At 43.3% G+C, this 68,823-nt stretch overlaps 8 protein-coding genes across 9 annotated transcripts in view; 4 read left to right on the forward strand and 4 right to left on the reverse strand.

Annotated features, from left to right (window-relative positions):
- Positions 1–3,132: 3,132 nt before the first annotated feature.
- LOC115393770 (alpha-N-acetylgalactosaminide alpha-2,6-sialyltransferase 1-like) lies at positions 3,133–7,166 on the reverse strand. The gene is made up of 9 exons (XM_030098876.1): positions 7,153–7,166; positions 6,857–6,996; positions 6,456–6,618; positions 5,866–6,028; positions 5,509–5,647; positions 5,312–5,415; positions 5,134–5,217; positions 4,755–4,854; positions 3,133–3,330 (listed from the first exon to the last, which is right to left on the reverse strand). The coding sequence occupies exons 2-9, from the start codon at positions 6,944–6,946 to the stop codon at positions 3,133–3,135; spliced, it is 1,041 nt and encodes a 346-aa protein (XP_029954736.1). The 5' UTR covers positions 6,947–6,996; positions 7,153–7,166.
- Positions 7,167–9,786: 2,620 nt separating this feature from the next.
- On the reverse strand, positions 9,787–12,892 carry LOC115393771 (alpha-N-acetylgalactosaminide alpha-2,6-sialyltransferase 1-like). Its single transcript, XM_030098877.1, has 9 exons — positions 12,822–12,892; positions 12,410–12,641; positions 12,063–12,225; positions 11,389–11,551; positions 11,158–11,296; positions 10,963–11,066; positions 10,791–10,874; positions 10,427–10,526; positions 9,787–9,984 (listed from the first exon to the last, which is right to left on the reverse strand). The coding sequence occupies exons 1-9, from the start codon at positions 12,890–12,892 to the stop codon at positions 9,787–9,789; spliced, it is 1,254 nt and encodes a 417-aa protein (XP_029954737.1).
- A 3,052-nt stretch (positions 12,893–15,944) lies between these two features.
- On the reverse strand, positions 15,945–20,665 carry LOC115393772 (alpha-N-acetylgalactosaminide alpha-2,6-sialyltransferase 1-like). The gene is made up of 10 exons (XM_030098878.1): positions 20,622–20,665; positions 20,253–20,556; positions 20,011–20,173; positions 18,184–18,346; positions 17,679–17,817; positions 17,486–17,589; positions 17,257–17,340; positions 16,770–16,869; positions 16,376–16,562; positions 15,945–15,964 (listed from the first exon to the last, which is right to left on the reverse strand). Exons 1-10 carry the CDS (start codon positions 20,663–20,665, stop codon positions 15,945–15,947), a joined length of 1,308 nt encoding a protein of 435 aa, XP_029954738.1.
- A 6,749-nt stretch (positions 20,666–27,414) lies between these two features.
- On the forward strand, positions 27,415–35,680 carry LOC115393773 (alpha-N-acetylgalactosaminide alpha-2,6-sialyltransferase 1-like). Its single transcript, XM_030098879.1, has 9 exons — positions 27,415–27,434; positions 31,387–31,633; positions 32,689–32,851; positions 33,370–33,532; positions 34,119–34,257; positions 34,335–34,438; positions 34,685–34,768; positions 35,281–35,380; positions 35,477–35,680. The coding sequence occupies exons 1-9, from the start codon at positions 27,415–27,417 to the stop codon at positions 35,678–35,680; spliced, it is 1,224 nt and encodes a 407-aa protein (XP_029954739.1).
- A 3,551-nt stretch (positions 35,681–39,231) lies between these two features.
- On the forward strand, positions 39,232–50,979 carry trim8b (tripartite motif containing 8b). 2 transcript variants are annotated; one of them, XM_030098511.1, is made up of 6 exons: positions 39,232–41,825; positions 47,022–47,117; positions 47,194–47,459; positions 47,541–47,656; positions 47,740–48,484; positions 50,932–50,979. In XM_030098511.1, exons 1-5 carry the CDS (start codon positions 41,220–41,222, stop codon positions 48,468–48,470), a joined length of 1,815 nt encoding a protein of 604 aa, XP_029954371.1. In that variant the 5' UTR covers positions 39,232–41,219; the 3' UTR covers positions 48,471–48,484; positions 50,932–50,979. The 2 variants fall into 2 exon arrangements, with proteins under 2 accessions (XP_029954371.1, XP_029954370.1); XM_030098510.1 differs by lacking the exon at positions 50,932–50,979 and having other exon boundaries at positions 47,740–49,877.
- Positions 50,980–52,310: 1,331 nt separating this feature from the next.
- On the reverse strand, positions 52,311–55,678 carry arl3b (ADP ribosylation factor like GTPase 3b). Its single transcript, XM_030098519.1, has 6 exons — positions 55,581–55,678; positions 54,936–55,079; positions 54,595–54,711; positions 54,167–54,217; positions 53,443–53,628; positions 52,311–53,357 (listed from the first exon to the last, which is right to left on the reverse strand). The coding sequence occupies exons 1-6, from the start codon at positions 55,581–55,583 to the stop codon at positions 53,310–53,312; spliced, it is 549 nt and encodes a 182-aa protein (XP_029954379.1). The 5' UTR covers positions 55,584–55,678; the 3' UTR covers positions 52,311–53,309.
- An 823-nt stretch (positions 55,679–56,501) lies between these two features.
- On the forward strand, positions 56,502–63,618 carry sfxn2 (sideroflexin 2). Its single transcript, XM_030098516.1, has 12 exons — positions 56,502–56,704; positions 59,526–59,752; positions 59,911–60,081; positions 60,170–60,268; positions 60,375–60,450; positions 60,574–60,659; positions 60,930–60,990; positions 61,076–61,142; positions 61,241–61,290; positions 61,381–61,430; positions 61,519–61,566; positions 62,886–63,618. The coding sequence occupies exons 2-12, from the start codon at positions 59,598–59,600 to the stop codon at positions 62,983–62,985; spliced, it is 963 nt and encodes a 320-aa protein (XP_029954376.1). The 5' UTR covers positions 56,502–56,704; positions 59,526–59,597; the 3' UTR covers positions 62,986–63,618.
- A 1,544-nt stretch (positions 63,619–65,162) lies between these two features.
- The window catches only part of timp2a (TIMP metallopeptidase inhibitor 2a), an 11,085-nt gene continuing 7,424 nt past the window's right edge, over positions 65,163–68,823 (forward strand). The window contains exon 1 of the mRNA XM_030098518.1: positions 65,163–65,625. Coding sequence (XP_029954378.1) covers positions 65,496–65,625 — 130 coding nt within the window. The 5' untranslated portion in view covers positions 65,163–65,495. The remainder of the gene's footprint in view (positions 65,626–68,823) is intronic.

Here is a 68,823-nt window from a genome sequence, read left to right on the forward strand (position 1 = left end):
GCCGAGAGTCGCCGAGATTCGCCGAGAGCTGACCAGTGGGGGGGGGTCAAGCGATGCCGAGCAGTGCGCTGCTCACACGGGCCGTCAAAGCGGTGCTCACACAGAGTGTCGCCCCTTGTACAGCCACGGCGCCCCACCCCGGACTTGGCGCCCTAGGCGACCGCCTAGTTCGCCTATGCCTAGAGCCGGCCCTGACTATGTCAACAGTGCAATCGACCTCTGGATGATAAATAATCCAGGTAATGATAAATAAAGTGTGTGTGTGAGTGTGTGTGTGTGTGTGTGTGTGTGTGTGTGTGTGTGTGTGTGTGTGTGTGTGTGTGTGTCCACCCGCAACTGAAAAAGATTATTTAAAATGTTTTGTTTTGCAGGCAAGACATTTAGCATCTATGATGTTCCACGTGTTGTGGCAACTGCCCTGCCATTTGCTGCAACTCCGGGCAATATCATATCTGGGTTCCGTTGTTCGGTGATTCATCCCTTCAACCCACAGATCTTCTCCGACGTTGACTTTGCCGCTTCCTCTGTCACTGACAGGTCGTGGGTTCTATGATTTGCAGTTCTGTTGCTCTACATCCTGCTGATGTAGAATGTCTGTTAGCCTTCTCCTTTTTCTTTTAGATTACAATCACCTTGTAGGGTGTTGTAATCTACTGTTAACCTATTTAGGGATGAGTGTCGTGCTACGAGCTTATAGATCTGCAATTTTCTTATCGCTAAAGTTTCAAATAATGCACCAAAGGGCTTCCTGTTGGTTTCTGTTGGCTAAATTTGGTAAAAGAACCATAAACAAATAGAAAATATTGTGATAATATCCTGTGTTGTGATGGCCCTACTGCTTAAAAAAAACATGTTATATTTTTCCATATCGCTCGCTCCCATCGACAGGCCTGATCCCTCCAGTGCTGATGCCCTGCTTCCTGCTGCGACTCAAGAGCTGGAATTCCCATCCACCAGTTCTTTCCATGTCACTGCAGTCACTCCTGGCCCAAGTCATGCGGGTTCTCCTGCAAAACTGAACCTACCAGTTTAGGTACGTCTACATCGGCTTCCACACTGGATAGATCTAGCCTACTCGGCCTATGTGTCAATATTTATTTTATTGAGTTTCCTCTTGCTCCCGCCTTTGCTATCGCCTTTTTGCTTCCCTTTTTATTTTGATTCAGGAGGAGGAAGATGAGCCCTTTAGCCCAGTAGCTGTGCGCCCCTTTCCGAAGCCCGGGCCTCGGAAAGCCACCACCAAGGGCAGTAAGAAGAGAGTGACAGCTATATTGACGGACACTCCAGTCAAACGGGCTTTAGGGGAGGAGCGAGATAGGCGCTTGGCCCAACGGCGCCTCAATATGCCTACCAAGGTGCAGAAGAAAAAAAAATGCAACAGCAACCTCCATGAGGGTATCCGCCTCTAGAGCGGTCGCCACTACCTCCACGGAAGACACCACTACCTCCACAGAGGCCACCACAACCTCCATGGATGACGGCACTACTTTCACAGTTGACAGTACTACCTCCACAGCATCCACCAACTGGGCGAGAGCTTCCACCACCAGGACAACACCGTCCACCGCTACCCCAAAGCCATCCACTGCTACCTCAAAGGCGTCACCCGCTAGAAAGCCATCCACGTCTACCTCAAATTCATGTGAATGCCAAGTCTGTGGAGAGGACTTCAAGTCCTCAAGGCCTGGGGAGGTGTGGGTGCAATGTATTAAATGTGAAGAATGGGCCCACGAAGAGTGCACCCCTGGTCTCCCAGTTTACAAGTGTCACAATTGCTAGATCATATTTCTCTGCCTATATTCCCAAGTGTATGAATTCAATGTGGTGTCCAGTGGAGGTAGAGATGTTATCATTGGCTACTCTAAAAGAGAAATTGGTAACTTTTTGTTGTATATAAGTTATAGGCTAAAGATAATCTGTGAAAACTGTTTGTTATAGGCTAATGCTTGGTCCGAGCCTATAGGCCCAAATTCCCTCAATGTTGTTGAGAAAGCACAATATTGCTAAAAGTTTAAATGCACTATTTTGTAGCGTAGGCCGAGAAATATTTATTTAAGCTTTATTTGAATTTTTCCTTTCTACGAGGTCAAGCATGTTCCAGCTTTAAACGTTTACATAAGATTAATCTTTTTATATTGCCTGTTTTTCTATTTTCATTGAATCAATGGCAGATGTTTTATACTGTTTTATACAAGTTTTGCACTGTTTTACAAAGAATGAAAGTGAGAATGAAAGTAAACTTAAGAAGGCTTTCAAGCACTTTGTCTGGTGCCGTGTTCAAGGTGCTAGTGCACTTTTGCTACTATTTTGAATATAGTAGGCCAATGTTAAGAATAAAATTGTTCATGGAAAGAATGACAATGGTGTGATTTGACCAGATTGAATTTAAGTGTTGTTGCATAGATAACCCTGTAGGTGTCACTGTCTGTAGGACTCAGTAGAGATATTCTCATGCGCCACATTTTTCAATGTTTGTGTCATGGGATGGAGAGCCCCAGTTTACTTAGGTCACAATGGGGAGTTCCTCTGAATAAATAAAACATGCAACACTGGGAGCAAGTGTCTCTAAAATTGGATTTATTAATTTCAAAAGATAAAGATAAGTTTGTTTGTTTATTGATGTTATGCTTTTTCATCACATCAATACTCCAGTAAAACCAAAAAGAAAACTCAGACAAATACTTGTACACCCCAAAGACAGAATACAACCGGAACAAAAATGCAAGACAGAATATAACCAGAACAAAAATGCAATGTAATCTACAAAATTCCATGCAAGTTATGTAACAAAACATACATTGGAGAGACAGGGAGGACTTTCGACACGCGAAAAAAGGAACAGAAAACAGAATGTGAGAAAGAAACCACCACAGCATTAACACGAGCAACAAAAAGAAAAGCCGAACAGGAACAACTCAAGTCGGCCATTTCAGACCATTGTAAAAGAGAAAATCACATTATGGATTGGGATGGAGCAAGAGTCATCGGAACAGAAGAGAACAAACACCGACGCTGGATAAAAGAGGCTATAGAAATTCGGAAACGAAAGAAAAGAACTTTCGATTTGGATGTTACTTCCATGGCGGCTCTCCCCGACTTATGTCCGTAACGTCCTCAGAGCCACTCTGAGTTTCAGCGCTGCTCCACTTTTTCTGTATCATTCCTTTGATACAGCCTGATTATCTTCCTGTTGTGAAGGTCAATCCACAAATCCCTCTCCAGCAAGAAATCATGGTTGGTGTGGAAAAAGAAGTTTATCTTGGTGTCCCTCTGGAAATAGTAGGTGGAGTATTTGTCAAAGTCATCAGTCAAGAATCCGTATGCATCCACCTGAGGGCGATAAAAAAAGACAGATTTTTATTTTTACTCCAGCTTGCATTCATGATGAAAAAGTGACATGATGTTACATATTTCTTAAAATTAACAATCACTCGCTGTGACTCATTACCTTTTTATTGAAGTTACTTGTTTATATTACTGAATATTATGACACATTAGTGAACAGTTAGGTTCAATGTTTGATAATGTTGACGGAAGCTCTATTATTTGGAAGAAAAATCCAAAGCACAAAATTATTAGCATTGTCTACTTACGAGGGGGGACCCAAAAGTCCCCGGACTGTGGTTATAAAAAAAAAAAACAAGAATGATTTCAGACTTTTGGCCATTATATGTCACTATAGCATAGCCTTAAGCATAACTGTGAAAAATTTCACCTCCCAAAGACACACAGGCAGCTCACACGCAGTGTTTGTTATTACAGTCCCTTCTTCGAAAAATCCGGAAATGGCGGAACCCATTGATAAGCGAGACCAGCGCGCTAGCATCAGATTTTGTTTTCTACTGGGAAAAACAGCAACAGAAACACTCACCATGATCCAGACCGCCTACAAAGATGAGGCTCTGGGGAGAAAACTGGTCTTCGAGTGGTATGGGCTCTTTAAGAGTGGTCGGATATCCATCGAAGACTCGCCTCGCTCCGGCCGACCCTCCACCTCCCGCACACAGGAAAATGTCCGCAAAATCGAAGCCGATCTGCTTTTTTGACGTCAAAGTGATGGTCCACAGCGAGTTTGTGCCGGTGTGGGCAAACCGTCAACCAGGACTTTTACCTCGACGTGCTGCGGCGGCTCCGGGAGGCGGTCAGGCTGAAGCGGCCGGCACTGTGGGAGAGGGGGAACTGGTGGCTCCATCAAGACAACGCCCCAGCGCACAGGGCTCTGCGTGTAAAACAGTTCCTGCTGAAAAACGGCATGGCCCTGCTGCCCTATCTGCCGTATTCCCCCGATTTAGCACCTTGCAACTTCTTTCTCTTCCCAAGAATGAAAAAAGGCACTGCAGGGGCCGAGATTTGATGACGTGGAAGAGGTGCAGAAAAAAATCGAAGGACGCTCTTGAAGCGATCATCACGCACGAGTTTGCCGACTGCTTTGAGCAATGGAAGTCCCGGCTGCAGCGCTGTATTCAAGCCGAAGGAGAGTTCTTTGAAGGTGACAGTTTTGATTGAATGTGAAAATAAAAAAATAAAAAGTTATGACCACAGTCCGGTTTCTTTTGGGTCCTCCCTCGTATGGGCTTGTATTTATTCCGAAGTCAAGATTAATCATATGTTTTAGCCCCTGTAAACAGGAGTTTACTGAAATAGTGACAAAGGTAAAAGGCACTGAGCTCATGGAAACCTTAGGAATAGTGACTATGTTAGAAATAATATTTAGTAATCAGGTCAGTATTAAAAAGAAAGTGATGTGAACTTGCTGTGTCACAGGTGTGCAAAGCCAGGAAGATGGTGAAGGCTCCATTAGTGGGTCGGATCGAGGGCCAGCGTTCGGTTTTCAGCTTCGGTGAACTCAGAAACCTGGAGGCAATGAAAAAGAAACCATCAGAATAATTCTCGCTTTTTGCTCATTCAACACATTTTGATCAGTAGAAGACTGATGAAATCCATGATAAGAGCATTATCATATTAATAACATTAATGAGACAAAAGCATATGCTGGGCAGCCACTGCTGTAGGGACACCTGTTTGGTTACTCATTCACACAAACTCAGAACCTTTTTTTTTCTGTACTGTGTAACGCTCCATAAGTTGGTAAATCATGCAAAGCTTGGCTGAGATTGTGTTCAGGAGGCTGACCTGTTCCTGATGTACCGCAGGAAGTCCTGATGCAGAACGTAGAACCGAGTCTCGTTGTACTGCCCCGAATAGTAAAGCCTTGGGCTGATGGGTTCAAATGCACACACACGGATGAATAAATGGATGGATGGATGGATGGATGGATGGACAGTATCATCTGTTAACAGTCCATACTCACGTCCTTTTGCGGAACGGTCCAGCAGCAACTCTCTTCCCTTTGAGAAGACCCTCCAGCCACTGGATATCCTTCATCTTCTCCGGCATCATCACATACTTTATACCCTGGAAAAGTGAGTGAATCTAACATTTCACCTTTTCTGAGTGTGTGTGGGGGAAAAAGGTCAATGTTACAGCATCGTCTTTAACTCCTAGTACCTTATCATGAGGAGCAGATTTGTATCCGTACTTCTTGAACAAAACAGGTGATTTGACGATTGAGTGCGCCGAGTGGACGTACACCGAGGTTCTCTTGCCGACGTCTTCCTCATAACCCTCTGTGATGGCTCCGTTCATCCTGACAGAGAAACATCCCAACGTGGACAAAGACATCCCACAGAATGACCCCGCCTTTGACGAGGGGCAGCGGAACGATCATTACGGCACTTCATCACTTTGTGGGAGGACAGAAGACACTTTTCAAGCACCCCCCCCCCCCCCCCCCCCCCCAGTGTCCATTTCAAATCATTTGATTCTAAACTAAAGAAAAGTGTTCTCCACTTTAGCTTTCCTTACCGAAAGACGTAATCATGAGCGTCAATCTCTGCCCCCATTTTGGAGCCGTTGAGGATTCCTCCAGTCCCCACCACTGCACAGCGCACACAGCCGTTGCTCCCTGGTTTGGGGGAAAGCAGTGGCTCTTTGGGCTTTGGAATCAGTTTCAGGACAGGGATCACTTCTGTGAAAATCAACACAGAGAAGCATGTTTTTGCAGTGTTTGCTTCACTACTGGCTGTGTCAGTAATTGCCCGTTTCAGATAATGTTTTACCTTGACCTTTGATGTCATTGAAGCGTTTGTTGTCAGAGACTAATCTATTTTTAATGATATCACATCTACCAAACAAAAGAGAAAGGGCCACACAGTGACCTCAGAGTGCTACTTTACAGACAGACAGAGTCCTGACAGTCCTGACAGAGTGCTACTTTACAGTAGCACTCAGTAGACCTCAGCTGACTTTACAAAGACAACTGGATAGGGTTGCTCTGGAAATCCAGAGACAATCCAGAGACAAAAGAAAGTCTCGTGATCATCCCATGATGACTTAAGTTTGTTACAGCCAATAAAAGTACAGCCAAAATGAGGAAAAGTTCTCAAGTTTATTACCCTCATATTTATACTCCATAAAACCAAAGGGACTGTTAAAATGTGAAAGCCGGTTCCACTCGCTCATGTTGATGCTGTCTTTGTGTAGAAATAAACGGACATTGGGAAGAAAAGCCTTCATGAAGAATTCATCCTTTGAGTTTCTCAGTGACTGGGCACACGTCTGAGAAGAAAAAGACATCACAAAATGAACAGGAAAATGATGAACTGACTTTAAACCTTATGATGATGGTTAAGCAAAAACAAGAAATTAAAACGAGTCTCTTTATATCAATGAAATAATAAATCCTGCTTGCAGGCACAAAACTGATGAATGAGCATATTTCAGTGTCCTCAACCCCACACCCATAAGGTTTGTTTATGTGCTTTGTTTCTGTCCCATCCTGTCTTTGCATGCTTACTGCGGGTCGAGGGGGGGCATCCTGGTTATAAACATCATCAAAATCCCACACAGGAGCCTTCTCAAACATTTTTTTGTAGAGTAAGGGCATCGGAGTCTCAGGTTTAGGGTTCGGCTCTGTCACCAGGGTGGCATTTTCTCCTTTGTCCAAAACTGTAAAGTGATTTTCAAGTGAACTTCTGTTTCCTCTATGTTTGTTCATGAAACGTGTCCATCTGAAAATGAACATCAAACACCACATCAAGAAATTTGCCAGAAAAAAATGAAGTACTTTCCTTCAGTTGAAAACTTGCTTACCTGTAGCTGTTGGATGTTTGTCCCCATGTTAAAAAACAAGTAATAGAAATCGCTGATACAAAAAAGAGAAGTACGAAAATATTAAAGACCTGAAAAGACATTCCTGAGAAGTCGAGGATTTGATTATCATTAACAAGCAGCCAGGTTGCTTTCCCTTCAACAATATGCTCAAAGGTGAGCCACACAGGTTGTTTGTTACCTTATCATCAAGGTGACTGGGCAGGGCTGACTGACAAAGCACTGACCAACCCTGTCTCCACAAAATTACGTTCGGAGACAGCTGAACTGCATTCTCAAATATGTTGCTCAGAGGAGCATATTCAGTCCATTACTATGTTCATCTTCAACATCTTTCTTTTTTTTTCATAGAATCATTACGCTTGGTCTGAAACCAATTTTTTGGGACCGAACCCCGAAGGGCATGGTCTCTGCTGCTTTTCGTCTGTTTCTTGTTATTCTTCTTCTACATTATTATACTGTCCTACCAACTAAATGCAAATTTGACCGCCTAAACATGCACGGAAACTCATCAAATTTGGCATGCACATCATGACCGCCGAAAAATTTTATAAAATGGAAAAAATTAATCCATTTGATGGTATCATGCAAATGATTGACTCCACTAAGTCTTTTCTGCTGCCCGTACAGGGTGCCTCAATGTCCAGTTAAGAAACTCAATTAAGCACCATCATTTGATCAAATTTGCTCCAACTAAGATGAGATTTTTAGATATTTGAGAAATAAATGGATAAAACGTACAACTATCACTTTGTAATGTTCCTGAAGTGTTCAAACATTGCACAGTGTTTCCCTGATGGATTACGTTTCTCCTCGATGGATTCTAAAACATGTCACTGCTCGTAACTGCTGAGCGCCGCTCAAGTCTGGACAGAAAGTAAGTCTACTATTACACACGTAAAGTTCCCTTTAAGAGATTAAAAGTTTAAAAGCATTAAATGTAACAAACGAGTGGTTTTACAGTTGTATGGGAGAAGAACACGCAGGGCTGATGATTTATGACTGAAGTCAGGCTTTTATTGGAACAGCTGCTTCATTCAGGTGCGTTGTTTACTCACTGCACCTTAACTGTGGCGATATGCTCTTCAGTATTCAGACAATATGACCCAAACTGATTACTTTAGAAACGGGTTACGGGTCGGGCTGCGGGTCGTGTTTCATCGGGTCGTGGTACTAATCGGGCTGATGCACGGGTTTGCGGTTTGGTTGCGGGTTTGTACGTCCCCGGGTCGGGCCGGGGCGGGTCTGGAAAATTGGAGGTGCAGGACTCTGGTTGGAGGACTTGTTGCTTTATTCCCATTATTTCAATTTTAACGTCAAACTAAATCATGGATATTATGCACATGCAGGGAAAAAAATAAAGCAAAGCAACCACAAAATGGCACAGAAAAATAATGAATTCTCAGTAATGACGCATGCGTTTAACAACTTTATTATAAACCTTGATAAGTTTTGTACGTTTATTTGGTGATGAATTTGACAACACTCATCATTCCTCTGCTTTAATCAACACAAAACATTATCGAAGAATGATTTCTGTTGCCGACAAGTGATTTCTGTGAGAAATATTTCATTTTCAACAGAAATGCTGCCACATTTGCATACTTGTGTCTGCATTATACAATCAGGGTGCAGTTTGTGGTAAAGGCTGAGGGTGAGGAAAATAAATATACTGCAGGGATATCTCTCCATCATCCGTCTCGCCTCACTGTATTCAGCTGACTGTGAGTCATTTACACACAGGAAGATCATGCAAACTCCACACAGGAAGGACTCTGTTTTTCAGTGTTGGAATAAAATAAATAGAATACAGTAAATGCGATATAATATAAAAAGCACTAAACAAAAACCATTTGTCACAAGACAACAATAAATGTCACAGATTTATAAGTTGAATAATGAAAAACCCTGAAACTTGAATGTGAGTTTAGAGTTTGTCTGTGAGAGGCGACAGCTCTGCTTCATAAACTTATATTCTATGTGTTTTCCCTGGTCTGGCAAAACTGGTCTGTTTTTTGTTGGAAAAAAAGAAAAGAACAGAGATGGTGGCTTCACGTTCACCCAACACATTCAACAGTGTAAGTATACCGCCCTCTACTGGTGTGCCTTTAAAACTGCCTGTGCAACGCAAGTCTGGGTGTGTGGATCTGTTACTGAGGTTTGAAAGTTGCAAAAAGCAACCTCTTTGGACTTCATCACAAAAAAAAGACCTGAAAAGCTTCATCTGCAACTCGCCTAGAGAAACTTAGTGAGACGACTATGAGAATGTCTCATGTGAGGGAAAGCGAGATTCAAGAGGTTATGACTGACTCAAAAATCCTTGGTTCTTCTTATGCAAGATTACATGCATCTCATGAAATAAAATCAGACTCTCTCTTGCTCAGCCAACTGGAGGAAATATAATTCCTACTCATTCAGTCAGCTGATCTGCCATCAGCTGTTTCCAGAAAGCTTCACACAGGCAGTCATCGCTCTTCATTTGATGAAGAAGCTCAGTGAAATTTTCCCCTCCATTGATTTTTTTCAGGTTTCATTCCCTCACATTTCACATTGTCTTCACACTCGCAGTCTGTTTTAATACTTATGTGCGTGACGTCCTCAGAGCCACTCTGAGTTTCAGCGCTGCTCCACTTTTTCTGTATCATTCCTTTGATACAGCCTGATTATCTTCCTGTTGTGAAGGTCAATCCACAAATCCCTCTCCAGCAAGAAATCATGGTTGGGGTGGAAATAGAAGTTTATCTTGGTGTCCCTCTGGACATAGTAGTTGGAGTATTTCTCAAAGTCATCAGTCAAGAATCCGTATGCATCCACCTGAGGGCGATAAAAAAAGACAGGTTTTTATTTTTACTCCAGCTTGTATTCATGATGAAAAAGTGACATGATGTTACATATTTCTTAAAATTAATAATCACTCACTGTGACTCACTACCTTTTTATTGGAGTTACTTTTTTATATTACTGAATATTATGAAACATTAGTAAACAATTAGGCTCATTGTCTGATGATGCTGAAGGAAGTCAAGACAAAGAGCTCTGTTATTTGGAAGAAAAAGGTCCATTGTCTACTTATGTGCTTGTATTTGTTCCGAATTCAGGATTAATCAGATGATTTAGCCCGTGTAAACAGGAGTTTAGTGAAATAGTGATAAAAGTAAAAGGCACTGAGCTCATGGAAACCTTAGGAATAGTTACTATGTTAGAAATTATATATCGTAATCAGGTCAGTGTTAAAGAGAAAGTGATGTGAACTTGCTGTGTCACAGGTGTGCAAAGCCAGGAAGATGGTGAAGGCTCCATTAGTGGGTCGGATCGAGGACCAGTGTTTGGTTTTCAGCTTCGGTGAACTCAGAAACCTGGAGGCAATGAAAAAGAAATCATCAGAATAATTCTCGCTTTTTGCACATTCGACACATTTTGATCAGTAGAAGACTGATGAAATCCATGATAACAGCTACATTAATGAGATAAAAGCATATGCTGGGCAGCCACTGCTGTAGGGACACCTGTTTGGTTACTCCTTCACACAAACTCAGAACCTTTTTTTTCTGTACTGTGTAACGCTCCATAAGTTGGTAAATCATGCAAAGCTTGGTTGAGATTGTGTTCAGGAGGCTAACCTGTTCCTGATGTACCGCAGGAAGTCCTGATGCAGAACGTAGAACCGAGTCTCGTTGTACTGCCCTGAATAGTAAAGCCTTGGGCTGATGGGTTCAAATGCACACACACACGGATGGATGGATGGATGGATGGATGGATGGACAGTATCGTCTGTAAACAGTCCATACTCACGTCCTGTTGTGGTACGGTCCAGCAGCAACTCTCTTCCCTTTGAGAAGACCCTCCAGCCACTGGAAATCCTTCAGCTTCTCTGGCATCATCACATACTTTATACCCTGGAAAAATGGGCCAATCTCACATTTCACCTTCTCTGAGTGTGTGGGGGAAAAAGGTCAATGTTACAGCATCGTCTTTAACTCCTAGTACCTCATCATGAGGAGCGGATTTGTATCCGTACTTCTTGAGCAAATAAAGTGATTTGACGAGCGAGTGCGCCGAGTGGACGTACACCGAGGTTCTGTTGCCGACGTCTTCCTCATAACCTTCTGTGATGGCTCCGTTCATCCTGACAGAGAAACATCCCAACGTGGACACAGACATCCCACAGAATGACCCCGCCTTTGATTTTTAACAGATACGAAACAACCTTTTTCTCACCTGAAAACATAGTCATGGGAGTCGATCTCGGCGCCCACTTTGGAGCCGTTGAGGATCCCCGCAGTTCCCACCACTGCACAGTGCACACAGCCGTCGCCGCCTGGTTTGGGACGCAGCAGCGGCTCTGACGGCCTCGGGATCAGCTTCGCTGCAGTCATCACCTCTGCAAACAAACAAAAGAAGCAGAACAAACCGCCTCAGTCTTTCTATAATCCTGTTGAAACTCCACATTCCTTCATTTAAGCAGCTGTTCCTCTTCTATGATTAAAATTGACTGTGTGCACTTTTGCACAACGTGCTCTTCTCTTGTGTTCGAATACGACCTGGTCGAAAACCCAGTAAACTGAGTTAAAGAAAAGAAACAAATTTGAATAGAATAATAATCATATTGCAGCTTAAAGCAGTCTGCCATGTGTAATACCTGTAATCAGCCCATTTTTTCGGCAGCATGACGGCCTGACAAATACTTTACATGCTCTGAAATCCTGTTTCAACCGTGCATTTACTGTTACAAAACCCAGTCAGCTACTCTAAAGCGCCACGGATCTACTTAAACCGACCCTGTAGTGGCCGATCGGCGGCAAACAAAGCGCCTGTTTTTGAATCGAATGACTGAAACTGTTCACTTTCCCAGCAGAAAGCTCTACAATGTGGCCTCAGGCAGAATCAATTACCATCGTACTTCAGATCCATGAAACCAAAAGGATTGTTGAAATGTGACAGCCGGTTCCACTCGCTCATGTTGATGTTGTCTTTGTGCAGGAACAGGCGTATGTTGGGGAGAAAAGCCTTCGTGAAATTCTCGTCCTTTGTGTTTCGCAGAGATTTTGCGCAAGTCTGAGAATATGAAGGGAAAAAAATCAGGTTGAAAATTGTTAAAAAAGAGAAAAACAGAGTTAAAATGACTGAAATCTTCTCATGTGGAAGGAAAAGTAAGCACAATCAAATGTCTACATAATATTCAGAGAAAAGAAATATTCACAGCACTTATTTCTGCATTTTTCTGAGCCTGTATACTCACTGTAGGTCGAGGTGGAGCATCCTGGTTATAAACTTCTTCAAAATCCCACTGAGGAAGCTTCTTGTGTGCTTTTTTGGATAAAACAGGCATGGGAGTCTCCGCGGTCGGCAGTGTTTCTGCTGCCCTTGACGAAGCATGCCATGAAGGAGACTTCTCTTTTTGCCTCCGCAACGTGGAACCTCGTTCATATAACTGTTTCTCCAGTCTGCGCCTGTTTAAAAAAGCTGCCAACCTGGATTAGAGCAACCAGCGCAACATAAAAGAATCAGCACAGCGACGAAACAGGAAGAAGAATTACAGAAAGTGAACAAGATAATCAAAGCATGTCCTCAAAGTGCCTGTGATTTGTAAACAAACGTGTTCCTCATCCTCCATGTCTCGCCGGTGACGATCCAAAAAAACCAAAACCCACCTGACGCTGTTCTTTTTGTCGTCCAGCTTCAAAAAATGTCCCCACGTCACAAAAACCACCACGGAGCTCATGGATACCAACGTGAGCAAGCAGAAAAACCTCGCTATAAGGACAGCCATACCTAAGAAGTGGATCATTTGCGGTGATGTTTGAGGCAGACGGCTGTTCGCTCCCTCCACTGAAGTGCAGCCACAGCCACAAAAAGCACCTGAGGTAGGAGTCACACTGGGTGTGACCTCTGCACAGAGGCAAGGCAGGGAGCGGCGCTGCAGCAGTGTGCACACATTTCAAAAGCTGCACAGGTTTCACTTTTTGTAAAGTGGGGAGACACTACCGAACACAACAGCATCAGAAAATATGAGCTACATGAGAATAAAACACAAAATGAGTGAGTTTCTGCCATTTTTAATACATTTTATGTAATCTACAAATGAAGGCATCTTAGATATGGACCAAGAAGGTTTTGTTAATTTTTTTAACGACACTCACAGAAACCAAAATTGTGCGTGAACAGTGGACAAACAAGACAAAGTCATTGCATCACTGTGTTCTTGTACAACACCTACAATTAGCATGTTTGTCACAGCTCGTCTCTTCCGCCGCGCGTCGTTCTTCAGCCTGAACTGGTTCCGCCGCTGTGCTTATGGTCATCTCAACCCTCCCCGAGGACACATTCCGTGATTTTTTTGGGGCTGATTTGCTGATTTGCATGGGCCGGGGCTGCGAGGGATTTCTGTTTTCTCTGAATGAGACACTTGTGGAGAAGCAGGTTTTCTTGAGAGACGGTTTGTTGAGTTTGTGTTCCTGTTCAGTCACTGAGTGACAGAGTGGGCTTTGGAGGGGATTAGTGCAGTGAAAGAACTGATGATTCTGCAAGATATTACCGATATTGACGAATAGTTTAAAGCCAAAAGGAATCAAACGGGTTTCGAATTCAACAACCGATTAATTGCTTACTATTGTGAAACACTTAATGATGATGTTATGTATTCGAAGGACATTTTGGAGGAAGAGGTATTTCTCAATACTGAAAAATCATATTCACAAAACAGTAACGCATTAGTCACACCTACAAGGCTGCCTTCTTTCTTTCATTGAATTTTTCTGGAATCTTTTTATTTTCAAGCTTTTTAAAACTTTTACGCATAATATTTTGCTAAGAACCTTCGCTTACCTTCATTGGCATTGGATATCTTACTTTATAGCTCTCACAAACCAGTTCTACCAAATTCTCTACCCCATATCCCAATTTAGAAAGTAAGACAAAATCAAAATTAAAGCTTTGTTTGTCAGCTTCTAAAAGTTTTTTATGTTTTAACTTAAAATATTACTTCAACGTCAACACTTAATATCTAATATCATCTAATAACTAACTTGTCTTTCCAGACAGTTAAACTTCAGAGCTTCATATTACCACTCCAAGTTTTTTAAATTACACTTTTTGATAAATTAACAACAACTGAACTAGTTTTATACTATTTTTGTAGCTTTTTTTTTTTTACTATTGAAGTGTTTTTTATTAACTAATGAATTTATAACAGAAACATCAATATTATTACATAATAATGAAAATAAAATAATCATGACTGAAAGAAAGAATTCAAACATGCACAAATTTCAAGTTTGTTCATGAATACTAATCTCTCATAGAAATTTAAGGATAATAGAAACATGTGAGAAATATTCATATTTATTCAGAACATGGCGGACATACAGGTTAGATTCATGAATAGCGCCCCCCCCCAGAGTCTTCAGCGTTCTCATCAGTGTGACACAAAATTGTAAATACCCAGTGCAATAAATAATAACACATGATTTATTAATATATCAATCTGCCAAATAAAATCACTCATCAATGGAATGATGAAAAAATTAACATTTGGAGGGTTTAAACTTATGCATTCACAAAAATTATGTGTAAATCAGAAAACAATGTGACAAGTGCTTTGATTGGGAAAGTAAAACAACATAAGACTGTAGTAAGTGTGAGGCATCTTCCTCCTCAAGTAAACAAAAGACATTTTCCTCAGTTCATTTTTTTTTTTTTTTTACTTTTTGCTGCTTGATTTGGTTTCATTTGGTGATTTGATGTCATGAAAATCGAGGGTGTGTGTTGTGATCGACGTCCGCTCACAAACTCTCAGAATGTCTTTAAAATGAGGAAATCACAGAGTGACTGTTGAGTGTTTTCAACGAGTTAAAAGCAATGTAAATGTGAGAAACCTGTTTTGTTACATGTATAAGCCTGACTGGAATATTTACACAAATCTTATCACAGGATCTTCCCGTCGACTTCAATACTGGAAGACGACTAACGGTCTTTCTTGGGCCTTTGCTTGTTTAAAGGTTGGTTTGAACATTAGATTAAATGAAATTAAAAAAGACATTTTGGGCAATTCAGCTTGATTTTACTCATTCTGGTAAAGCGAACTCTCTGACATTTCCCTGGATGCTTGGCAACATTTCAATTTTTTTCTTATTTTCTTTTTTCGAGGGGATCATTACAGTGACAAACAGAATTCCAGTGAGTCTTTGAAGCACATCTGAAGAGCAAACTGGCCTGCCTGCAGTCCAGACCGCTGCATCCACTCAGTTCATTTACCACATTATGAAACCACAAAGAGAGCAGACCCTGAACCACAGCAACTAAAGTCCAACTAAACTTTTCTTAAAAACGTTTTACTTTATTATTTACTATTTACATTTCAACAGTTCCAGTCTTTTTAAATATAAGTTGGTTTAACACAGGGTCATATTGAATTCTTTGTATAATAAACACATTTAAAACAACTTTTCTTGACTTGTTGCAAGAGATGAACACTAATGCAACTGTTTGGGTATGGCCAATGAATTTGAACACCTCCATCGTCTCCAAATTCATCATATGCGCACTTATATCACCGTTCAGTAACAATATCTCTCCATCCCTATCAGAGTAAAGTCGCAAGAAGCCAGATTCCTGGATGAATTTCCCAGGAAAGTTGAACACAGAAAGAAAATGCAAACTTAATCAATAAATCTTTGCTTCCGATAAGTGCAAAACTTAAAAAATCCATGACAGAGTTAACCCAGAGACCCAGAAATTCACGTGTTTGGACTTGTTGGATTGACTTGATATCCCCGTCACTGGAAGCTGGAGCATCCTGAGAACACCCATGCCGGCACAGGCACATGAAGCCACACAGAAACACCCTCGCCCGGAACTGTACAACGGTCTTACACAAACAAAAGTAGAATAAACAATTCGAGCTTTCGTCAGTTAATGAAATAATCTCGGCCTTCTTAAAACTGTAAAACTGCTTTATGCTAAACCCTCATGATCATGACTTCAAATGCTTGGCGTCACTTTTCTCTGCAGCGATGGACTCAAGAAGGAACAGCCACTTCCAGCTGTTCATGGGACCAGTCACATCACCTCTCATCTCATTTAGAATTTCTCCACATTTTTTCCCTCCAAAAAAAAAAAAAAAAAAAAAAAAAATCAGTATCTCTGAATTTTAACCTTCCGATTCAGTCTTTTCCTCGGCGTTCTCGGCGTGCTTTGAGTTTTTTACCCCCAGTTTTCGGCTCGTTTCGTTGATAGAGCTTGATTATTTTGCTGTTGTGAAAGTGCTTCCACAGCTCCTTCTCCATGAAGAAGTCGTGGCTCATGCGGAAGAAGAATTCACTTTTCGTGTTCTTGTGGACATAGTAGCTGGCATATTTCTCATAGTCGTCAGTGATGAACCCGTAAACGTTGACCTGAAAGAGACAATAAAAAAAGGTAGATATATTATTATGACCATTCATTAGTTAAATTCTGCATTAAGAGTACTGACAGAAACCAGCAGGAAAGATCATCACTCCATTCTGTAAACAACCAGCTCAGCTGATTTTTTACACCTTCAAGGCTTTAAAACTATTAAATTATAGACAAAACAAAAAAGCACGCAAAGTTTCCTAACTTACTTTGTGGCAGGTTTGCAGAGCCAGGAAGAGAGTGAATGCCCCGTTCGTCGGTCTGTGTTTCCTCCAGAGAGTGCTGTTCAGCCTTGGTGAATTTAAAAACCTGTGGGCAAAGAAAAAAAAAGGTTGAATAACATCCTAAAATAAGATATTATTAAGCAGAACTCTTCTCCTGCCAGGTAGACACTTTCAGTGTGAAAATATAGCAGACAATCAGTCACACATCTTTTAGTTATTTAGTTGGTTGTGTTACCACCAGGAACCACTAGATGTCACTGTATAACAACAGAATGCTGCTACAGTAACAATAACAAGTCCACTGCCACCATGTACAACAAATCATTTTTTTTAAATACCATATCTGTTCTTAAGAGTTTTCACTATACAACACAAATGTAATCGAGAACATGCACTACGCATGATTCATCCAGGAAAATTGTAATAATTACATTTAAATCTGTAATAGGAATATGACTGATAAGAACCTGACCTGTTGCGCAGATATCGGAGGAAGTCCTGGTGCAGCACATAGAAACGTTGTTCGTCGTACTGCCCTGAATAGTACATTCTCGGACTGGAAAGTTAAAATAAAAGAAAATCTCTGTTGGATTTGAGGTCAAATTGAGTGAAACAATTGTGTCAATGTACACAGAGCAATGCTGCAAACAGCTGTGACAAATATATATTGTCAAATGTCGATACACAGAGCTGATACTCACTCTCTGTTACGATATGGTCCTGTTGAGATCCGTTCTCCTTTGAAGAGACCCTCAAGCCACTGAAAGTCTTTCTTCCCCTCGGGCATCATCACATACTTTATACCCTGGAAGACGTCGCAGGTCAGAGGTTATCGTCACTGCATGTGGAGATGGTAAACTGTACCGGACAATGGTGGGATTTAAGTGTGGGTACCTCGTCATGAGGGGCAGATTTGTATCCGTATTTCTTGAGCAAGAGAAGCGATTTGGTGATGGAGTGTGCCGAGTGAATGTAGACCGAGGTCCTGCTTCCTACGTCCTCCTCGAAGCCTTTGATTATTGCACCGTTCATCCTGTTACAACAAACAGGTCAAAGTGAGTAACACAGATAGCACCATCAGCATGTTTGCGCAGCTTTACTTCAATATAAGATAGATGTTGCCATGTCCTGTGATTTTGGTGGTACGCACACAGATCGCACATTCAGCTTAACCCAGAATCCCACCAGCATGGAAGATGGGTTAGCTCGGACTCTGATCGGCTCATAAACACAGTTCAATACAGTTAATCTATTGAACAGCAATCACATGAAGTGATTTTAAATGAACTAACATTAAATCGGATTATGTGTGGCTGCAACAACTGTCTGCTTGGAATCGCCAGGGTGGGAGGGTCCAGACCCTCCAGTTCCGTCAAACACAGCGGCCCACATTTCTGACCTAAAAACGTAGTCGTGGGCGTCGATCTCCGCCCCCTTTTTTGAGCCGTAGAGGATTCCTCCGGTTCCCACCACGGCGCAGCGTATGCAGCCGTCACCGCCTGGCTTCGGAAGCAGCATCGGCCCTTCGGGCTTCGGGATCAGTTTGAGTGCGGGCATCACTTCTGCAAAGAAAAGAGGACAGACACTCCCAGTCGTTTGGTTCGAGTAGGTTCTTGTTTCGGTTACTGGCTCAAGTCCCCTTAAAGCAGAAACAATCCTTGACTTTTAATGAGCCAGAGCATTTCCAGCTTCATTTCATGTTTCTTTCGTTGGTGCAGATATTAAATTTTGTGTAGCTGGCAGCAGGATCAGGATCAGAATATTGTTTACTGTCATTTAAAAATAAAAAAAAGAATCTGATAAGCTTATTTAGGGACTCTCTTCCCCATTGAAGTAAATTATAGAAACTGTTAGAATTGTCCTTTGTAAATCAGGTGTATTTGTCCATCCATGACACGAACAACTGAACTGAGATCAGGAAAGTTTACAGGCTGAGGTGGCGCGGCGCTCAGATCAGTATTAACTATTAAAACCAAAAGAAATGAATCCAGGAAATGCTGGACTGAACTCTTGTGACCTCCATGCTGCAGCGTCGCTGACTGGGCGGTGATTCCACCTGCAAAGAACTCAGCAAATGCTTGTAAATCGTAAAACATCTATGTGTTGAATAGTAAATGCAATTTGTTGAGCGGTGTCATTGCAGTGGTCACAGTGTTACTGCTGATCAGTGTTCAGTGAGCCAAATTTGAAAGAGGAATTCATGAGAATAATTAGTATAAGATGCTATGTCCCATACTGAATGTAATTTACCGTCTACAGCACAAATTACATGAATGTTTTCAGAATTCATGTCGAAGCCACACAAAGTTAAAAAGCCTACAGCAACAACAAAAAAAAAATGTCTTAAATATAAATGTAAAAAATGTCCAATTGTTTTGCAGAAACTGCTCAAAAATGAAGGAACGTCACACAGCTGGGAGGGCTGGAGAGAGAAGCACGGCTGACTACTCCAGCTTTACCTGTTTGGGCTGCCTTACAGGGACACAACCAAAGTGTCAAATGTGATTTTATGTCAGAAATTTAGAGGGGAAAAAGTTGGAGTCACTGTTTGTCACTTCAGTCGCAGACAGATTCATGTTGGTTGATAGAGCTGCATGTTCCTCCAGTGGAACTCAATTTTTATTTTATTTTTTAAATCCAAAATCATCTATGATATCGACGGTGCTCATAAAAGAATCATCCCTGTGGTTTTGACGCAGTGTTGGAAAAATGTCCAAATCAGTCAAGAAATACACAAATTTACTTGATTTCCTTTAAAAATTACTGTGAACAGGATGAAAACTAAACAGACTCACAAGAATCACTTAGAGAAATAATAATACAAATCCTGCTGCATTAATAGTAACTGCTAACAGGTTTCAGTCCTCAGTCCCTATTGCAAGGCATCATGGGGGTCAGGGTCTTCCTCAAGGACACTGGATGAGATGGAAGACCACCGACTCCATCCTCAAAGCAGAAAGCTGCATCAGCGGAGTCATAAAGGCTAAAAATGTCCTGGATTAGAGAGAGCAGTTTCCAGTAATCACCAGTTTCTCTGTCACTGCAGTCGCTCACGTGAAACTAAACGGTTTGCTTGACGAGAAACGAAGCCTGTGGAAAAGTTGTGTCACGCTTGCCAACCCTTCCATCCATCCATCCATCCAGAACACGTCTGGACCGGTCGCCAGTCAGATCTGAGTGTGAGCATCCACATAGAGTCACTGTTTTGTCTCAAAGATGGACCTACCGTTGTACTTGAACCCCATGAAGCCATAGGGATTGTTGAAGTGTGACAGTCGGTTCCACTCGCTCATGTTGATGTTGTCTTTGTGGGAGAACAAGCGTATGTTGGGGATGAAAGCCTTGGTGAAGTTCTCATCTTTTGATTTCCGCAGGGAGTCGGCGCACGTCTGGGGAAACAGGGAAACGGTTGGAAAACTGGAAAAACGACTGGATTCATCACAACCACAACCAATGTTATCTGCTTACGTCCGGTAGAGGGTCAGCATCCTCGTTATAAATATCCTCAAAATCCCACAGAGGAAGAGTCTTGAAGCCTTTCTTGGAGAGGAGCGGCAGAGGCGTCTCATCTTCGTCCACGGGCTTCCTCGCCGTCACACCTGGTGGGCTCGTGCTTCCCTCCCTCTCCCACCATGTAATTCTGCTCTTCTGCAGTCTATTTTCTTCCGTTAGGGTCCTCAAAAACGCCGTCCTGCTGAACCAGAGCAATCGGAGTATCACCAAACCTTCCCTCATAAATCTCTCAAGACCAAAGAAAAGCAGAGGAGCAGAACTCACCGGACAGCGTTTGATGATAAATGGTCCCATGATATGACGCAGAGCATCATGCTGACCGACACCACAGTGAGCAGAGAGAAAACCTTTGAGATGTGGGCAACCATGACCGAGAAGTGGAGGACTGGCTGCTCTGGTAAACACAATCAGGTGTTTGCTTCCCTTTCTGAAATGTGCTGTCGGGGGGGAAAAGCTCCTCAACTTAAAGCCAGAGGTGTGGCTACGGCACAGCTATGCGGAGGTAAAGAATGAAAAGCATCCTGACAGTACTGGGCTTCACTATCCAATGAATACAACACTGAGGATAAAAAGATTCCCCTCTTAAGTCTTTCAGGATTATTTTATCCTCTTCCTATTCCTGAAAGTTTTGGGTTAACTTTTTGGACTTAATTCCAGACAGGAACTATCAAGTATTGAATAATTATCATTATTTTATCCTTCTAAGGTCAGTCTGATGCAGATTTTGTTTGTGATCACAGAAAATATCATATTTTTTGCATAAAAAATGTCAGTTTTTTAAGTTCCTTTAAATTTATTTAACTATTTTCAATCTTTTTTGCAATGGCAAGATATATATTTTTTGTCCCATGCAATTTTGGGAAACATTTGTCAGATTTGTCATTTTTACATTTAATTTACCAATGCCAGTTTAGGGACATGATGCTAATCTACATGTTTATAATGATCAGTTGCGGGTTGTCTCTCACAGAATTATTCAAGTATGTGAAATGTATGTATATGGATAACGTGATCAGATTAACAAAAGGCATTGCTGCAGTTTATTTACGGTTGTTTTATTTTTAAAAGATAGATTGCGCAGGCCTATAAGGAGGAAACAACTGACTGATGTTACTAATATTCATAAATAAACCCATATATTTTCAAGAATGTGTGACTTGCGATGTAAAATGAGAATTAAGAATGTGATTTCAACAGGACTTAGTAAGTCCAAAGGAGGCTGAATATTCAATATGAAGGGGATGTTTTTTGAGGTGCATTTCTAAATAAGTTGCCATATAAAGGGTTAAAATCAGATTAATTATCAATATGAAAATGGAGTAAATGAGTTATTTCACACCAACAAGCCGGAGAAATAAAGGAATCACTCATTTTATAGTCGTTTTTCAAAAGTTTATGAGAGGGAGGTGATCTAAACTGATGCCTGGTTTGTAACTTTTTCCACTCCGCTTCGGATAAGCAGTCAACATTTCTATCTCGCAGTGTTTGATTACATGTAGAATATATTTTGCCATCAAATATGAAATCGGCACTTTACCGGAACATTACTGAAGCTATTCAAACATCCACATGGTCTTCCAGTGGAAATCATTAAAACTCAACCTTTTAATGCCAAAAATCACACGTCTCCTGTGATTCCGTCATTTCACATTTGACAATTCTGCACCAAAGACACTTCAACATTCTCATCGATCTAGAAAGCTAGTCCAACATTTTCAACTTTGTTCTCTCTAAGCATTAATAGAGGACATATACATCCATCATTTTAACCTTTTAAGAAGTTCTGAAAAAATATGAGAGTAATATTCAAAGCAGTTTCACTGTAATCACTTCTCGCCCCGAGGGGTCCCAGGCACATCGTGGTAACATTTTTTACATTGTTGTCAGTATTTCAGACCTTTTTTAAGCTCATGCTTTCCAACCTCACATGTATCTCTTACTAAATGGTGGGAAAAGTGTCACTGCAACAAACACTCAGATCAAAACCAACTCAGCCAAAAACATCTTCATAGAATAAACCAAACATTTCCTGACTATTGCCACTATGACAGCTGAACTAACAGATTCGTAGTGTGAAATATATCCACGGAGAGCCACAAAAATCATGATTTTACATTTAAGAAAATAGAAATCAGGACAGGCTTTGCCCTTTAAAATGTGCTCCAGGATGCATCTTATCGTCCTCAGATATTCCTGATCGTGGTGTGAAAATGGAAAGTGGTAAAATGTTCCCAGTTTCCTCAGTTTGTAAAGATATTTGAGCCCAGATTTGGTTCACAAACAATATGCACTGATCAGAAACAGAAATGCATCACTTTTGTTTTTATTCCCATGTTTCATGACCTGAACTGAAAGAGCTAAGACTTTTGGCACGTACACTAAAATTCCATTTCTCTCAAATATTGTTCACAAATTTGTCTAAATCTGAGAGAGTGATTGTGTCTCCTTCGCAGAGATAATCGATCCACCCCACAGGTGTGGAAGATCGAGATGCTGGTTTGACAGCAGGATTGTCACACAATAAAACAACACTTGGAAACATCATCCAGCATCGTCCCCTTCAGGACGGTCTACAGTAGATATGGTGTGGGCTGGCTTTACAGAGAGAAATACACGAAAGACATTTGGAGTTGTCTTCATTTAAAGGGAAAAAAAATTCTAATTTTTAGAATTTCTGCATACTTCAGTTTGAGCGGGGTGGGATATGACCCCTGAATGACCCCCGTTTTGAAGAAATCCCTATCGTTATGTGACTGATTATGCTCTATTTAAACCAAAATAATCCATTTTAAGCACTTAAACAGAGGTAAACAGATCACATCTCCACAGAAACATAACCTCCCAGCTCTCAGATTTCCAAGACAAGTAAGCATGTGAAAAATGTACAGCAGCGGACCCCTTTCACCAGAATGGAGAAACATTGCCCAAAGGGAGAGAAGTGGCTTGAGCACATCACAAAGGGAGCCTTGACAGCTAATGCACCACAAATGTGGAAATTACAGGAAGTAATTTTCACAAAATTTCACAAAGGTATACTGCTTTTTCTTTTTTTTTTTAATTCAAGCAAGTATTGTTTAATCCTACAGAGGCTGCTGAAGATGAAAACATCTGGTCAGGTGACAAATGGTTGCGAACACTTCAAAGATGGCATGAGATGACTTCTGTGAACATATGTTGGGAATTTTATGTATTTTACGTTAGATCAGGGGTGTAAAACATAAGGCCTGTGGGCCAAAACTGACCTCCAGAGAAGTGTTTCTCCGTTTCTGCGTGAAACAGAAGTGTTTCCCGAGGTCACTGCACTCTCTGGACAGGTGGAGATGACAACTGAATTACCTTCCGCTCCATTGGAAGAATGGGAACAGTGTGTTCCAGCTACTTTACCAATCAACAAGAAAGCAAGATGTGTGTGTGTGTGTGTGTGTGAACTGAGGCCTCAAGCAAAAGCACACATTTCGAACAGCTTGAAATAGCTGAATCTTCGGCGTTTCAACTTCGCAACCGTACTCCAGTCAACCGTTTCTTCTTTGTTTGTGCTCAGATTGTTAGGTGCAGCAGGCCCCGGGGGGGATGAGAGCATCGTCTTGTCTATTTTAGTTCACAGCTTCACTGAGATACAACGTCAACCCAAATACCACTCGCCACTTTAGTGCTGGTTACGTACATCTCTTTGTACACCAAATACTTGACATCTCATTTAGGAGGATTCCACCTGCCAAAACTGGATTTACTGGAAAGAATTTGTGTAAGTTGAAGAAATGACTCATAAAAGCACTTTTTCCATCAGTTTAACCCTGGTCGCTAACTTTGTTCTCTCTCCGCTGGGGAGGACATTGCCTTTTAGGGAGGTACTCAGATATCTAGTTTCCACCATGTTGATGCTGTTACTTGTATTTGAGGCCAAACTGGAGGATCAAGTAGGAACATGTGATTTTAGGGAGTAACATCTCATTTTCAAAATCTTTCATCAACATTCCAAATGAGGTTGTGTTGCTCTGATCAGTGTCAGAAACAGGATTTTCTTCAATTAGTAACCAGAACGAACATTTGAATTTCCATGAACAACTACACGACATGCAGAGAATGTTTTATATAAGGATTTCTACTTGTAACAGTGTAGGAATTGTGACTATTATTCTCTGGTAGAATGCATGAGGTTTTTCAGTGTCTTTTCCTCCAGGCAGAATTTAGGACATTTTAAGTTTCACCAGTTTCACAAAGGAAAACCTGCTTGACTTATTCTGGCAGATTCAGTATTTTACATACTGACATTGTCCTTTAACTGACAGACATTATCGTCCACGTTTCCAAAGCTGAAAACTCTCCACAGATTCTCCGGTGATGGTCTGTAACGTCAGTCTCCTGAAAATCAGACTCTGTCAGAACAGGCGTCACATGTTAAACAAAGAAAACAAAATGTGGCTCAAACTGAGGCAGCATTGATCAATCAGCCAACTTGCACCAAAGACACACACCTGTACTGACCCGGCAGTGAAGGACAAAAGCACATTTCTTCACACGTTCTTTCTTCAACACACAGATTGTTTCTGAGGAAACTTGTGATCATGCTGATGCTCCAGTTACACCAGAAAAAGTAGTTCAACTTTACCGCCATCTCGGATGAGGCCTCATCCACTTCTATTGATGAATGAAGATGTCACAGTTTTTATTAAAATAAGTGTTACTCATTGAATTAAATTTCAGCACATTGAATGAAGAGATCAACTTTTGGCTGTGCTACAACCTTCGTCAGGTTGACAGTGTAGGTTGTGCTCATCTTCATTCTGTAGGGTTAACAGAAAAAAATCTGATAAGACTGACTCTGATCAGCCATGTTAAAACATTTGCTTACTGTCATCGAATGAATCTGGCAGTAAATTAAAGACCAACATCTCAACAGAATATAGAACAGATGTATTTATATTCAGTAAGCTGAATTATTTTCAAGTTTTCCTCTTTTGAATCACATCTCCTACATTGTCTCTGTGTTCATAATTATTAATGTGAAGCACTTTAAATTCACTTGATGCTGAAATACATCACATCAATCAAGTTGCATGGAAATGATTCTTTGCATTGCAACAAAAAAAAAAAATCAAGGAATAAATAAATAAATTACAAAACACTTTGTGGATGTTATGCAAGTCCCTCAAAGAATACACATTTTGGAGAAATCATCCAACTGGTCTAATTTGCATTTTCTATTCCAACATTATTAAACCGTGATGAAAGTGACACTGCACACAAGCACTGAAGAATGCCGGACAGCAATGAATTTCATGCAAATATGTGGCGGCAAAAGAGAGCCTGGTAAGAAAAAAGTCGGTCGACTGGTGGATCCGCTTCTTCAAAAAAACAAAATGAAAGTGGAGCATCTTATGTAATGAAAATGATTACAACTTGTTATAATATTAAGCGGATCGTTAAAATGATCATTTAATGGCAGAGAGGAAAGATACTGATAGTGCACACAAGTGGAGAGGACACAATCCGACACATGGGATACAGGAAGGACGGAGAATTAACCAGCAAAGTAGAAAACATGAAAAGTTCAAGATTGCAACTGCTGCAAAGAGAAAGAATGCGAGTCCGAAACTGGAGCAAGGCATGAAAGGAATGTGCTAAAAAATTAAAAATATTACCTATTTGCTTGGATGAGGCTTGACAGTTTGTTTTTGAGGCTGGAAGGAGGTTCAAACGTCTTTTGCAGTTTTGATTGATCATCCTACCTTGAGCATGTTCAAGACCTGTGGGAAGCTCACATGATTCAAGATGTGACCTTTTGCTGGTATAGCCGTAATAAATCTCTCTCTTTCTGTCATTATTTACTGCCTTATTCTCAGTAAAGGCAATGCAAGGCTAAGTTAGTATAGCACATTTCATTATATATGCAACTGAAGGTGCCTTACGTTAATAAATATGAATGATTGGCAATAAAGAAAAAAAAACATGGAATTAAAGTCACAGTACAACATGAAATAACATCTGGTAGATATTTTGTTTTGTTCTTTTAGGAAGACCAGTAAAGACAGAATTACTGTAGTCTTTAGCTCCAAAAGTCACCACTTCAGTTTTATCTTTGCTAAGCTGAAGAAAATGTTGGCACGTCCAAAGGTTGGCCTGCTCAATACTTTGAGGCAGAGTTTTTTTTTTAGACTGTAGCTTCTCTAAGTCAATTTGTGAGTCATCTACATAGGTAGGATGGCACATTTTGTTGTCTAAAATCCTGGCCAGTGGGAGCATTTTAATGATAAATAGAAGTGGGCCAAGGATGGAGCCTTGAGGAACTCCACATGTAATTTTGTTGCGCAATGAAATTACCAGATGTTACATAGAAGTTTGCTCCAGTTGGTCCAACATAATGTCATAATCAACATGCAGCACTGAGATGAAATAAAACCCAAACTGAGATGTTCTCTTTTATCAGCATTCAGATTGTGAGGAAGCTGGATGCATTTCCTCACTGATCAGGTGTATTCTGCCACCCACATTCTGTTATGTACATCTTCATTTAGTTTCTGTCTTCACACATTTATTTAGGTGTTCATTTAGGTTTATACATTGCATTTCTTTTACAGATGGTTTTGTGTTAACTGAAGATTGGATCCTTATTTAGTTTCCACATCCATTTGTTTGTGTTGACTTCTCACCAGTTCTCTTTCTTTGAGGTGATTGTCTGGGGCACTGGCATGGAGGCGCGCCCATGTGAGTGCAGGCCAGCTGCACATCATCACCCTTACTGGACTGACCCAAGTGGAGCCCAAGAGAGGGGAGGTTTCACTTGGGGGATTTGCGATGTTTGGTTTAAAGGGAACTTAAATGCATAACTTAAGATGGAGAAGACAGAACTGTTTGTTGTACATAGAGTGAGTGTTGAATGTTGTAAATAGGATACTTAGTTGTAGATAGCACTGGTTCAATAATTGTTAATGTAAGTGAGCACAACCCTCTGCGTTTTGGGTGGGTGCTTTAGCCCCTGGTTATTTAAGGGGTTTGCACACACACACCTGGGTCGCCTGTTGTTTGTGGAGGGGAGATGCTGCCACTGTGTGCAGGTGTGATTAATAAATGGAAGAGCTCTGCAAGACTTTGGGCTGTTCATTCCTTGTTCTCGGACATGCTGGTCATCCTGGGCCTGTAAGAGCCATCACAACAACTGAAAATCTTACACAGATGATTGAAGGTTTTGATAGGAGCTGTCTCTCTGTTGTGGTGTGAACAGACATCCTGACTGAAAGGCACTGAAAGAAATGACTTTCAGCCAAGAAACTGTATAGTTTTTGCAAACAGTGTATTATGTGGAAGTGGGTTCATACTAGTCAGACTGGGTCTGTGAGGAAACACAGCCTAAACACATCCTGTATCTGATGAGGAGAAGATGACAGCTTGCCTGATGTTTGGGATTTTTTTTCAGTTAAAATGGAAGACGAATTATTGCAGGCTATGGTGGTGAACAGTTCAGAGGTCACTGAATAAGGAGAGTTAGTCGATACTGTAAAACAAAGCAATGCATTGATGGTGTTTTTACTGATTGTACCAGAGAATAAGTTGCTCCTTCCTTAGTTCTGAGTTATGCAAGTCTCTCTTCATGAATACAATCATGAACATGTGGACCTGTCTTCTGCTTTTCAACTGTCTTTTTTACTTCAGTCCTTACTGACCCGACACATTTTTCATTTTGGTGGGTGCTTTGGTGCTGATCATGGTTGTAACTTTTGAATTAAACTTTCCCAGAAGCTCATTGACAACATGTCCGGGGGATGGAGGATCAAATCTTCAGTCTTTATCTACTGTCCAGCGGACTGTACTCAACATAGTCATAGGCTTTACTTCTTATTATCTCATGCTAGCTGTTGCCAAAGCTGTCCGTCCCTGGGAGTGGGATCCCTCCATACTGCGGTTCTCCCCAAGATTTCTTCTTTTCCCACTGGGTTTTTGGAGTTTTTTCTTGCCGGATGTGAGGGTCTAAGGCGGTGGTTGCTTCGTTTTGTCTCGTTACTGTGAATTTGACATATTAACATTATGCTTATTCACTGTTTTTATTTTTACCAACCAATGTAACATCTTGAAGGCCTCTGAGGCAACTGTTGTTGTGATACTGGGCTATACAAAAATAAATTGATTGATTGATTGATTGATCTTTACTAAATTCAGTCACGCACGTGCTGACGAGGACCAGCGGGCGGGCCCACATTACACCATGAAAGTCGCTGCATTGGCTCCCTGTCCAATTCAGAATCGATGTTAAGGTGCTTTTGCTCATTTTTAAATGTCTTAATGGCCTTGCTCCGTCTTATGTACTTATTTATTTTATTATTTTTTTAACTTGTAAAATAATTTTTTTTTATCCTACTTTAAGGATTTCATTCTGTCTTACATTCTTATCTTCTCTTTCAAAGGTTTGTTTTTTTAAACTCCAGTGCCTCCTCAGGGGGCCCTTCACACTGTGGACTGCTTCTGGTTTGCTGCCAGAGATGCTGTGCATGTGTCCCTCTGGCCCCGGCTGCTTGAGGGCTGCCCCACCTTGATGTGGGCTTTCCCTTGTCTGTCAGGGTGGGCCGGGTGCCGGCACGCTCAGTGGTCCTGGTCTGTGAGTCCTCCCGCTGGTGGCATTTTTCTTGATCCGCAGTAGCATGGTTGTCTCCCTAATGTAAGTCCTGTGAGTGTGTGAGTGTGTTTATGTGTGGGGTATATATATTTATATTTTGTGGGTTGGAGGGACCGGTTTATTTTGGATGTTTTTCTTCTTTTTAAATGCTGTAAAGCACTTTGGTTGCTTTTATGTATGAAAGATTCTTTATAAATAAAGACTGATTTAATTGATTCGATGCTTGAATTTACCTAGAAGTGGTATTTTCAGTGATGTTCCTCTTTGAAATGATCTCTATCTGAGCAAAGTAACTACTGCGATGCTTAAAAAAGCATGTTTCAATATGTGAAATAATTTGGATCCCCTCTTAATGAGAATTTAAGATACATGTTGAATTATTTATGAAACTGAATATATGATTAATGAAATAAATGGACTCTTGACAGAATAAACTACAAACAGAAAACGTAACAATAATCTAATTTCTTCAAATGCTGCTGCGTGATGATATGAGACAAGATATCAAGCAAATTTGATTTGTAACCATAGCATTTTTATATTTGCAAAAGAATAAAAACGCGATAGATGTACGTCAATAGATGTTTTGCACCAATATGGTTCCTTTTTCCTGTACACAAACTTAATGCTCCTCTGGCTCAGCTGGACTGGTGAATTACGGTAACGGCACCCCGCCTCGAATGATTGGTAATGGTGTTCAACGCTGGAAAAAGTATTAAATTAATTAATCAATAATTAATTGTTAAATTAATTGTTACTAAAAAATAGTAACGCCGCTAATTTTAACGCCATTACTCTCATCACTGGTCTTAACAATAAAACTCAATTTGATCCAGATATGCAAATGAGCAGCTATGCAAATTAGATGATGATGTCATTTAGAACTTTCTTGATTACGTAGTTAGCTACAATGTATCGGATTTAAATGAGGTCAACATCTAATTTGACCTAGATATGCAAATGAGCAGTAAAGCCAATTTGAGAGAGAGAGAGAGACAGAGACAGAGAGAGAAAGCACAGACTAGGAGAGAGACAGAGAGGCACAGGTTAGCAATTAATGAAATAAATGGACACTTGACAGAATGAAGTTACAAACAGGAAATGATTCAAGTGTTGTGTGATAATATGAGACAAGACACCAATCTTGATTTGTAAATGTAGATTGCACTTCTACAAGCGCCTCATAGTATTGTCAGTAACAGCATTACAATGCTGGAAAAAGTAATTAGACTAATTGTAACTAAAAATAGTAACACTGTTAGTATCACTGCTTATTTTAATACAGTTATTCCATGACTGCTGACAAATAACTCATGAAATTTTTTTTTTGCTCTGGTCAAAGAATGGTAAGCATTTTTCTGAAAACACATCTGGAACCTTGAAGTTAGATCTGGTCACTTAACTCATGATTGGGACTTCTCAAACACCAGCGACTCTTCTCAAAACAAAAGCTGTCACTTTACAGACAGACCCGGTTTTTATGATCCCACCAGAACGTTAAAGTAAAAATTATTGTGAAAATAGCATAATACCAAATAGTTGAACTGCAAGTTGAAGGTTGCTTGATTGCAAACATTATAATTCATATTATCCTAAAATAATCTCAGATCATAAACTCACCATTCACCTTCAAGATGGCCTTTGTACAGTTTCATATTTGCTCTCAGCTGTAGTTGTGGGTGATGGTGAACAGGTCTGGGTTGGAGACGGCAGCAGCTAAGTTGTTGCGTTACACTGACACCATGTGGCAGATCCAGTTTCAAGCCAATGCAGTTTCAAACCTGGGGAGGAGAATCTCGTCTGAGGTCACTGCAGATCACAAGGAGGGTGGATGCATTGTCTGCTCTCAGATTTAAATTTTCCTGTCAAAGAAAAAAAAAAAGAAATCACATCTCTACATCCTCCTCCTTCTTGAATGGAGCACCTGACCCTCCAAACTTCTCTGCACGGCCCTGTGTGAGTGCTGTAACACTGTCTGACTCACAAACGAAAATATTCAGATACGTTGCTTTGAAGATGCCTTTTTTTACGATCAGTGGCGTTGTTTGTGTGTGTGAGTCGGGGGGGGGGGGGGGGGGGGGGGGGGGTGTAACCGGTTTTGAGTTTCTGTTCTTTTCTTTTCTCTTTTTTCTATTTTTTTAAGGGTGGGTTGTGGCCCATCTCCATGGGCCAAATACCTGCAGGAGGATTTTCACCACTAACCAAAAGTCACAGAGGAGAGCGAACGCGGGTGTTTCTTTAGTTAAGACCTTTTTTTATTTTTTTTTAAAAAATAGAAATGGCGTCCATAATATTCAAGTTTTTAAGATGCAGAATCGAATCATATTTGTTTATTTTATCACTGGTCAGTTTGATGGTCTTTATGTTATCATGGGCGCATCTGTCTGTAAACGTCGGGTAAGGTGCTTTTTTTTTTAGGAGGACAAAAAGGAGAAAAATCTATAACTTAATGCTTAATTTAATCTTAATTGTTATCCCCAGACACAAGAAAAGAGATAAAATTGAGGAGGCGCCGTGGGGAAACAGACTGAACGTCACTGCTGCGTCCACCGACGCACAGAAACAGAAGACAAGTCCTCGTGAGCCGGGGGCGCGGGAGCAGCAGAGGAGCGCTCGTGCACGCGGAGAGGAGACCCCCATGCCAGCCCTCAGCGTCAAGTCCTTCAAGAAGCTCCCGGTCTGGGACTTCGAGGACGTTTACAACCAGGATGCTCCACCGCGGCCAACAGTAAGCCATCCTCAGACCAGACCGCCAACTGGAAAAAACAAAAAACTTAGACTTGTGTTGCTTTGATTTTTTTTTTTAAAGTAAAATGTGGTAAAATAAAAAGTAGAAATTGATATGCCTTTAAAAACAAACAAACATCCTTTTATAAGTCTAATTAAGATAAATGTCCTCTCAGCGGGTCTTTCCTGTAATTTCAGTGATTGATTTGTTTCATTGCTCCTGTTTAATATGATGCAAAATAGCAGAAGGTGTTTCCTAAATCAGCTGCAGTTTTCCACCTTTTTTTCAAGGATTAAGGGATTTTTTTTGGTCAAGTTTAGTGCTGATAAACAAAGCCTGTCTAACCAGTGTAATCCACATAGCCTGCATACTTTAACAGACCAGTCAGAGTTTTGCAAACTGCCTTTCTATGACTTAAAGCCTCTTGTTTATAGTCATGGTTTAAAGAAACAATGTTGCATATATATTGTTTCATAATTCCACATTTCATGTTTTTCAACTATCTTTATTTGACTATTGCCTTATCTACCCATTTGTAAGTAAGCATATGCATGCTGCTGTCTCATGATATTGAAGTCTTTTATCTACATTAATGATAAGCATCTTAAGGCCAACTGCAAAACTGCAAGAATTTGCATTGGAGAAGATTTTAGGTTGAAGATGCAAGACGCAAAAAGAAGAAATTGGATATCCTGTTTAAGACCTTAAGATTTTGATCAGGAGCACAACAGAATGAGACTACTGGAACATGGGCTGCAGCGCTCCCTGTGGGATGATAAAGGACCTGCATATATATATAAAAAAAAAATCTGTCTCCACTACTGCAAATACAATAACACATAAAATATTTGTTTCCGTTTTACTGAAGAGTCAGCATCAACTAACAGCCCTCAGAACTTTATGATGCAATAACTTCCTACAGGTGAACTCAGTGCATTCCTCGTTATGACTCGATGCTACCCCACCAAGGAATCATTTCTGATTAGGGATTGTGAATGTATAAAGATACACTGAATACGTTCACTTTTGCTGTGATCTGCTTTAATCGCTTTCAGACATGTGCCCAGTCTCTGCGAAATACCAACGACGAGTATTTCCGGAAGGCTTTTCTTCCCAACATCCGTTTGTACCTGCACAAAGACAACTTCAACATGAGCGAGTGGAACCGGCTGTCGCATTTCAACAATCCTTTTGGTTTCATGGGTTACAAATACGATGGTAGGTTTTAGAATTCGCTGCAGTTTCCATGCATTTACTGAGCCTCCAAATAAGAAAATGCAACCTATTAGTCAGTGTACATGTGTTAAAAGTAAAACTCAGCATGCCTGATTTGATAAGATCCTGCAGAAAGCATGCTTAGTTGCAAATTCATGCAAATAGTTAGTGCTTTGCGTTTGAATTGCAGACATGTGCAAAGGGAAGCATTCAAAACGAGGGCTTTGCATGTGTTGGACCCTGTTGACATGAGGGTGTTCAGCTGCAAACACTGTCGTTTCTTGTTGGTTTACTTGCACTAATCATGGATTGATTGTCTTCAGCACAAAAATATGCAGTTGGGAGGCGTCAATAGAGGAAGATAACGAACACCAATGAAACAAATAAATCTGAATTAGGCAAAGAAAAAAACCCTACATAAATCAAAAAAATTTTTTTGATTATCTTCCACATGTGCATGCATGTAAAATCACATGGAAAGTTTGATGTTTTATTTTTGTTTTGTTTGCTCGTGTTCGCAGATGTTATAACCTCATTCAAGCTGATCCCTGAGCCGGTTGAGCCCCTACTCCGCCCAAAGCCAGGCGGGGACGGCTGCATTCGCTGTGCAGTGGTGGGGACCTCAGGGATCCTTAATGGCTCCAAAATGGGCGAAGAGATTGATGCACATGATTATGTTTTCCGGTAAGAGAACACCTGCAGTGCAATAACCTCCAAAAACAACACACTGCATCACCGGAATGTGATGGCTGAAGAAATCTCAGTGAAATAAATGATTGGAGGAGAATATCTTTCATACATTCGTTCCCCATTGTTAGATGTAACTGAGGTGAAATATGCTGAATTTTGAAGTTGATTGAAAAAGTTGATCTCCTCAGACTTCTCTTAGATTTTTCCAGAATTCTCGTCGTCTGTGTTTCCTTTAACTTGCATTCCTGCGTAGCCCAAACTTCTCTTGACCAAACAGAGATCGGATGGGAGACTCTGGTCTGACTGGATTATCCGGGCTGACGGGACGACGAGAGCCGGATGGAGGGTGGAAAATGCCTCAAATGGCTTCTTACTGATGTCACAGCGCTGTTCTCCAGGGCGTTCTGTAACTTTTTGTACATAGCGTTTTCTCAGACCTGGTTTTTCGTGACATTGAGTGCTCACGGAGGCACAGGTGCAACTCCAACACGATGCAGACCTTTCTCTGTTTCTTTTATTTCATGCAGTAAGATAAGTACAGTTCATCATGCGAAGCATCCCTTGTTTTCATGTGTGACAGCATGAACGGGGCAATCACCCGGGGCTACGAGGAGGACGTGGGGAACAGGACGTCGGTGTACGTCCACACGGCCCACTCCATCACCTCCTCTCTGTATTTACTCAAGAAGTACGGATACAAAGCCGCCCCGCACGACGAGGTACCGAAACCCAAAAACATTTGTATTGTTTGATATTGTCGACAAAGCCGAAATAATTCTGTCTTTATCTCTCGTAGGGTATAAAGTATGTGCTCATTCCTGAGGGGATGAGGGACTTCCAGTGGCTGGACGGTCTTCTTAAAGATCAGAAAGTGTCGGCTGGCCCGTACCGCAACAGGGAGTAAATATCCACTCTGCACGCTGCTACTAGGCATAATGCACTGCATGTGTCAATACAAATATTCCATGTAGGCAAAACCAGCAAAAAAGTAGCGGACAGGTTACTAACAGACAACCTGCCAAACCACTTGAGTTACAAATCTGACAGCAGCAGGAAATAAATTTGGCTTCAAGGGATAATTTGACAGCTGAGCTGGCAGACGCCTCCCTGCCATTGTTTTCACCTTTTACATTTCAATCCCCCCAGGCCAAGAAAACACTATTCAGGGCAGTACAACGAGAGCCGCTTCTATGTTCTCCACCAGGACTTCCTCCGATACGTCAGGAACAGGTGAGCTTCCTGTAAGAAAACCTCTCAGCTTTACCTGTAGTGTCATTTATAAAGCCACGATTGTGCAAACAGCACAAGACCTTCAAAAAAGACTTCAATTTCCAAACATGCAGCCCTATTTATGTATTATTACATCTTAGACTGCAGTTGTTACATTTAGAAATGCTTTAGATTTTTGTTTTAATATCTTATGATATAGGAATCCCAGAATTACTTTTTGACAAAGACAGGCAACGTATTTATGAAAGTTTGGAGGGGTTTCAATATGTTTCCAGGTCTTTTGGGGATGGGGGCTCGTCCCTTCACAGTTTGAAAACCCCTGATCATACAGCAACGTGTATCTTATGGCCATGCGTAATTGTTTAAGTGGCTAAAATGATGATAAGTTCTGGAAAAGACAAATGACCTTCCTTGTTAACTGGGACAGGCTCTAATCGTATGGACAAATCGGGTTAAGAAGGTGGACTGCTCAGTTTAAATAAAAGCTTTGTGTGTCTTTTCTTTGCTCACAGGTTCCTAAAATCGCCCAATCTGAATCGTACCTATTGGGCAATAGTGAGACCAACAAACGGGGCGTTCACCCTCTTCCTGGCGCTGCATACCTGCGACACGGTGGCTTACTTTAACTTGTCCACATCGGCACCAAAAAAGATAAACTCTTTAGTTGGTGTTGTGTGAATATTTTTCACATTTTCCATCTACTTTCAGGTGGATGCGTACGGATTCATTACTGACGACCACAAAAAATATTCCAACTACTATGTGGAGCAGCTGGTCAAAACCAAGGTCATTTTCTACGCCAACCATGACTACCACTTGGAGAGAAGTACATGGAAACACCTTCACGAGAGCAAAATAATAAGACTGTATCAGCGAGATGAGCCGGACACAAAGGCAGACAAGCTGAAGTGACAGGCAGATTGTTTTCACACCAATTAAATTACTTGTTTTTTTTAAACTCAGGGGAAGGTCTGTCCTACCAGGAGGGAACCCTGGAAGATGGCCAGTTTTAATAGTATTGTTGTATTCGAGATTTTTTTGTCTGTATAACTCAGACTCCTCTGACAAAAGGAGGGAAATAAGAAACAAAGCCTCATTTTTGTATGTGTAAATACCTGAATATCTTTTTATCAATTTACATGCGTTTGCATCCTTTGTAAAGTCTTACCTCACTCCGCTGAATAACCTCAGGTACTGTAACAATACAGAAAAATGCAAACTAAAGGTATAGATATTAATAACGATTTTGTGAACCATCATTGCAAATACTGGATAATAAGTGGAAACTGGTGCATTTTTCCTTCACATGTACAGTATTTGTGACATCCATTGTCAAAGCTTCCCTTGATGGGTCTGAAACAGACTGATCTGTGGATGAAGGCCGACTGTCTCACATTTTTAAGTCTCTCCACTTGACACGCCTAACTCAAACTAACGTCAGTTTAAACAGTGTAGACTCCGTTTCATTTGTATTTTTAAGAAGCTTAAAGGGTTTTAGCTGTTGTTTTTTTAGCCAGAACCAATTTGTTGTCAGTGATGGTTCTGTTATGTTTCACGTGTCACTGTTATTGTCAAAGACTGTCTGTGTGGCTGCTTGTAATAATTTATCTTCAAATAAAAATAAACTGCACATATTTCAAACAGGCAAGTGGTTCGAATGAATGTGAACTCTAAAAATGCAACCCCAGCTTCAAATTGGGTAAAATTTTGGTAAAATGTATCAAATATTAAATACATTGAGTTGCAAGTGTCCCAAAACCACAGTTTATCAATGCCAGTGAATCCGTTTTTCAACCTGAATGTACTGTACAAATAGGCAGCATTTAAACTTGTGCCTCATTATTGAAAGTTATTCAGACAAACAGCACCACCTCCTGTTTTACTGAAGCTACGACTGCTACTTTAAACAAGGTAAACAATAGCTTAATCTCACTTTTGAAGATATTAGCCAACAATGTGATTTCTAACCTTTAGTCCTTTGGCACACCGAACTGTCAGGGTTGCAGACAACATGTTATCATAGTTTTCTTCTTTTAACGTTCCACAGAGCATGTGTATATAAACCACTGTGTCCCTCTCGATCTTGTCCTTTGCCTCTTTTTTGTCTGTATTTCTGTTCAGTCGCTCTCCCCTCCTCTCTGTCCGGCCATCGTGGGTTAAGGTGAGATGGGATGATGGGAAGTGGCGTTCTATTTTTTTCCTCCCATGAGAAGCTCTGCAGGATTATGTTCATTTGTTTTGTCCTTTGTCGGTTCTTTGCTGAGAGCGGACGACCAAATGTTTGGTAAGTGTCTCTGCTCTGAGCGACGGTGGAATTTCTGTTCTGCAGCCATAAAGTAGCAGACATCTTGCACTGTGAGCTCACCTGCCAGTGGTAAATATGGCCGGTATGTTCTCCTTCCGTCGGGCCAGGCTTCTGTGCAGAACGTCTCCAGCTGATGGCCTGTGGCATCTCTGTCCGGATGCATCTGTATTCCTTTTAGCCTCTTTTCAGCAGCTGGCAGGCTGGCTACAGAGTCCACATACTGTTTGATTCCCTCCTCTGGGAGTCCTGCTGTGTTGCTCAGAGGCTCTGGAGAGCACATGTCGTTTCCTGCCACATGTGAAACTGTGTAGGAGAACCTTAGAGGAGTCTGCTGAGACCAGCGTTTCTGCATTTGAGTCATACAGTGCAGGGCCTGGTGGTGTTGGGAGGTCTGTAGCCCTAGGACCATGCATTACATTTTCTCAGACAATCTCAAAGTTTTTTTCAACCAGGTGAAGCAGAAATTTCCCCAGGGTTGTGAACGTGGTCGGCAGAGAAGAGTCCTTGGGCGGGGGACTTTGCCAGCATTAGCATCCAGCTTGGAAAACACCTGACATCTGCTAATTGTCCTGAGGTGTGTGTTTAAGTGGTGGAAGCAGATGCTTCTTGTAAGACGGATTTTTAAGCTTGGTGAGATCTGGGCAAAGTTTCACTCTGACTGTGTGTGTAGGCACCGCCACCATAGGAGCACACCATTCCGTAGATTCCTCCACCTTTGAGATGACTCCTCCATCAGTTACGTCTGCCATCCATTTCCTTCCAATTGCCTCATCTGACAGGGAGCCTAAGAATGCATGTCCTCATCGCTGTCATTATGGCAGTGGTTACACTCTGCCACATGCCTCCCTTGCTGGGTATTGTTGCAGGGAGTGTCTCCACATCTTTTGCATTGGGCTGGTTTCCCCTTCAGATTCCTCTCAGAACGGTCAGTGTCAGTCTCAAAACTAAACATTGTTACATGAAAAACAGCTAAAATGCTAAAGTGACTAACAGCCAAAATAGATCAAATAACTCAAATTTCCCTCTAACATTGCTAAAATTAAATTTAAGATGCAAAGAGCTCAATTTACAAAAATAACTAAAGTCAAAAATGTCTGATAATTGTTTTCTTCTCCATTTATTTAGTCATTATTTGTTAAAAGTTGTAAAAAAAAAAAAAACGAGTTTTTTAGTTATGATTCTATTTACAGTGCATTTTTTAATAACTCCACTGTAGTAACACTTGGATGAATCTGTGAATGCAGCACATTTTCTTCAATATTCATTAGAAAGAGAGAAAGGCTGCATAATGGGTTTAAGGCACAGAAGGCTCCTTTAATTTTAATGGAGGACTAAATCAACTGTATTATCCTGCAACATCCACGCACACACACACACACACACACACACACACACACACACACACACACACACACACACACACACACACACACACACACTGCATGCAGTGTGCTGGTGGTCATCCGGGACCACTAGCACATGCAGAAAATCTCCCTTTAAACCCGTTTCCCGGCCCTTCCTCCCGGTTCATCCCTCCGCTCCTCCCGGTAAAAACGTGACACACATCAGTTGTGTGACAGGTCACGTGACGGCCGTGGAGCGAGGGGCGGGGCCCGAGCAGGGGGGAGGGAGGAGGGGGAGGGGCTCAGAAACCGCGTCAAGCGTACCCGACTCAGACCGGAAGCTCTGCAAAGAGGCTTCAAAATAATAATAAGCAGCGCCATTGCTGCTTTTTTTCCCTTCATTGTTGAAGAGACAAGACGATATAGCAGCTGTGAGTCTTTACAAGAAGCACCAACTGAATGATCTCAACCCTGTGCAATTTATCACACTGCATTTTTCAATGTCCATCACTGTTCACTGTGTTCAATATGCATTATTCTGTGAAATAACAATATCCGGTAAATTTTCAATCAAAATCAACATTATAGTCACGGTCATTACATTGTTTTCAAGTTGATGTTGCTGTATTATTGTTATTTTAATTATCACTTATTGATGAGAAGGGTTTTCAGCCCTCCTGTTCTTCTTTCCACCTCTGCAGTCAGGTTTTAGTTCTTGTCATTCCGTCTTTTACTCTGAAGTTCGCCGCCGGAAGTGCCTGTCCGCATGCGTCTGTCTTGACGGCGGCTCGAGCCTGCTCGCCTGCATTCCTCCTCTCTCTAAAGCCTGGCTGATAGAGACAGAGAAAGAAAGAGAAGGAGGGGGAGAAAACACAGATTATTATTCACAACCGTGTTGGATTTTTATGGCGCTCGGAGCGGAGTCGCCGCGGACACATCCGGCCGCCGCGCGGACCCTCCGTCCATCCAGCCCCCGCTCCCCGGGACCCACAACACCGAGCAGAAAGGCGTGTTTTCCGCTTTAATTCCCCACAGTGACGCCGGGACTTGGCGTTGATGTGTGCGTGTAGGTCATCCATCGAAAAGCAGCTTTGGTGAGGCAGCCTGCAGCCTTTCCACGGAGGATATATCTCTCCCCCCTTTTTTTTTTTTAATGAGGATTTGCAAGATGGCTGATGACAGCTATCCCTAACAAGGACAGAAATGCGACGTCCCCTTTAAGATGGTATATTTTTATATTTTCTACTAGTCAGATACACACAGACGAGCCGCTTTTTGAAAAAAAAAGTAATGAGAGAAGAGGGGATTTGCAGCCTGTACCTGTGTGGGAAATGGAGAGGTGACGTCTGAGCTGATTTATTTAATCGAGATAAGGAAGTGGATAAATATGTTGTTGGCTAAAGGCTGAAGGCCACACGAAGACCAAAGTTTTTTTGTTTGTTTGTTTTGCTTTCTTTTTGTTTTTCGTTTTCTTTTTTTATAAGAAACGAAAACTGGGAGCAAACATCCTTTTGTGTGTGTGTTGTGTGAGTGTGTGTGTTGGGGGGAGATATTTGATAGATGAGTCGGAGGAGGAGTGGGGGGGAAGTAAAAGGTTCAACCAGCAGCCAACATTCCTGCGGATCCTTAAAAGCCTTTGTTTTGTGCGCAGGAGCCGGACTCGACCATTAAAACGATTAACTATGCAGTAAACAACCTCCCGATATGATGGCCCGGCTATGATTTGCTGTTTAATGAGATTATAAGGCCCTTTGTTGTCGACAGCGAGCTGGAGGAAAAGCCGAGGCCTTGTGTACAGATATGCGGAGCTGCGTGCCACATCCGAGGCTTCGCACACAGACGTCGCTTTTATGTGGAATTGAAGGGCTGGAGGCTCCCGTTTCATCCATCTGACCTGTAAAACAGCATTTCTACCCCCTCCAGTTTCCCCCTACGAGCTGTCGCTGCGTGTATGTATAATTAAAACCTGCTCGGCTCGGATACTTATTTATGATTCAGCGGACAAAAGCATCGCGCTGCGCCGGGATTATTTTTAAAGGGAATCAAGCGTCCTTGAGGTTCCTGATAGAAACAGATTCAGGTTTTTCCACAGCTCTCTCTCTCTCTCTCTCTCTTGCTGTGTGCGAATAGTAATCAGGGTGTGGACTCCAGGCAAGTCCCTTTCTCATGCTTTTCATGCTTGGTTTGTTGGTCTGAATTGGCCCACAGTCAATCATAATCCGAAGGGCACAAACGGATCAAGTGTCTTCTGCCCCCCCCTCCAATGTGCTCCACAGAGATTGATTCACCTAATGGCCGTGGAGGTAATTGTATAGATATTTAATTCTCTGTGCCTTGTTTGCATATCATGGTTTACCTGTAGCAGACAGGCTTTTTTGCTTCCTGTAGGCCTATAAACACACACACACCAACACACACGAGCTGTGAAGGCAGGCCCAGTGTGTGAGTGTCATTGAGAGGAAAAGGAAAGCACCCTTTACTGTAATCTGGATAACGTCAGCCCCTGCTGCGTGTGTTGAAATCACCAAGGTGTTGTCATCCTCGCCCGAAGCCTTCTCCGGTCAGTTTTCTGGAATTTGCCTTCATGCTGCAGTAATAAGCAATACTCATCGCCTGTCAGGGACACTTGTCTGACCTGGTCACAAGGGTTGGTAAAAACAGACGGATCTTTCTGGACGGCATCGGATCTGTTTTTATCTTTTTTTTTTTCCCCAAAAAAAACTCTCTCTGAGAGTGTCAGGTTTCCCGTGAGAGACTGAGAGAGAGGCCCGGAGGTCTGGACAACGTGGAAAACAGTTAGTGTATGCCTGCCTGCACCATGATGGCCTCTGACATGGTTGAGACGTGGAGGAACTGTTTCGAGGAGGAGCTCATCTGCCCCATCTGCCTGCACGTGTTCTCAGATCCCATCCAGCTGCCCTGCAAGCACAACTTCTGCCGGGGCTGCATCAGCGAGGCCTGGGCCAAAGACTCCTCGCTGGCCCGCTGCCCCGAGTGCAATCACGCTTACACCCAGAAGCCCAGCCTGGAGAAGAACCACAAACTGTCCAACATAGTGGAGAAGTACAACGCTCTGACGGTGGAAAAGGCCACCACGCCGGCGCTGCAGTGCATCCTGTGCCGCCGGGGCCCGCCGCTCCCCGCCGTCAAGGTGTGCCTGCGCTGCAATGCCCCGTGCTGCCAGTCCCACGTCCAGACGCACCTGCAGCAGCCGTGCTCGGCCCTGGGGCACCTGCTGGTGGAGGCGGAGGCGGTGAAGGCCTGGACCTGCCCGCAGCACGACGAGTACCGGCTGTATCACTGCGAGGCCGAGCAGACGGCGGTGTGCCAGTACTGCTGCTTCGCCCGCTGCCACCCCAGCCACGGCCACGCCGTCAGCGACGTGGAGCTGCGGCGCAACGACATCAGGGTGAGTCCTCTCCGCACCGACCACAACCCAACACAGACTCGCTCGTCAGCTTCGTGCTAAAGTCGTTCCAACGTCATGACAGATGTTAAAGTTCCTGCAAGTCGACGTGGAAGTGCCAGTCAATTAATTTAAAAGGAAACTATTGATTTGAACAGAGCAGGCAGAAATCAATGAGAGACTAAAACATTTTCTTCCTTTCTTGGTCTTGTGTTATCAAGAACAAGAAAGATAGCAAACCGAATATCTTCAGGTTCCTCAATCAAAACAAGACGTTCACAAACACGCTGGAGTCATTCACTGTCCACCTCAGTGCTTCTTGGAATGAATTTTTCCATTTAGAAGGGATCAATACACCGCGGATAAGTGTCTTCATAGCTGCATCACACAAACCGGCGAGGCCATTTTTCATCCCCCTCAAGCAAACATCAGCAGTGCTTAATGTGACGACGGACGTCTTCCCGTGCGCTTCATTGTCACCTTAAAGAATTCCAAATCGCTTCATCGAATCAAATTCCTACGTTTGGAGAGTGACTGCGCTTGTGGTGTTTGGAGTTTATCTTGCATTTCTTTCCAGTTGTGGTCGGTTCTCGCCTCCATTCTCATCTGTGGGAATGACAAACAATGCAGTGGAGGGTGGAACAATGAGGGGCCCTCAGTGGGCCTTATCTCCCCAGCACAGGTGCATCCGAGCTCAGGGATCGCCAGTTAGGAGGAGGAGGAGGAGGAGGAGGAGGAGGAGGAGGGGTGGGAATGGAGTCGAGGGAAAGCGGGATTAAAGTGATTCGTCACTTGATTCTTCGGTTATTTTATTTTGTTATTAACCTCGTCTCCTCTTGTTGAGGTGGCTGCCGGTCGGAGGAGAGGCGGGACTGGTTTACTGCGGACTCCCTCAGGCTGCTGCTCGCCCTGTCGGGGTGTCACCCCTGTACTTCCTGTCGGTTCTGCTATGACTCAGCTTTCTGTAATGGTTAATCAGTCGGTTCAGGAACGGGGACCTGGGCTGAATTTCAAAGCTGAAACAACTAAAAATCCCTCACTCTTTCAGCATTTTAGGTTAGTGGCAAGAATAACTCTCCCTCATTTTGAGGATCAACTTGTGAAACTCCAATAGAATAAACCACCAGTGAATAGTTTGCTCACATTTTACTGTTGATCAGGATGATGGCACCAAAGACAGTTTCAACTTAATGCACAATATATTGCTGATGTATTGTGATATCGTGATATGAGGATTTCGATCACAATGCATTTTTTTTTTTTTACAAAAGAACCAAAATAGATTACCTTTCCTTGCACTTGTGCTTTCATGCTTTAATTGACTGAACAAATTTCACGGTGCAGTGACAGTAATCGTATTATATGTTTATATTGATTGCAATACTTCGTGTTATTGCATAAGACATGCTAACATACAGCTGTATTTTTGCAGCCCTGTTATGAATAAAAAAAATACAAAACTTGTCACTTTTTGCACCTCAGAGACCATCTGCCACTTTTTATGCATTCAAACTGAAGATGCAGTGATGTTGAATAGGAAACGGTGTCCTGATTGGTTTCTATTTCAGTCACAACAAAACGATGTGCTCATTCAGTTTCAGTTGAATGTTATTTAAATACCACAAACTGACATTTATATTTACTGGTAACCGCCTTTAAATCCGTGGGATCAGTGAACAATAGTAAAGCTCGTTGGATGCTTTTAATCTGAAAAAAAAAAAAAAATCTATTATGTTTTTCTATTATATTCTCGCATCTGTCTTACATACTTAGAACATGGATGCTTGTTTTTTACACTTACAATGAATTTACTGCATTGTTATGTAAATAAAAACTTTTCTATAGGCTTATTTCTTTTTAATCACTACTTTTTTTTTTTGTTTTTGCAAAAAGAAAAGGGAAAAATCACACTGATAAAATGCTTTCCTCTGACTCCCATAAAGCCCCCTGGCCCGAAACCACTGAATTAAGCAACAAGCTATGGTAATTTAAGTTAAATTAAAAAGAGCAGAAGCCAGGGTTTTCTCAGTATCTTTCCCTTCAGAACCGTGTCTGAAAAACATCATAAACTGGATCTGATGGCAGAGCTGTAAACCGACCTCTCGGCTCAGACCTGCAAATGTTTTTTTTTTTTTTTTTAGGTGTTGTCCTCATGGTAGTGTCTACCCACACATCCTCCATGTTGGCTGTGATTACAGCGTGCAGGGTGGACCGTCGCCCACTCCCTCCCCTTTACACACACTCAACATGCCACTCTGCACTCCCCCGTTCTCTCCTCCCTCCTCCCTCCTCCTCCTCCTCCTCCTCCTCCCCCTCCTCCCTGCTGCTCTTCACCTTCATCACACCATCCACCAGCGGCCGCCCCCGGCCGGGCCCGACCTTCCCTCCGGCCCTGGTGGCTCTGATGGAAACGACACTGTGCTGAAATGACAGCTACAGACCCCTCCCCTCCCCTCCCCTCCCCTCCCCTAAAGGTATCCCATACATTTAGGCTCCTTCCACCCCCCCACCTTGATCAAGCATGGGCTACTTCCTCCCCCCACCCTCCTCCACCCCCTCAGCGTCTGCTCCAAGCAAACTCGATCAGTCAGCACAACCAGGTCACTGTCCTGGATCTAACCATGCCAGCAGTGTGTGTGTGTGTGTGTGTGTGTGTGAGAGAGATATCTAGGGCAGTGATTCCCAACCATGTGCCGCTGAGGCCCGAGAGTATGCAGGTTTTCATTCCTATCAGCCTCCGCAGCAGCTGATCACTAATGATAAAATCAGCTGCTGAGGACGAGAAGGGTGGTATGTGAACAAACCTTCAGCTGGAGGGAAAACAACTTATTCTGAGCAGCCGGGTGGTCCAGATAGGGCGGGGGTGGTGGGGGGGAGTCTGAGAATACATGTTGATTGTTGATGTTCAAGCTCCACAGAGAATGAATCCTCGTGATGTGCTGATTTCTCCTCATGAACCGACCTGACATCCCTGACTGCTACCAGATGGGTGTTCAGATAGCATGTTCTCGAGATTAATCTGTTTTATGATGGCGAATAGAACAGCAATCCCCTCAGTGTCCGTCGATAGTGCGTAGGTTGCAGTGCAAGTCGTAATGACTCAGTCGTTAGCTTGCAGGGCCACAAGTTGGCGCTGGCACATAAAAGCATGTGGAGAACAGTGGCGAGTACACGGACAGATGCCTGGGAGTCACACCGCTCTGGAGGCGGCCATTGTTGTTGTCCGTCTACTCAACGAGTGTGTTGGAAAACTGTTTACGAAGGCCGTGGTGCACATGCACAGCAGCGTTTCAGAAAAGTTTCATTTTCTTCCGTTTACATGGAAATGGGCAGTTTTCAGAAAGTTCCACCTTGGGAGCCTTTTTAAAGAAGTTTTCAGTGACTTCGAACACGGTCGTCCTATGAACTGACACCCAGAATGCAACAGTAGTTTTCACTTAAAAAAAAGGTTTTCGTGTAAACGGGGCTTGACTCTGCAGTGCAAGTGGTAATGACTCGGTGTGGAGACTTCAGAGAGAAAATAACATTTACTTCCAAGACCGACTTGGTTTTTAAATCATGACCTGAAGAGGGTAACACCAATCAACTAAACTCAACCAACTGTTCTCGGACTGTGGGAGGAAACCGAAGCACCTGTTGAAAACCCAACATGTAAATTTGAACTGGGGATAATCTCGCTGTAATGCTCGTGGGTAAACCGCTACGCAGCCTCAAACCCGTGGAGTCTTCTGAAACCAGATCCCACATGTGCGCCTTTCGTCCCGCCCACCGGTCCGTCCGGTCCAATCGGCCGTCAGCCTCGACAGCTCCGTAGTCACAGCGTCCGGTGACAAATGAAAACCCACCTGAGCTACGTTGTATCCGGACATACAGGAAGAACCGTCATCAGCTGAACGCGTCTGAGAACTCCATTAAAAGTGAATCGAGGATTGTTCATATTTCACGTGAAATTTTAATGATCAGAAGGATTATCAGATCTGTGCCAGTGTTCATCCTGCGGTCTGACTTGTCACTTTGGAGCTGCTTCCTGTGGCTTTTTTTTTTTTTTTTTTTTTTTTTTTTTAATTTCACCCCCCTCAATCTTGCCCCCGACTCTGAGCCGGATGTGAATCTCGGCTCGGCCGGAGCCTTCATCTGCTGTTGTTCACATGCCATCATCATCATCATCATCATCTCCAGAAATAACAAGTGCTGTTGCCACAACATTGCCACAGCTCACAGAGCAGCTTCCACTCTGTGAATGCTCCGGTCTTTTGGGTGGGGGGGATCGAGCGCAGCACAGAGGAGAGGAGGTGCACTATGGGGAGCTTTTCTCTCTCTCTCTCTCTCTCTCTCTCTCTGCCCATTTAGCTATCTCCGCTCGCTGCCCTCGGCTCCCCAACGTTAGCCCTCGCTCACTAATGCATACACAAAATAGCAGTGGGTTGCTATGACAGCACTCCCTCCCTCCCACCTCCCCCACAGGGATTGTGTGTTGGATGGAGACTAAATTAGCCAGCTCTCCGTGTCAGTATGGATACCACTATACCACTTTTTCACACACCGTGGACTTATGTTTGGGTGCTACGTGGCTTCATTAACACACACCGGAAAAACTGTGTCCCTCTACACAACCTGAGCCGAGATCAGTGATTCTGCCACAAAAGATCGATGCTTCGTTGCTATCAAACTAGCCTCGAAGTCGTACTATCAGGGTGAGTTTGGAAAAACGGGCTTCATGCAGCAGCTAAAGAGAAGATTTTAGGATATTTCAATGTTTTTTGCAACAGAAGGTTTCATTAAAATTGACGTTTTCTTCGCATATTGCACCACAACAAAGACGATGTTTAAATTTAAAGGTTGTTGTGACTCTATTTTACCCATAGTTCACTGTGTCCACTCACACTGGATGCTTCTCTTCAGTTGCTGACCTGCAGTCAAATCGACAATCACCACAAACCTTTTGAATAGTTTGCCTCTGTCTCGTCACTGCCGTTCATCTCTAAAAACCTCCGGTCGACTTAGCGCCTCCTCTAAAGCTGCTAGCGGCTTTAGCTGATCAGCTTCTCTGCCGAGAGATGGATGTCAAGCTTCATGTATCAGGTGTGATTGTGTCGGAGTAAGCACTGAGATCCGGTACCGGCACATGTCTCGATTCGCCCTCCATTCTGGGATTTCCCGTCGCTCACCGAGACTTTTGTTTATTTCTCTGTCTTGCAGCAAAACCTCTTGAGACAGCAGGAGCGTTTGGAGGAGCGAGTGCAGGAGATTGAAGAGCAGCTCTGCAAACTCGACTCTGACAAGTGTGTCGTGGAGGTAGGCGTTCCGTTTTAAAAGCTTCCCTCCATCCTGAAGCCTGGAGCGGATTGACACGTTACCCGTTTGACCGCAGGACCGGGTGTGTGAGCTGAAGGAGGAGGTGCGCCTGCAGTACCAGCGGATGCACCAGCTCCTGGAGGAGGACCTGGGCCGCACGCTGGAGGCCCTGGACCGGGCCCAGGCCCGGTTCTGCCAGGAGAACGCCGCCCAGGTTCTGGTCCTGGGGGAGCAGCGCCACGAGGCCCAGAAGCTGCTGAGCTCCATCAACACGGCCTTCGGTAAAGCCGAGGAGCTGAGCTTCATGAAAAACACCAAGCCGGTGAAAATCCTCACAGACAGGTGAGACGGCCTGGAACTCACGCTGGAGGAGGTTCTCCCTTCCAAGGTCGTGTGTTCACCTTGAACTTTGCGCGCCTGCAGGTCTCAGGCGTGCGTTGGCAGCAGCCTCCCGCCGTACAAAGTCGGGAATCTGAACTCCAAACTGTTCCTGTCGGAGATCTCCAAACGAGAGAAGAGCTTGAAGAGAACGCTCGAAGGTGAGCGCCGAACCCGCCGCCGTCCGGTCAGCGCCGTCGGGGTGTGTTTCTCTGTCACTGACCGCCGCTCTGTCCTCCCCCAGCTCCCCTCACGCCCCCCTCCAGCTTCCTGCAGTCTGTCCCCGCCTACCCCAGCGGGCAGAGCGCCGCCTCCGGAGCAGAGAAACGAAAACATTCCACCGCCTTCCCGGAGGGGAACGGGAACGCGGGAAAAACCGCCGCCCCGGGTTTCAAAGACTCGTCGTCCTCTTCCTCCTCTTCCTCCTCCTCCTCCTCCTCTTCATCTTCCTCCTCGTCGTTGGCCAAGCAGCCCTACCTGGGCTCCGGCTCCGCCCCCGGAGAGGGCCAGTCCTCCAATCAGCAGCCCCTCGGGCCGTGCGGCCCGCCCCACATCGGCGAGGGCGGCGGCACGGGCAGCGGCGGCGGCGGCTCGCTCTCCAACCACCACTCGGGCTCCGTGTTCGGCTCCTCGCACTTCCCGCCGGGCGGCAGCGGCTCGTCGCACTCCTCCCAGCAGGCCGTGCTGCCGCAGTACGGCGGCCGCAAGATCCTGGTGTGCACGATGGATAACTGCTACTGCTCCGGGGTGCCCTCGGTGTCGGGCCACCGCGGCCACCCGCCGTACCCGCGGTCGGGCTCCTTCCCCTGGGTCAGCGCGCAGGACTACCCCCCTCCGCCCGGCCTGGCCTCCGGGGGGCCGTCCATGCAGGGCCTGGCGGTGAGGGACTGGATCGACGCCTCACAGACACACAGACATGCGGATTTCTACGGGCTGTACGGGCAGCCCTCGACAAAGCACTACGTCACCAGTTAACAGAGCTGGTGCACAAACACACACACATACACACACATTCATATATAGACAGGCACTGAAATAGCACATCTCTACCGTCTTATTAACCGGAGAAACACACGATGCAGTTATAGTCCACATACCAGAAAATAAATGTTTATATGCGCACACACACACACACACACACACACACACACACACACACACACAGATCTAGTACATGTACACATTCGGGGGCAGGGTCGATCTCCTCGTGTTTTCATTTTCCACCCGTTCTTTACTTTCGCTCAGTGTTTCATGTAGTGTATTATACGTAAAATGCGTAGACGGCCGGACGGTCACCGTGGCTCGGCTCGGCTCAGCATTTCCACTCAGAAGGACGAGAGCGGCCTGAACAGAAGAGGGTGAGGTGCATCTTATTATTTATAGAGTAGGAGGCAGATTGATAGAATATACCTTTTTTTTTTTTTTTTTTTTTGTCCTCATGCTTCTTCAAGGCTTGCTCTCGCTAAAAGGGAAAAACTGGATAAAACCATGAAGTGTTTCTCTGATATAATCACACCCTTCAGTTGTTCGGAGGTCGATTGCCTTATGTCAGCGTCACGTTTTCTCCTCTGCATAGCCCACTTTGTTTGATCTGAACGAGGGCCGCAGTCCTCCCGGTTTGTCTCCGTTATTATTCCTTCATGGCAATTCTTCCTTTCTTTGCTGAGTTCAGGGACGGATCATACAGCTTGAACACAAAAAAAAAAAAAAAAAAAAAACGCTCTTCCATGGAACTCCCACAATGCACTTGTGGACGCCTTGCTATGCCCGGACTACCGATGCTGACCCACAGAGGGACAATAGAGCTGCGTCCAGGGGGCCAGTCGATGCTTCTCCTCCCCTCCGCCTCGCAGCATTTCTGAGAGTTTTTTTTTTTTTTTTTTTTTTTTTTTTCCTCCCTCTACAGAGGAACCGAGAATCTCACTAAAGACGGTTTCCGTTTAGTTTCGGACTTTGTGCTGTTTGGTACACGTGACGGTTTCACGCTCGTCAGCAGAGACTCTTGATTGCCGGAGAGAAGAAAAACAAAAAAACAAGACTGGATAGACCAAACCAATCAAGCATCTGGATGATCTGAGGATGCTGTAATTGTACTTCCTGCAGGGCAACGATGTCACTTCCTCAATAAGCACACGAGCTCTTGGCTTCCTGTCGGCGGCTGAAAGCACGCAAGGAAGAGAGGTTTTTTTTTTTTCTTTTTCTTGTTTTTTAAGAAAAAGCTACTCAAAAGGAGAACAATGGGGCAAATGAAAACTGAATGCTGTTTCGAAACGAGTTTGTGAAAGTAAAAAAAAAAAAAAAAAAAGAGCGGGAGGAACTTTTTTCATGAACTTTTTCTAAAAGAACGAGACCGGACTGCGAGATGTAAGCAATGGTTCATCATCCTAAAAAGGAGCTGTTACAACAGCCACCATTAAAAAAAAAAAAAAAAAAAACAACAACAAAACAAGAAAAAAAAGAGGAAAAGTATCTTTTTTTGTAAATATTTTGTGAAATGGAAAAATTACCGACATGAATTTGGAGAAGGGTTCCAAATAAACAATTTAAACCGGTCTCTGCTCTCAGCTTTGTGTGTGTGTGTGTGTTGTGTGTGTGTGTTGTGTGTATAAAATCCGGCGATCGAATGAGAAGTCGGGGAATTAAGTGACCCGGGTCACGGTGACAACAGGAGGGAGCAAGGTCGTTCGAAAACGGCTGAAACAAAACTCAGAAATTCACACAGTTTGAACTGGGGAGTGTGTGTGTGTGTGTGTGTGTGTGTGTGTGTGTGGGGGCGGTGGCCTGCAGAGAGAAAACAGGATGCGGAGAGCGAGTCTTGAGATGACTTGTCAGCCGGGGGAGACAAAGTGTGTTTTGTGTGTGTGTGTGTGTGTGTGTGTGTGTGTGTGTTCCCCTCGGTCCGATTGAGGCGTTGCGTTACTGCTTCGAGCCTCGGTCGCCGCCTCAGTGACGCGGCGTGGAGGTAGAGCGCCGCCACACCTCGTGAAAAGACGCTTCCTCTTTACGTTTCACTCGCTTTCATATTGACTCTCCTCTCCTCTCACTGCCCACCTCCTCTCCTTCCTGCACCGTTTCTCTAAACGCCTTCGCATCTCTGATTGTGACTCTCACGGCGAGATCACATTTTCCACCACGCTCTGCTGTTGGGGGGGGGGTTAAATGTGAAAGACTCCCAAACTAGGAACGTCCCGGGTGTGTGTGAGAGGAGAAGGAGACGGAACAATGGAAATCTTTGTGAGACGAGAAGAAGAGGCCGTTTGCGAGCCTCCGAGGGCCTCCGAGTCCGTCCCATAGAACGCCAGAATATAAAGCAGGCAGCAGACTGTCCCTGCAGCAGGAACACGGTGTTTGACATGAAGCGCCGCTAAACCCAGTCTTCTGGGCCTTTGTTTATGACGTGAGAGGAACTCGGTGTGGGATAATAAGCCTGGACATGACACACACACACACACACACACACACACACACACACACACACACACACACACACACACACACACAGCTTCAGAATGACATTTCCAGCTGTAACAAACACACTCCATGTTGAAATCCTGTGGAAGTTTTATCAGAGTTGGAAGAAAGACTTGAGATAAACCAGTAAAACAATAAACACGTCAGGGTTTATGTATCAGTCGTAATTATTCTGGAATATTTAGGTAAATATAGCTCATAGAACAAGAAATACTCGAAATTTAGACAGATACTTGAGCCGAAAAACGCTTGATTCAACTCCTTTATGTCAGAAATAGGTGCAAAAAACAGACTTTGAAATCGAAAATCTTAATCCCAGACTGTGATCGAACGATATCTGAAGACTTTAAAGTTAGAATGAACACTGTTATGTGTCAATTTATGTAAATAAAAGCCTGTGGGAAGAATTTAACTGAACAAAGTGACACAAAATTCATCATTTCTAACACACAACATCAATAAACTGGATCGATTTCATTCTGGATTTATGTAAAAATATCATTATTGGCAAAATAAACAGATAAATTGACAGATGCATATGACTTTCTAGAAGAATTGCGATAATGCTTGAACACTGACACTTGATTTCTTCCTATATTTTTTATAATTAAATGCATCAACCCACCATGCTTTAACCCAAAGGCCTCCCGGTGGTCACAGCGCCGCCTGCCTGACATTCCGGTCTGTCACAACAAACCACATCTGATTTAAGATTGCAGCTTTTATTCAGAAACTTGATTAAGACACAGATGGAAATCACGCGTCCTCTAACTAACAGGAGCTCTGCAGATCTGCATTAATAAGCTGAATACTCTGAGTAACACCCACTGATTAAGTCCAGCTCCTTCCTGCTTATATAACTTAACCCCATTTAACATTTTCCAGTAGGTTTTCTTAACTGTAGTTTTAGTTGACTATGGATTCTAAGAATTACTCTTGAAAAATGAGTAAATCTAAAGCCAACTTCAACGATACCTTCTGAGAAACCTGTTTCCTTTGAGATTTTTCCAAATTACTTCCAGTTTTGGCCCGCGGGCCGCGTGTTTGATACCCCTGGACTTCCTTGAATGGTGGCTTTGTTTTTTCCGGGGATTTGATCTGTCAGCGAAGTACCTTCTGCCATCCTCAGCTGGGACGTCTGAGAGTTTACGCACCGTAGTTATAACATTAATACCCACCTCCGCCCTCCAGCTGCTTTCGAACACAGAAGCTCGTCTGCTGTCATGAGCAGCTGACTCCAGCTGGTTGTGTGACCACGAGGGCCTGAAAACATTTTGTGTTGGTGCATCCACTTCTCCCCTCTCCAAAAAAAAAAAAATAAATAAATATCTTCCTCTGCTCATCTTTTTTATTCACATACAGTATCTTCAGTTCTGGACAAGATTACATTCAAGAATATCAAAAGGAAATGCCGAAATGCAGAAATGCGTGGGGACGTACAGTACGTATACCTCTGTTAAAAATCTGCCAGCATATATTAGATATGCAGACATTATAGACTACACGGTACAGCTGGGTAACAAATACTCCATAACATGTGCATAACTCAACATATGAACGCAGGGCCGAGCTATTTACAGTCCGTCGAAATGTGTAGCCACTTGATCTTGCTTGTTTTCTTTACATATTCACACGTGTGTAGTGGAGTGGAGTGTAGTGTCGTCTTTTAGCAGGGGAGAGCTGGAGCCGTTCTCCAGCAACGTCCTAGAAATCACACACAAGCTGTTTTTTTAAAAGCACTTCTACACTCTAAGTTCACCACCATAAATAAAACAATTACAAAAATATACCTCACTTCAAACAGAGCCATAGCAGGAAAAGCGCTTACAGCCATCGTGGAATGGTTAAAGAGAGAGAGAGAGAAAGGGAAAAAAAAAAAAAAGGAGTAAAAACAACAGATGAGAGGGAGTCCAGAGATGGAGGTTTGGTTTCTGGCGGACGTGTCGGGATTTTAGTGGCGACTGCAGTTTTAACGGGAATGTCTGAGGTCGCGATGAGCTGCAGACGGAGGCCGTGATTGGGCGGGACGGCGACGCTGACGTGGGGCGTGTGGCGGGGAGGGGTTGATTTCCTGGCATGGCTTCCCTCTGAAGGCGAGCGGCCGGGGTCGGCGCGGGCCGATGTGTCGATGTTAGCAAACGGAATGAAGGGGGTTAAAAGAGAAATAAAATCATGAAAAAAAAAAGTCCAAGTCCACGTTGGATTTAGTAGTGTGTACATTCACAGGCTTATCCCATCGTACTAAGGCTCAGGAGGGTGCGGTGTGTGTCAGTGTGTGCGTGTGTGTGTGTACTGCTGCTGCTGCTGCTGCTCCTCCTGAGATGCAGAAGACTGGAAGCGGAGCTACTTTTTCTTGGAGTTGACGCTCTTGCAGACCCAGTTCATGCCCTCCTGGTGTGGATTAAAGAGGAACGCAGTGAGGTCAGGGGTCAGCGGAGAGCGGACGGGGACGGCGGCGCTCGGCTCGCCCGCTCACCTGGATGCCCTCGCCCGTCAGGGCGGAGCAGGACTGGATCTGCCACATGCGGTCCCGGATGGTGTGCAGGTTGAGGCCCTCGGCGATCTCGGAGGCCGGGGCGGCGGTCAGCAGGTCCTGTTTGTTTGCAAAGACCAGCACAGGAACGCCGCTCAGCTTCTCCTCGTCCAGCAGCTCGGCCAGCTCCTGCAGCGCAAACACACATCAAAAACATTCACACGGGAACAAAGAGACTCCGCTAACACCTTAATAAAAAAAAAACAAACAAAGCTGTGAAACTTCAAAGAGGAAACTTCTGTATTTTTCTAATAATAAAACCAAACTTTACACTTTCACAACCTTTAAAAAAGTGTTCTTGTTGTCTGCTATGAACTTCTTTGTAAACTAAAAACAGATCTGATGGTTTAATAAATCCACAAATCCCCACGGAGCATCACATTCAAGTGTCAGAGCATCAGAACATAATGTTTTATTTAGTTTATGAATCATTATTCTGAATACAGTAGATATACAGTATTCAGATCAGCAGAATCATAACACAATTCCTTATAAACACTGAGGAAAATGATTGCATTGATCACAAAAAAAGGCAATCTAACATCGGACCGCATGTCTGAATTAAATGTTGATGTGTTTGATTAGGATTTTAGCGAACAAAAAGACAAATTGTGACGATAAAATGGCATTGCATACATCCCCGGCATTACATGTGTGCTGCACCTACCTGACCCGTTTCCTCAAACCTTTTCCTGTCGGCGCTGTCGATGACATAAATCTGAAAACAAGGGGACAGTTTTATTTTTAATTACCTGCACAAACACACCTGAGAGTGTCAGCTTTTGATATATGAATTGATTAAACGGGGAATCAAACAATGAGAATTTCAAGCACTCATAATCACCTTGAGCCAAAATAATCTGACTTGATCTTATGAAGACAAATCTATTTGTCTTAAAGTATCACTGGTTGAAGTTGTGATATTTTAGAATGCTTCTCAGACTTTGGAAACAGTTTCTCAAAGTTTAATAACCAAATTGTGATTATTTGAGATTTTGACAGTCAACAGAGATAATAATAATAAGGAACAAAACCATCAAAAAGATTTCGTTGAGGACAAGCAGATTTACTTTGCTATCTTAAACATCGACTCACCAGAACATCAGTGTTTTCAAAGTAGTTTCTCCAGTACGGCCGGATCTTCCTCTGACCTCCAATGTCCCAAACATTTAGTTTAAATCCCTGAGACTGGACACTCTTTATGTTGAAGCCCTTGAATAAACAGAAAGAAAAATCAAGACTGGCTAAATAACAGCAGTAAATCTTGCTCCTGTAAGCAGAGACATTCATTCTTGGTCCACCACTTTTGTGTAAACCCTGTGTCAATAACCTTACATTCTCTTTGTCTACTCATCATCATCATACACAGGTTAGGTTGTAAATACTGGAGGCTTCATTAAAGTGTGTTTTCTTTTTAACCTGAGAGTGTGTCTCACCTGTGTGGGGGTGATGTGGCTGATGTCTTCAGATGCCAGCTGTTTGAGCAGGGTGGTCTTCCCTCCGTTGTCCAGACCCAGCAGCAGTATCCTCACCTCCTGGTCCGGTGTGCTCTTTAGCTTACGCAGGATGGACAGCAATCCCTGAGAGGCGACGGGAGAAACGTCGGTGTGGGGTTTCTTTACGCGAGGGGCCGGGGGATCACTGCACTTCTCCATCATCGTACAAACTCGTCTCTAAGCATCGCACTCAGACTCCTCACTACCAGGCCGTGCAAGTGCATCTCCACTGCTCCATCGTGGGCTCCCGTGAGGATGAAACAGCGCTTCCACGACGATAACGGGCCACGGGGGCACAAGCGGGTATCGTCAACAGCGAGTCGCATCGTTTTGTTTGTTTCATTACAAGACTTTTTAAGTTCTGTCAGTTTACGGGAGCTAGGCATTGCTAAGATGCTAAGCTAATCTCCCCGATGACTGAACGAAGCAACAAGGCAGCTTTTTGTGTTTTATTCTCGGGTTATTGGAATCGAGATTTCTAAAACTGTAGATGAATACGAGCTGTGGTTGGAAATGGGATTATAACGCAGGTGTTGGTTAATAATTGTTAGTTATAAGTTAATTAGTGCGATAAATAACACTCACCATCTTGTTGCCTTCTCTCTTGGAGACGCCGCCGAGGGTTACTAAGGGGGGTGACGTCAGACGCACAGTTACGCACAACACTCCGACTCATGCTGCGTTCTCGTAACTGTCAATAAAATGGGAAGAATCAGCATCAATTGCTGGCTCGAGATAATTTTGATGTTCTTTTGAAGACTTTGCGGTTTTTGCCTCTTTTATCTTGTGACTGTGTAACTGAGCAGATCAAGCAGGTACAAGCACAGCTGTCCAAAGTGATAAGATGACCCATAAGAAGTAAATCACCGACAAAGAGGGGCACACGTATGCTAGACTCAAATAGGAAAATGTAGAACAAGCACATGCAGAAGGATAGCAACACGATATTAAAAAAACGAGCGCGAGTATAACGCAGGCAGGACGTGCAATGATCGTGATTACATAACAACATCCACAAAAACTATTGCAAAAGTTGCAAAAGTCCCATGCTGAATCACAAAACAAAGACCAAAACATGCATACGAAGAATATTACACATTACCGCAAAGAGACAAATAATATACAAAGACTCAAAAACATTCACAAAAAGATGTAAACTCACAACCAAGACACAAAATCAACACACGGCATGAAAAGTGAAAACAAAGGAGCCATAAGTTGCTCAAAATGTATCATTAAAACGACCTAATCTCCAAGATATTCAGGAAAAACTCAAACAGACATGTAGTAAAATGCAGAGACAACAAAAACATGAAGAAAAGGTTTGTGTCTTGGTGGACATCCAGACAGGCCATTCTGTTGCTCATATTTCCGATTTAAAATAGCCGCTTTGAACGCAGCATAAACACCAAATATGGAGGACTAGTATGGTTTAGTTACATGGTAGATACAAATACTTCGTTTTGTAGACTGCTCATGATACGATATATCATTGCACATTAATTACTTCAACACAAGACCCACAACACACCGGTGACATGAAGTTACCGGCGTCAGGCTTGGTTCTCGCCGGTTTGCAGGCAGGGAGCTGCCCCGGTCTGTGATTGGAGGACGACGTGCCACGTGCACATTTCTTTACTATGCCACATGAGCGCCTTTAGTCACCTGTCAGGCTGTCCCCGCGCGGCGATCGGACCTTCTCTGTAAAGGTACGTTTAACCACGTCGGTCGGTGTGAGTTCCTGCCTGTGAGAGTGTGTGGGTGTGTGTGTCGGCGTGCTCCGCCGCCGAGCTTCCTCCCTCTCAGCCCGGTAACCGGACCGAGTTGTGGGGTTGCATCACTCAGTGGGCTGACATGTTTTCATAGGTCGGTGGTCTTCAAAAGGACCCCTTCCCCAGCTCTGCATTCTTATGTCTGGAACCCCGGAAGCTGTTTTGAACACGAGCTCCAGAATGCTTGCATGTAACTTCATCCAGATGCATTGTTGTGCTGGATGTGCTCCGGCTTGCAGATCCAGTTTGTCCAGGTTCTGCTCGTCAGTAAAGGAACACAGAGTACAACATGACTTCTAATTGTGGATATGGTTTACCATTAAAAAAAAAAAGCCAGTTTTATAATTTACCCCAGCTAGCATAGTCTTGCAATGCTAGTTTGCACCACAAGATGGTGTTTTGAGTCTAAATCCATAAGACATATGTATTACTGATTAGCAACAAAGACATATGCAATGAATGGGTTGCAAAGTCCTAATATGTTCCTTGAGAGACACTTTAAGAACAGTGTAGAAGCACACAAGGCTTTGGGATTTCATACAGAAAGAGAAGCAGTAATTCCAGCTTTTAAATAAGAGTGGAGAAGGAAAATTACACATAGAAGATAATCGCTGTACCAGAACCTGCCCAGCCTGTAGAAGTTTATGAAACCAACATGTTTGAACTTGAGGTACAGTGAGAAAAATTAGCTTCTGGACAAAGTTTCAAGAAGACCCCTTCTGAAGGTTTTAAAAAAAAAAGAAGGGTTTTTTTTTTCATGTAATATCCAGATATTTTACATCATGTTGGTTGGTTCTTATTGTTTGTTTATATAAGCAGAGGAGGGACACAGTACTCGGGTAAATGTTGGGTTCTAATCTTCTGTTGTCTTAGTTATGTTCATATGACAAATGTAAGTGTGTTTTACAAAAAGACCTGTTTATGAGAAAATGCTTATAGAAGTTAAAGAAATTTATTGAACATGAGCAAATCTCCACTTGAATATTAAAGGCGGACAGCTTTTGCATTGCATTCATCCCAATGAAAAGCAATAAATGTGTCAAACTATGGGAGATGAATTTGTGGGGGTTTTGTTCTGTGATTATGATAATAAAACTGAAGCCATATAGTATTTGGGAGACGAATATATCATCACGTGGTTTTTGTGAGGAAAGAAGTGAATGCCGGATTGGATTTCGAAGGTTTCGTATTAAATGTATTCCAGATTGGAGAAGATTGCTCTGCCTTTGGGCACACTTTAGTGTTTACCCACCTTTCAAAACTGACTTCAGCCGTAATGGATGGGATATAAAAGGGCTGATTTATTTGTGCTTTCATCGATGCATTTCATGCTTGCCAGGTGTAAAAAGACAAAGCAGGTGTAAAAGGCATCTGTTGCCATGTTTAACAGTAATAATTATTTGCTGAATGGCAGAAAGTAGACTGAAGACCAGGTGCAGCGCTGCAACACTTTTTCTGTCAGCAGTTGAGCAGAAATATCATCTGACAGAGATGTTCCAAAAAAGTAGCACTTATAATCAGAGTACATTCTATTGCATTATGTAGTAAGAGTTACAAATGTTTATGAAGAGTCAAAATAACCAGCTTCACATGCACATTGTGACACTAAATCAGCAGTAAATGTCAACTTTGTGCAATAAATGGACCACACAGTTATTAAAAATGAGACTCAGGTGGACAGGTGTGGGTGATAAATGCATACAAAATAAGACAAATCTGTCAATATCAATGCAAGATAGCCAAAATAAGACACATTATGTCACACAATATGAGTAATAAGGTGCATAAACAGTCGACCTTCAGCCACAGGGTGACCACAAAACGTGTACAATGATCAAACTGTGACACAGATTGACTAATAACCCTAGAAATATACGTACTGCTCATGAAGAGGCTGAATGATCAAACAGATATAAAATGTGACACAAATGATCGTAATCCAATGCTCTTTAAGTTATTCAAAATGAACATGAGGTGACACAGATTGGCTCCAGTGGTTACGTTAGGCCCTGTCAACTTTTGGCTTATGTTAAAGCATTCCTAGCACTCGGTGCTGCAGGCCTTTAACCTACTTTCTGAACAAACCGCTTCAGAAGTAATCCAGTTCCAACCAGGCCTGAGCCATCGAGAGAACACTGATACCAGCGCTTCATCTACATTTAACCTTTGGCTTCTAAAACTAAAGGCAAATAATTTGTAATGTCCAAAATGTTCAGTGGGACAACTGGACGAATCCAGCTGCGGTCAGCATGTTGCGGCTTCTCCGGTTGGTTAATCAGAATCGGAGCCCTGCAGCTGCAACAACCCTGAACGACCGCCTGTAGAACCATTTACCAGGAGGTGGTCGATAATTTCCAGTGCAAGTTTGGGCCTTGAGAATTTTTTTAGGGAGGATGGAAAGCTAGTGTTTATTCAGGGATGTGTTTGGTTTGCACCCACGAGCTTGTTTCCAACCACCTGGTTGACTTCAGAGAGCCGTACGAACACGGCGGTGTGATATCTCAGCACTTACTCACATTTATGAGAATACACAACAGCACGGTTTTCTTTAACATAAACTCTCTGCTGTCTTAATGGACCGTTTACAGCTGTGCACACAACTGTGTGGAAATAGGAGTGTAGAGGCAGTCTATCCCCATCTGACCCACAGAACTAAATATCTGTTAATGTTATATCTGCACAAACAAGAAGCATGCCTGTAATCCTTATGAACTATTTACCCACTAACGGTTTGAAAAAAATTTCTATTTCTTTTCAGGTTTCAGCTGAATAACGTCCTCAAGATTTTTTTTTAATGCATTAAGCCGATTCTACATTTCCAAAGACCACGATGGCTCTGAGGTCGTTCGACATCGACGCGCCCCGATGGGATCAGTCCACGTTTATGGGTCGGCTCAAACACTTCTTCAACATCACCGACTGCAGGACAGCGATCCTCCCCGACTCACGTCTGGATGAGGCCAAAGCTTTAGTGGACAGCTGCAGGTGAGGAAGTGACCAGAGAGGATGGTAATGGAGGAAAAAACTCCGTCCAGCAGCTTATGTGTGTGCTTCTGTGCTACCTATGAACCAAATCAGGTATTTGATGGTTTGAACCAGCATCCTGTGTGTGATCATCGAGTGTTTGCTTTGGTGCCGTGCAGGGCGGGTTCCATCCCTCCTGGCACCACCGAGGAGCAGCTCCACTACGCCAAGAAGCTGTACGACTCGGCCTTCCACCCGGACACGGGAGACCGCATGAACATCATCGGACGCATGTCGTTCCAGGTGCCCGGAGGCATGGCCATCACCGGCTGCATGCTGCAGTTCTACAGGTAGCGGCAGGCGCCCAGCACGGACTGGAGTTTCACCGTAGGAGCTGTAGAGGTTTGTTAGTTTGTTTTTTAACCTGTTTGTCTGTAGGACAGTTCCTGCTGTGGTGTTCTGGCAGTGGGTGAATCAGTCCTTCAACGCTCTGGTCAACTACACCAACCGGAACGCTGCCTCTCCCATCACTCCCAAGTAAGAGCTTACCAGATGTTTAAATTCAATCCTCATTTTAAATTAGCTGGTTAGCGTTATAATAATAAAGAATGAGCAACGGTAATCATGTTGTTTGTCCATTCAGGCAGATCGGCATCGCCTATGTTACAGCAACCAGCACAGCATTAGCCACAGCCGTCGGGCTAAACCTCTACACGAAGGTACGCTCGAGAACTCACACGGCGAGGATAACGCTGCAGCGTCAGATCAGCCATCTTGGACCACTTCTGTGATGCTTTGTTTTTTTAAAAGAATGTCCCATCTTGGGGATCTTTTCCTTGCAGAAAGCTCCTCCACTGGTGGCTCGCTGGGTCCCCTTCGCAGCTGTGGCAGCGGCCAACTGTGTTAACATTCCTATGATGAGGCAGCAGTGAGTCCTTCTCCGTTCCCCGAAACGTTCAGAAACAAAGATTTTGTTTGTCGGGTTTTTGTCAGGTGAACTGAAGCGGGAGTTTCCCCACAGTGACTGTTTTAGTTCAAACGGCACATCTTAAACGCTTGAATTAGATTTTTTTTTTTTCTTTTTTTTCAAATCTTTATTTGTTTATTTCTTTTTTGTGGCTCTAGTTGATCCTGGCCTCATTTTAACCGTGAGCTCAACTTATTTATTTTCACAGTTTTGTTTGTTTTGTGTTTTCAGGGAAATTCTGAATGGCATCTCTGTCACCGATGAAAACGGCAACAAACTGGGCCACTCGAAGGTCAGCTCTTTTCAAAGACTTTGCCCATCGTAATTTTCCCCCTTTTGATAGATAAAAGTAGACTTTGTTGTTCTTTAATCTCCAGAAAGCAGCCGTGAAAGGAATCACCCAGGTGGTCATTTCTCGGATCACCATGGCCGCACCGGGAATGAGTATGAAAGGACGTTTTCATAAGTCATTTCATCTTGTGTATTTTTGCAGAATTCCCAAGTAACGATCTTCTGTTACTGTCTCTCTTTCTGTCTATTAGTTGTTCTTCCTATCATCATGCAGAGGCTGGAAAAATACAAGTTCATGCAGGTCAGTCTTATCTCTTCATTACCTGCTGAACTCGCATAAATGCAAAATGTGTGTGTGTTCATCTTCAAGTTTTTTCACATCTGTTTGCAGAGAATCACGTATCTCCACGGGCCGATTCAAGTGATGATGGTGGGAGTGTTGTAAGTACAAAGGGTTACGGGGTCAGGACGAACTTTACTGTCCTCCAGAGGACGTCATTGTTAACATTTCTTCTTTTTGTTTTCAAAGTTTGGTCTTCATGGTGCCTGCTGCCTGCTCCCTCTTTCCTCAGAGATGGTAATGAAGCTGTTTTCGTACTGGCCTTCAGACCCGGCGGTGCAAGTAGAGCAAATTAGCTGGTTTCATAGGTCCGAGAGGCTCAAGGGCAGATAGAAAAAGAAAAACAGAACGAAGAGGTTTTTTTTTAGCTCTTAAAAAGGGACTTATGGTCTGTTTATGCACCATATGACACAGAGTATTGTTCACTGAAGTTAAATTAAGAAGAAAAAAAGTGACATCCTTGGGCAAAACTCTGAAAGTTAGCAATTGGTTTGTCAAAAGTTTTCATACTTTTCACGTTTAGTATTATCAAGACTCCCGATATGTGAAGCAACTAATCTACAGTGAGTATTCAATCAAGGTTACACAAACAGAACAACACAAGTGACCCTGAATACTGGGACTTTTCCCAGGAGAGACAGGCGCTCGCCCCTACTGTTTCCCAGAGGCTCTAAAGCTGGGGTGTCAAACATAAGGCCCACAAACCATGACAAAGTCCACTCCGGCACCCAGGATGAGTTTATAAAGTTTAAAAATGACCAAAATCTGCATCAGAGTCGCACTGCGAGGTTGAAAGTTTCTTGGTAAATTTCAACTTGCTGGCTGTACTTCCTGATGCACTCTTACCTCTGTACAAGAGCAAAGCCAAACATTTGGGGCTGACCAAGAATCTGCATTCAAAGTTCGCTAAGCTGTCATGCCGCTGATCTGGCCCCCTCGAGATAGAATGGGGATGTATGGCCCCCCTGGAATAAAGTGAGTTTGACACCTCTGCCCTCAGGGTTTGCTCTGTCAAAACTGAATATAGTGTGCATCGCATTTTAAAAAAAACTAAACACAGCGCTCAACTAAACTTAAATCGTACTCAGAAAATGCTGCAACGCAGCTGAATAAGCTTGCAAAATGATATATTTAGGAAAAATGGTGTGTGCTTTAATGAATCCTGAAATAGTTGTTGTGATTTTACAGTTGCAGATCGTATACATCTTCATCCATTCATTTTTTTGGGGGGTTTGGAGCTGAAGTCAGCTGACTGCACAGCACAGTCAAACACACTCATTCACACTTACGGGAAACCTGAAGGTCAATGATTAACCTCAAACATGTGTTTGTGGAGTGTGTGAGAAAGCCCCAGCGCGCACAGTGCACACAGGAAGGCCTCGGAGCCAGGGCTGGAAGCGGGGATACCCGTGTGGTCCACTGACATTTTCACTCCCGCTCATGTTTTCTTTGGTTCTCAGCAAGCAGTGTTTGTTTACTCTGAAGCATTCTGCCTGTGCAAACGAACCAGCTCACCGTGGTTCTCTCCCCCCCCCCCCCCCCTCTTTCCCCTGCAGCTCCATGGCCGTGTCAAAGCTGGAGCCGGACCTCCGAGACTCCATCAGGTCTCAGTACGGAGACGCAGTGCAACACGTCTACTTCAACAAAGGCCTCTGAGGCCCCCAGCCAGGCCTGATTAGTGTTTACTCTTCTACACTCAAGACCGAATACGTATTTTTTTTTTTTTTTTTTTTTTTTTTATGTAGCCTTACTTAATTTTTTTAATAATCACATTGATTCATTTTATTTTCCAATTTTCCAACTTTTAAACCTCACTGCAGGGTTGCAGATCAGTCACGTCACTCTTTTGGGTCAAATGAACTCTTGCTGTAAACCTGGCGCACGCTCTCTGTACTCCTGTTGAGAAACCAAACGATTTCATCTCAGGAACATTGCCAGATTAAATCAGTTAGATTGTCTTTCTCAGCTCTCCCCACCGCTTGTTTTGTTTCTGTGTCGGTGTTATAGGGGGGATAAAAAGTCGCTGTCATTCTGTCAAGCCTCCTCACAGTCTGTGCCTTTTTACAGAGCAGCGGGAACGGCAACACGGCCGCGCTTCGCGCATTATTCCTTTTTCTTTTAGAACTGACACGGCCTGAACTGTGAAACTTGAGTCTCTATGCATGTCTGAACGGGTGATTCAGAGCAGTGGAGGCTACTGCCCTCTTCTGCCAGGATGGAGGTAAATGTTGGATTTAAGCATTTGAACGCTGACCTCAGTACAAGATGGAATAAAACCTATGAATTTGACTTACTGGTGGTTTTTTTTTTATTATTTCAAATGAAAGTTCTTGTTTTGCTAGATTAGCATTCATCATATTTTGGGTTAAAATTTGTATCGGGTGTAAATGGTTGTTAAAGTGATTTTGTCACTTGAGAAAACAATAAATACTTTAATTTTCTGAATGTGTTTTGAGGGCCAAAACAAATAGGGATAACTGTTTGGTTTTCAACCTGTTTGTACAAATAAATATATAATCCAGACTGAACCCACGGAATAATTCTCCACAATGCTTCTAAGTACACAAACTGTACAGACAAATTAATTTATGAGATTTTTGTGTTTGCATTTTAAATAAACTTAACCTTAGCATTGTGTAGACTAGTAATGAACATTTAGTGAAAATGACATGTTTAAGTTCCTGCGCTTAAAGCTTCTGACAGATGCAAGATGAAGTACAAAATAGGAGAAAATAGGACTGAAACCTCATAGAGCCATTGAGATTTGGCAAAGGGTTACATGACAGTTGTCCTGACCTCAATGCCATCGAGCATCTGTGGGATGAGCCTCTGCAGACTGAGCCACTCAACCACGTGGCTGACTGAAAAACAGGACGTCATCCCACAGCGTCCCACTCTGTGTGACGAGGCCGAACCACAACAAGGACGAGGTGGGAGGCAGCTGTGGCTGTTTACGGTTCTTCCTCACGCTACCGAGGCTTCTGTTTGTTAAGTGAATAAACTGTTAAATTGCATAAATGCCTTGTTTCTGCAGACTTCAATCATCCAATCTAGCAAACGAGAGGAATCAGCAAAGAACTGCGGCCTGTGGCAGAGAGCATTTGGGGATTTTTTTTATTTTTTATTTGGTGCAATCCACATCAGGCCAACCCACTGCATGTGCCATATAAATGTGGTTCCATGGGAAAAGACAAAAACAAGCAGGCATTTCAATGGTTTAAGACATATTCCCAAGAATCATTTCACAAATTGCAATTTTGTTTTCAAAAACTTAACTTCAAATTACATGAAATGTTATTATGCTATCATTATTGTTATTTGGTACATAGTGCATCTTGCACTTTCAAGTTTCTTAAGTTGTGTTTTCATGAACATTTCATCCTCCTTTCAGACAATCACCTTTTAATGGTATTAATGTACTCAGTCTTCATATTGTGATGTTCTTTGTAACCAATATTTGTAGTTTTGACAATGCAATAATCTAGAAAAAGAAAATGAAATGTAAATACTTTTCCTCTATAATCAACAAAGTATTGTAAAATTAATTCTGAATTATTATTATTATTATTATTATTGTTATTATTATTATTATTATTATTGATTTCAAACATCTTCGTGAAAAATACGTGGCAGGATTGTATATTTAAAATATTTCAACAGTTTCATCAGTGTTTCAGATTTGTTTGTGTGTGTGTCATAAAGTGTGTTAGAGTTGACATGATGCTAATAAGCCACATGTGTCCACGGTCCATACAGATGAGCCGCAGCGCAGCGCAGCGCCCCCTGCCGGTCCTCGTCACACCGCCGGGGGGAGGAGTCGCCCGGGTCGCTTTATAAAACCGCCTCAATCCCCCCCGAAACAAAAACAGTCCGTACAGACAGGCAGGCAGGCAGGCAGACGGACAGGCGGACACCCAGCTGCTGACAGCGGACAGACAGCACCCCGAGCTCCCCGCCGAACCTCACCGGGAACACCGGAGCCGCCGCCGGTTGAAGCGCTCGGTCACTCACCGGAGAGGAGGGGCTCAGCCGCTGGATCTCCATCCCGACGCATCTGCGCAGCTCGCGGCCACCAAGAGGCAGGAGAAGAAGAAGAAGAAGGGAGAAAAAAACAGAAGAAAAACAAAAAACATAAACACAAACGCACCGTGCCTGCTTCCACCAAAATGCCGTTTTCCGTTAACGGCATCCTGTGCACGCTCGCGCTGCTGCTGCTGTGGCGGGCGGAGGAGCTCGCGGAGGCGTGCAGCTGCGCTCCGGTTCACCCGCAACAGGCTTTCTGCAACGCCGACGTGGGTGAGTGCAGCTGCTGCTGCTGTGTTTGTTGTTGTTGTTGTTGTTGATGTTTACCCGTGCTGCACCGGCCTCTGGACGGCGGCGCCCTGCAGCCGCCCTGCACGCCTCAGCAGCGGCTGGAATGGGCTGACTTGACCCGCTGGAGCGGCTGGAGGACGGAGGTGCTGCTCCTCAAGGCCATGGCCCAGACAGCACGGTCTGCTGTTACCATCCGGAATACAATACATCGATAACCGAGAACAGGGCTTCTGAGGACAGATCATCACACACTCTTACATTAAGTCCTTGTCAGATTCATTTTAACATGAAATCAGCTGCTGTGGCGTTCATGAAGTGACTTCAGGGAGAATGAAGGGGTCTGAGCTGGACGCTGACAGTGAGGGGTGGTAGATGGCCCTCCCCCGGAGACTCTTTTATATGTTTCAAACACATCAACCTTCTGCATTGAAGCACTACTAGAGACATGTTTTGCTATTTTGCAAATGAACAATTTTTGCTGTAGAAGGCTGAACCACTTTAGAGTCCTCCTGATGGGCCTCCCCAGTATTGGTAATTGATTGGAACCCTGATCAGCACACCTTCCCAGCTCTCCAGCTGGGTTTGTGTTTACCATCAGGCTTTCGCCCTCGGCGGCTCTGGGACGATGCCTGGCTTTGGCAGGGCAACGTGGCACCAGAGAGGGAAAAGAGACAAGGCGGGAGCGAGCTGAGAGGGGGACAAGGGATGGAGAAAGTGAGGAGAGGCTTCTGGGATCGGGGTTGGGGGGGGTTTGAATCCTAACCACAGAATATGTCACACCACGAGCTTTCCTCCCCGTGTTTTTTCAAATTTCCATTCCTGTCCAGTTTCTTCCTGCACGGGGTGGTGCTGCGAGGAATTACAGGAATGTTTCTGGGGTTTTCCCAACTTTTCTCCAGTGCAGAGCAAGGACACACACACACACACACACACACACACACACACACACACACACACACACACACACACACACACACCCACACCCACACTCTCATAGCTCAAATAGACAACTAACTGAAGGGGCCGGCTGACATGCATGGTCGACTTGCACACACTGGCTACAGATGACATCTGGCTGACAGTTCAGGGTGTGTTTTAAGAGAAAAAGCAATAAAAATCGCAGTGCAAGTGAAAATATGCCTGGTATCCATGAGAATGCTGAAGACCACACCGCTGTGGCTGTATTTTTTTTGTCTCCTCCCTTGCTTCTGACTACCCTCACACACATTTCTACGTGCACAAAATAGAGTGTATACGTCTGGATGCGACGTGCGTCTGTATCATTTCAAATTGTGCAGTGACAGCTCTATTTCCAGCTGTGACTCAGTCTCTCGCTGAGCCGCCTGTCTTTGAGACAGGATGTCTCGCAGGAAGGGTGTCCTGGTGTGCCCACGCTGTTTGTTTAAGCGTCATGTGAGTCAGTAAAGCTTCTGTCAGCGCTCACAAAAGACAGGAGGAGGGCAGCAGGTTAATAGCGCTGCAGACCGCTAAACACATGCAGTGACTGGAGTTACTGGATGACCATGATTTCAGTGCAGATCCGGGTGAGAAACCACGCCTAAAATAACCCCGACCTGCCCGGAGGAGCGACCAGATAAGGCACGATAAGTGGAGTTGGCTCAAGTGTGGATGTGGGCGACAACAGAGTGACATTATTAAGAGTTATGTCTTCTGACAATTGAGATTTGTTTGGTAGGGATGGGATCTCTCGCTGGAAATCAGCTGCTTGTTGATGGTTACACTGTCCAGGCCTGAGCCAGCAGTTCGTGTGTCATCCTGTGTTGATGCGCCAGGTCAGACCACAAGCCATAGACGTGGCGCGGCGTCATGCGCCTACCCCACAATCTGCACACGCGAGATCCATGTACAAAGACAAACATCCTCTTCTCATATAAATCGGTTACCCGCAAAGGGGAACTTCCCCGTGGCCCTGCCCAGCCACACGGTCCTCCGGCTGGTCGGCGGTCTGGCAGATCGGAGTCACCCTGCAGGAAGGCAGTAGAGTGGACAACAACACACGCATAAATCTTCATTCATGGAAAGAAATGTATGTTTTCTTCCCTAAAATGATGTGTTTTGCAACTCAAGCGCAGGAAGACCATGCAGACTCCAAACATAAAGAAGCAGGGATGGTAGTGTCACCCACTCTGTCTAAATGTTTGCTTCTGGATTTGGTGGAGCCCAAAATCAGGACTAAGAACAAAGTGTTTGTCTGACTTGAAATGGAAATCTTAGATAGAGGTGCATGAACGTTTCAGTGTGAATAAGTGGAAAAGAAATAAAATAGATACATAACATACAATTCAATTCATAATCTATCTATTCCTTCACAATATTATTATTTAACAGACAGTTTTAGTCCTATAGGTAAACATTTTACTGGAAGATATCCCTGAGGATAGAGAACAACCATAGCAATTAGTGGCTGAGGAGAAAGTTGATCTTTTTTGATAAAAGCAGCAGGTTTGCTTTGTTTTAGCTCCACAAATTGATATAGTCAAATACTGGCATCTATCTTAATCCATGTTCATTATTTTTAATTTTGTTGTCCTCTTTATTGTCCAATTCACTTCTTTTAATCTTGTTAAAATAAAATAAAATCTTGTTTTATCTAAAAAAAAAAAAACTTTATACACTTCACATCATCATCAAACACAATGTAATTACTGACTGAGCTATCTCAGTCTTTAGAGCATATTGTTCTCTCATTTGTGTGGTTTTATTACAAAAAAAAGAACCAGCAGCGCCACCTCATGGCCTGGCATGCTGACTACATCGTTTTCACCGTTTCTGCCTTTTCCATGTAAACGGACATCTTTTTCAAAATGTCGCCGCTTAAACGCAAAGCTTTTCTGCAACAAAAATGCAAAAACAGCGCATAAATAATAGAGATCCAGTCGTTCATTAACTCAAATCAAACTTTAAAATTCTAAAGCTCAGGAGTGAAAACACACAGGCTCCTGCTGTGACTCAGTACTGCCACCTAATGCTCAACCACGTGCTGTTACTTTATTTTGCATGCTGTCCTTTAAGAGGCAGATATTTTCGAGTTGGTGCTCATTGGACTCAGAGCCATAAACAGCACGTAGTCCATAAAATTATGAGTTATATGAACTGTTTTATCAGCTCTATGTAAACACCGACTGACTGATAATTTCGAACTTACCAGCTTCAGAAGTT

This window comes from Salarias fasciatus, chromosome 8 (genome assembly GCF_902148845.1).
Source record: "Salarias fasciatus chromosome 8, fSalaFa1.1, whole genome shotgun sequence".
Classification (NCBI taxonomy): Eukaryota; Metazoa; Chordata; class Actinopteri; order Blenniiformes; family Blenniidae; genus Salarias; species Salarias fasciatus.

Coding starts and splice junctions, on each gene's coding strand:
- LOC115393770 (XM_030098876.1), bottom strand. CDS start 6,946: ATGCCCTTACTCTACAAAAAAATGTTTGAGAAGGCTCCTGTGTGGGAT. Junction 6,619..6,856: donor ATGCCCCCCCTCGACCCGCA/GTAAGCATGCAA, acceptor TTTTCTTCTCAG/ACGTGTGCCCAGTCACTGAG. Junction 4,855..5,133: donor CTGCGGTACATCAGGAACAG/GTCAGCCTCCTG, acceptor CATTGCCTCCAG/GTTTCTGAGTTCACCGAAGC.
- LOC115393771 (XM_030098877.1), bottom strand. CDS start 12,892: ATGAGCTCCGTGGTGGTTTTTGTGACGTGGGGACATTTTTTGAAGCTG. Junction 11,552..12,062: donor CATGGATCTGAAGTACGATG/GTAATTGATTCT, acceptor GTTTGTTTGCAG/AGGTGATGACTGCAGCGAAG. Junction 10,527..10,790: donor CTGCGGTACATCAGGAACAG/GTTAGCCTCCTG, acceptor CATTGCCTCCAG/GTTTCTGAGTTCACCGAAGC.
- LOC115393772 (XM_030098878.1), bottom strand. CDS start 20,665: ATGGTTGCCCACATCTCAAAGGTTTTCTCTCTGCTCACTGTGGT. Junction 17,818..18,183: donor GCCCACGACTACGTTTTTAG/GTCAGAAATGTG, acceptor TTGTTGTAACAG/GATGAACGGTGCAATAATCA. Junction 16,563..16,769: donor CTCTGCAAACCTGCCACAAA/GTAAGTTAGGAA, acceptor TGTCTCTTTCAG/GTCAACGTTTACGGGTTCAT.
- LOC115393773 (XM_030098879.1), top strand. CDS start 27,415: ATGCTGGTCATCCTGGGCCT. Junction 31,634..32,688: donor ATGCTCCACCGCGGCCAACA/GTAAGCCATCCT, acceptor AATCGCTTTCAG/ACATGTGCCCAGTCTCTGCG. Junction 35,381..35,476: donor CGCTGCATACCTGCGACACG/GTGGCTTACTTT, acceptor ATCTACTTTCAG/GTGGATGCGTACGGATTCAT.
- trim8b (XM_030098511.1), top strand. CDS start 41,220: ATGCCTGCCTGCACCATGATGGCCTCTGACATGGTTGAGACGTGGAGG. Junction 41,826..47,021: donor TGCGGCGCAACGACATCAGG/GTGAGTCCTCTC, acceptor TCTGTCTTGCAG/CAAAACCTCTTGAGACAGCA. Junction 47,657..47,739: donor CTTGAAGAGAACGCTCGAAG/GTGAGCGCCGAA, acceptor GTCCTCCCCCAG/CTCCCCTCACGCCCCCCTCC.
- arl3b (XM_030098519.1), bottom strand. Junction 54,218..54,594: donor TTGAAAACACTGATGTTCTG/GTGAGTCGATGT, acceptor CCTTGTTTTCAG/ATTTATGTCATCGACAGCGC. Junction 53,629..54,166: donor GGTTTGAGGAAACGGGTCAG/GTAGGTGCAGCA, acceptor TTTGCGCTGCAG/GAGCTGGCCGAGCTGCTGGA.
- sfxn2 (XM_030098516.1), top strand. CDS start 59,598: ATGGCTCTGAGGTCGTTCGACATCGACGCGCCCCGATGGGATCAGTCC. Junction 60,269..60,374: donor GCCTCTCCCATCACTCCCAA/GTAAGAGCTTAC, acceptor TTGTCCATTCAG/GCAGATCGGCATCGCCTATG. Junction 60,451..60,573: donor GGCTAAACCTCTACACGAAG/GTACGCTCGAGA, acceptor TTTTCCTTGCAG/AAAGCTCCTCCACTGGTGGC.